Source organism: Pygocentrus nattereri, chromosome 13 (assembly GCF_015220715.1).
Source record: "Pygocentrus nattereri isolate fPygNat1 chromosome 13, fPygNat1.pri, whole genome shotgun sequence".
Classification (NCBI taxonomy): domain Eukaryota; kingdom Metazoa; phylum Chordata; class Actinopteri; order Characiformes; family Serrasalmidae; genus Pygocentrus; species Pygocentrus nattereri.
Window position 1 is genome coordinate 619,634 of NC_051223.1, and position 72,089 is coordinate 691,722.

General features: G+C 41.1%; 3 protein-coding genes across 4 annotated transcripts in view; 1 reads left to right on the forward strand and 2 right to left on the reverse strand.

Annotated features, from left to right (window-relative positions):
* Positions 1-772, reverse strand: part of nrbf2b (nuclear receptor binding factor 2b) — a 7,753-nt gene extending 6,981 nt beyond the window's left edge. The window contains exon 1 of the mRNA XM_017714510.2: positions 175-772. Within this exon, the coding sequence (XP_017569999.1) occupies positions 175-204 (30 nt within the window). The 5' untranslated portion in view covers positions 205-772. The remainder of the gene's footprint in view (positions 1-174) is intronic.
* A 40,461-nt stretch (positions 773-41,233) lies between these two features.
* On the forward strand, positions 41,234-60,188 carry egr2b (early growth response 2b). 2 transcript variants are annotated; one of them, XM_037543984.1, is made up of 2 exons: positions 41,234-41,324; positions 58,216-60,188. In XM_037543984.1, the coding sequence occupies exon 2, from the start codon at positions 58,233-58,235 to the stop codon at positions 59,295-59,297; it is 1,065 nt and encodes a 354-aa protein (XP_037399881.1). In that variant the 5' UTR covers positions 41,234-41,324; positions 58,216-58,232; the 3' UTR covers positions 59,298-60,188. The 2 variants fall into 2 exon arrangements, with proteins under 2 accessions (XP_037399881.1, XP_017569997.1); XM_017714508.2 differs by lacking the exon at positions 41,234-41,324 and adding an exon at positions 56,904-57,390.
* A 2,190-nt stretch (positions 60,189-62,378) lies between these two features.
* adoa (2-aminoethanethiol (cysteamine) dioxygenase a) lies at positions 62,379-63,807 on the reverse strand. Its single transcript, XM_017714509.2, has one exon. The coding sequence runs from the start codon at positions 63,555-63,557 to the stop codon at positions 62,781-62,783; it is 777 nt and encodes a 258-aa protein (XP_017569998.1). The 5' UTR covers positions 63,558-63,807; the 3' UTR covers positions 62,379-62,780.
* Positions 63,808-72,089: the final 8,282 nt, after the last annotated feature.

The following is a 72,089-nucleotide window of genomic DNA, read 5'->3' on the forward strand; positions in this document are numbered from 1 at the left end:
AAAACGGACACGTCGCCCTACACGGCAACGACAAGGACGCGATAAAAACCCCAGCCGGCTTTAATCTGCTGGCGACAGCCAGCCAGCCAGCTAACTAGCAAGCCCAGGCAAGTCAAGGGTGGTTAGCTTGCTAGATAGCAGGCGTGCTAACCTGAGCCATAAACACAAACTTACGAGGTTGAGAGGGCTGTCCACCACCTCCATTCCTTATTAAACACGGCTGTTAACTACATGAGAACGTGTAGTGGTGGTCAGAGACGGTCATTGGCACATTTCACTCCGGGACCAGGTGCTGTGGCTACACCGGGCTGCCCACAGCAAAGACGGAGAGAACCGACAGCCTCCCGTCGTCACATCCTGCGCGCTCCCGGGTCTCATTTCATTTGATTTGTGTATTTTTATGGCAGAGTGGCGCTAGTCGCCTCGAACACAAGCAGAGACCTTTATTATTATATAAAAAACGGCAAACGAAATATCTATTATAAATAACAGCCAACGCGCTGAGAATTTCAGCGGTACTGTGTAGTTTCTTCGTTCACTATGCAGTGCTGTCTGTTAACCACGTGAGGGCGCCACATCACCGTTTACCACACGGTACTGGGCTTCGGTGAGGACGCTGATGCGCCGATGCGCGGACCTTAGGCTGAATGATGTGGACCGTACGGACAAAGGAGGGAGGGTAACTTTAATGTTTAGGTACTACGTCTAATTCTTACTAAAAAAAGAAGCCTACCCTATATGTCAGTGTATGGATTTCAAATATATGTCGTATAGAAGCTTATATATCTAACATGTTCAAACATACATTTGTAACACATACTTAATGATGGAAAATATTATTCATATATTCATAGCATATATTACTCATAAATGCCATTTTCATGTTATGAAACACAAGGCCTTTATACATCTTCTTTGTTTCTTACTAAAACAATGAACATTTGTGTAATAGCTACATCACTTGAACGCTAAACGCGTACATATTGTAAACAATAATGCAATAAAAGAATTAAATGTGAGATTAATGAGTTTTGTTCCTTGACACATTTAAAAATAATAATATTTTAAAGCAAACAGTTAACATAGTAACTAAGTGTAAATAAATCTCTCTCTCTCTGTCTCTCTGTCTCTCTCTCTCTCTCTCACTCTCTCTCTCTCTCTCACTCTCTCTCTGTCTCTCTCTCTCTCTCTCTGTCTCTCTCTGTCTCTCTCTCTCTCTCTCTCTCTCTCTCTCTCTGTCTCTCTGTCTCTCTCTCTCTCTCTCTCTCTCTCTCTCTCTCTCTCTCTCTGTCTCTCTCTCTCTCTCTCTCTCTCTCTCTCTCTCTGTCTCTCTCTCTCTCTGTCTCTCTCTCTCTCTCTCTCTGTCTCTCTCTCTCTCTCTCTCTCTGTCTCTCTCTCTCTCTCTCTCTCTCTCTCTCTCTCTCTCTCTCTCTGTCTCTCTCTCTCTCTCTCTCTCTCTGTCTCTCTCTCTCTCTGTCTCTCTCTCTCTCTCTCTCTCTCTCTCTCTCTCTCTGTCTCTCTCTCTCTCTCTCTCTCTCTCTGTCTCTCTCTCTCTCTGTCTCTCTCTCTCTCTCTCTCGGTCTCTCTCTCTCTCTCTCTCTCTCTGTCTCTCTCTCTCTCTCTCTCTCTCTCTCTCTCTCTGTCTCTCTCTCTCTCTCTCTGTCTCTCTCTCTCTCTCTCTCTCTCTCTCTCTCTGTCTCTCTCTCTCTCTCTCTCTCTCTGTCTCTCTCTCTCTCTGTCTCTCTCTCTCTCTCTCTCGGTCTCTCTCTCTCTCTCTCTCTCTCTGTCTCTCTCTCTCTCTCTCTCTCTCTCTCTCTGTCTCTCTCTCTCTCTCTCTCTGTCTCTCTCTCTCTCTCTCTGTCTCTGTCTCTCTCTGTCTCTCTCTCTCTCTCTGTCTCTCTCTCTCTCTCTCTCTCTCTCTGTCTCTCTCTCTCTCTGTCTCTCTCTCTCTCTCTCTCGGTCTCTCTCTCTCTCTCTCTCTCTGTCTCTCTCTCTCTCTGTCTCTCTCTCTCTCTCTCTCTCTCTCTCTGTCTCTCTCTCTCTCTCTCTGTCTCTCTCTCTCTCTCTCTCTGTCTCTGTCTCTCTCTGTCTCTCTCTCTCTCTCTCTCTCTCTCTCTCTCTCTCTCTCTCTCTCTCTCTCTCTGTCTCTCTCTCTCTCTCTCTCTCATATGAATGTGATTTAAAAGAGATGAGTTTTCATCTGCACTTTATATATATATATATATATATACCCCCTTTTACCCTGTTCCTCAGCGGTCAGGACCCCCATGGACCCCCACATAGCAGGTACTATTTGAGTGGTGGATCATTCTCAGCACTGCAGTAACACTAATGTGGTAGCGGTGTATTAGTGTGTGTTGTGCTGGTCTGAGTGGATCAACAAGTTGATTCAACATGATGCAATGACACGCTAAAAACAAAAAGACTCAGCAAGCTGGAAATTCCTTACAGAGCACCATCACCTCATTCATACAGCGCTGTGGTATGACATCACCCGCTCAAGTACTTTGTTTGCGTTGGTCAGTGCTGCTGGCTTTAGCCAAGTGTTCTATAATTACTGCTAATAGAGAGTGGAGTAATCTCAGGTACAGCCTGATGACTCATAGCGTAAAGCTCTTCAGCCTTGTATTTGCATACAGGCCCATAAATGGACAACAAAGGCTGGAAAACAAGGGAGAAAGCTTTAATACACAGATGCTGTTGGCCTGTCTAACATGAATAACTTTTATAAAACTATTCTCAGCACATTTACCTATTTACACTTGTGTGTTTTCTTATTTTATTTCTATTACTGATCTGTAAGTGTGGGCAATATGGTTAAAATATAATGTACTTTATAATATATATATGTGTGTGTGTGTGTGTGTGTGTGGGTGTGTGTGTGTCCCAAACTGGGGTTTTGCTCAGCGTTTCTGGTTGGCCCACTGGTGAGCAAGCAGAGTCTTAGACACTACAGTCTAGTTTACTTTTTCCCCCCATCATTTCATTCTTTTATTATCTTTTGTACATTAGTTGAGGAAATAATTTTAACAGCAGTATCATAAATACAGCGAGTCAGAGGCTGGACCAGCGGTGACATACGGTAACTGGATAGATTTTCCTTTAAATTTCCATTTAAAATGTTGTGTAGTCTTGGACTAGGCTTAATCCCTTTCTGAGACAAGACACTGAAACCAAAACAAACTAAATCAAACAGTAAAACCAAAGTAATAAAATAAGATGATGCCATAATGGGCTGACAATCCACTCAGCTACTAATGTGACGGTTCTACAGCTACTAATTACCAGAGATGGGGACTCTTGTCACATGTCAGCTCTCAGTTTGACAAAGAGTCGCCCTTGCCTGACGCTCACCTCAGATCCAAGATCTAAACTTCGTGAAACTTCAGCCTGAGACAAAAAAGCCCACAGATAAAATCAGAACTGCCAACCTGAGTCAAACACTATTTTTCCCAGTGTCTCTGTGACGTGTGACAGTCTTGCTGCGATCATGCATAGTCATCATGCAGTGCAGCTCGCAGTGACCATGGCTTCAAATAAGGAGCCTTTCATTATAGAAAAATGCGTTAGTGTGCTGCACAGAACGCAGCACTATGTGCAGGAAACGTGGGTTTAAGCGTTGGGTGTGCTGACAGGCCAAGTTTATTACATGTGTCTATAATCTAAGCTCAGAAGTCCTTGTAGTTGCTGAATAATAAGCCTTTGTATATAATAATAAGAAAAAAAGGTGAAACAACATGAAGCAGTTGGCCAGGTTAGATAGATAGTATGATACTTAGCACAAACAGCAACAGCTCACATTCCTCCAGAACCTACATAAACCTCAGCTGGATTAGATATTGTGCTAGTTAGAGTTGTTTTGCCTGACTGGGATAAATTGTTTTGCCTGACTGGGATGAGCGTGAATATCTTGATTTAATGAGTGATGTGCAAAGCTGGTTCTGTTCTCTCAGCACAATGTGCTCAAATAGATGCAGCTCAGTGGAACTCTGTGGGTGTCCAGCAAGAAAGAACAGACAAATGTGAATCGAGTCATAACTCATTGAAAAAAAGAAGAGTGGAATAGAAGTGGGCTTGTTCTCTCCCTCGACCTGCAGAACTGGCCTGCTTTACTGCTCTGCTACTGTGAAATGGTCATCTTAGCTTTCTTCAACTCCTTTAACCTTAAGAGTTGGTTTTCTGGACTAAATTTTCCTTTCAACTAAAAATTCCCCTTCCAAATCCCTGCCCAGGAAAATTACCCTAAGGGTCTGTGTGCAATATTACAGAGCTTACATTACATTACATCGTACAGTTATTCCACTGTATATACCAAAAAATCATAATAACTAGTATTTAAGATTAATAGCTACATGTCTACTGCATGTTTACTGTGCATACTCTTCTTCTTCTTCTTCTTCTTCTTCTTCTTCTTCTTTCGGCTGCTCCCTTTAGGGGTCGCCACAGCGGATCGTCTGCCTCCGTCTCGCCCTATCCACTGCCTCCTCTACTTTCACACCAACCATCTCCATGTCCACCTTCACTACATCCATAAACCTTCTCTGAGGTCTCCCATGTGAAGATGAACAGCACTGACATATTACAGTCTTTCTATGTGCTTGTCTGCAAACATATTGGTTTTGTATTGAAAAAACTGGTTCTAACTTTTTGGGTGGTAAATATCTCACAGTAGTTACTGAATAATCAGTCCTGAGATTAATATCTCAATAATAAGGCTGCAGTATACGAGACTAATGTGTGATCTTCACAGGCAGTCTGCTATTCTTAAAAAAAACCCACAGGATTTATCAATAATGGAAATCTATTGAATAATTTTTTCCTTTTTCTTTTAAAAACACCAGTTGTCCTGAAACATTAACGACTGAATGGACCTGGGACTGAATGAGGTCTTGCGACTATAATGTGCATTACTGCTAAGAAACTTGTCTCCTGATGATAAATGTATTATTATGGAGATATGAGGATTATTATTCCAAACACACTTTCAACTAACAGCAAATTTATTGATTTGGTTTTTATCAACCTGTGTTGCAATGTTATGATAAGCTGAGGTGGGTAAGTGTGAATGTTGCTGCTGCACTAATGCCAAAATGACCCATTGTGCCTGTAAGTCCACTGTAGCGCTTCACTTGATTTGTGTCATTTTAATGGGAAACTGCTTTTTCATTCATACATTTAAAAAGCCAATTTGTCCCGGTAAAGTTGTTACTGCAACTTTGTAAAGTTTACAGTTACTGGAAAGAGCTTGAATAGTGCTAGCATGTTTCTTGTGTCCATTCAGCCCACACAACCTGAGCTTCAGGCTTTAAAAAGTAAATAAAACAGCCAAAAATCAAAGCCAGGATTGTCCGTACACATTCGGTTCTTCCATTAAAAACTAGTGTCTTATACTGGAAGATTTCTGCTTTACGTGATTGAATTCTTTCCTCAATTTCCAAGAGAAAAAAAACGTTTACTTTTTATATTTTCCTTTATAAACCTTTATAAACCTTTAAAGCACTCGTTATGAACCTCAAAGACAAATCTCGTTCACAAATCATATCAATTTTTTTTTCTTAGAGCACATTTATCCCAAAGAATATTCTCAGATCTCAAAGTCCAGTAAAGATTTTTAATTTGCTCTTGCCATGTAGTTTTAATTTATCTTTCAGTTTTTTGTTAAATATTATATGATATAAAATGATATTTTAGCAGGTGAAAGCATCTTAAACGAAGTCAATATCTAATTGTTTTCTGAACTTATTTCTAGACATGTTCAGCGGTTTTATCTAATTAAAGTGTCTTATTCCACTGGCAGATCATTTTACATGTTTAAAGTATTTTAATTTTTGAAACAAGTAAAATAATAATGATGCAAATCGATGCTTTCACTGGACAACATGACTTCAGATAAGCACAGTGACACAGTGTGATACACAGACACCATTACAGGCTGTAATTACAGTGACACTAAATTGTGTTGAAGCTCCACAAAAACAACTTTTTTCCATCTCACTTCTCAGTTACTGAGTCTCATCAGGTGAAAACATCAGTTCTTGCTCTGTTACCATTGTTACATCTAACCAACCTACAGAAAAGTGTACTGAGATTAAGATTCCCTTATTAGTCCCACAAACTGGGAAATTTCACCTCCTCATTTAACCCATCCATGAAGTGAAACACCACATACACACTAGTGAGCACACAAACACACTCGGGGGCAGTGAGCACACTTGCCCGGAGCGGTGGGCAGCCCTATCCACAGTGCCCGGGGAGCAGTTGGGGGTTAGGTGTCTTGCTCAAGGGCACCTCAGTCATGTGCTGTTGGCTCTGAGGATCGAACCGGCGACCTTCCGGTCACAAGGCTGGTTCCCTGACCTCCAGCCCACGACTGCCCCACAGTCTCAGGGCTGAAAAACACATGGTGTTCTTGTATTGTGACAAAATACTGTTACTCTATTATGAATCTGACCAGAAGCTCAGAAATGAATTCAGTGTTGGAAAAAACTCAAACTGCGCCACATGTATCTTTACATATTTCACTTTCTTTACTTGAACTTATTAATTAACCAAATTCATTATTAATAACTAGAATATTAGCATGCAATTTTTCAGCCAGTACTTCTTGCTACTGCTATTTTGTAATTTTATCACTGACCTATTACTGCTACAATTATTCATTTGTCATGTAGAAATATCTATAAAATTAGCAAATTCCTGTATTCAGCTCAAAGATTGAGTTACACAGAAATATAGAAAAATCAGTGAAATTCCTCTTCAAATTACTTCCAATGTAATGGAGGCTACTGATTTGCACAGCTTCACACCTGGGTTGGGAAATGGAAAGTAGTGTGATGACCCCAGAGAACTAGTTCCATTTATTTGCCTCCACATACCTTTGCACATTTTTTGTATACATATGTGTAATATTTTGTTTTTATATTTTATCTCTGACCTGTTTACAAGTACTAATTCATAATCTAGTCATAACTATAAAACTAGCATGTTGTTTTCAGGTAAATACAAGTTGTTACCTATTTATTACCATGTCATTATCCACTTATTACCACTCTGTAAAGTGCTGCCCAAATTCCTGTACCTGACACATGGTGTGAATTCAGATGAACTGGAACATTTGTGGGTAGACATAAGAATAGCCCATGAAACCCAGTCACCCACAACTAGATATTAATCTCACTTATTAAACTAACTTGTGGGTGGCTTTCTGCTGAAGTGGCACAGCTGCAGAGGTAAAGTGAAGCCCTGCTTCAACATTAGAAATACACATGTTGATAAAGCTTCAAATCACTGGCAGTACGTCGCTCGTTTTCAAAGCAAAAGCACTTTTTAGGCATCCGCTTGCTCAACGGCCTCAACAGTTTAGCCTTTAACACTGAGAACATTTTACTTACCGTGAACCTTTTTGGAATCACATCGATCAAAACATGCTCACATATAGAGCACACAAAGCAGCAACTGACTGACAGTTATTCGTAGCACAAAAGGGTTCTATATAGTACCAGGAGAGGTTAAATGGTTCTCTATAGTACCAAAAAGGTTCTATATCTTTAGAACCAACTAATCAAGCCCTTCCTGAGTTGGAGTTTACGTGTTAAAGCAGAGACTTTTATTGAACTTTTATTATTGAAATGACATGGACCCCCCCCAATTCCAATGTTGTTTGTCTTAAGGGGGCCCCTTTGCTCTTAGACCCCTTTCAATTCAAAATGTGCTGAACAAACCGTTTTTCTGTTGTGGAGATTAAAATATTAATAGGTCTAGCAACACTGCTATGACTACTACTACTACCATTATTATTATTATTATTATTATTATTATACAACAGCAACACTACTACTGCTACTGCTACTACTACTACTACTACTACTACTACTACCATTATTATTATTATTATTATTATTATTATTATTATTATTATTATTATTATACAACAGCAACACTACTACTGCTACTGCTACTACTACTACTACTACTACTACTACTACCATTATTATTATTATTATTATTATTATTATTATTATACAACAGCAACACTACTACTGCTACTGCTACTACTACTACTACTACTACCATTATTATTATTATTATTATTATTATTATACAACAGCAACACTACTACTGCTACTGCTACTACTACTACTACTACTACCATTATTATTATTATTATTATTATTATTATTATTATTATACAACAGCAACACTACTACTGCTACTGCTACTACTACCATTGTTATTATTATTATTATTATTATTATTATACAACAGCAACACTACTACTACTACTACTTCTACCATTATTATTATTATTATTATTGTTATTATTATTATTATTATTATCATTATCATTATTATACAACAGCAACACTACTACTACTACTATCATTATTATTATTATTATTATTGTTGTTGTTATTGTTATAATTATTATCCATCCATCCATTTTCTAAGCCACTTCTCCCTCAGGGTCCTTCGGGGGGGGGGGGGGGGGGGGGGTTTGCTGAAGCCTATCCCAGCGGTCATTATTATTATTAATCCAGCAGATTATTATTATTATTATTATTATTATTATTATTATTATTATTACTGTGGCTTTAAGAATGTTATGTGTAAATGACCTCTGTTTGGATTGGCTGCACAGTATTTTCATTCTAAATGTAGCCTGGGCTGAAACACTGTGACACCATGACATCACAGAAACAGGTTTCAATGCAGCTTATTGCCATATTTGGACTTTGTATGGATTTCGTAAGGTGTGAATGCTATATATGAAACAATGTTACAAAGCATATGAAGCTCATTTATTTGAAAAAAGCCACACCTGTTGTAATTGGCTGCCAACAGTGATAAAGAATGTTGTCCCACTTTACTCGTTCACAGCTTACCTTGACAAAGTGATTCCCATTCATGATCCACAGTGTGCGAATGGGGTGGGTATATAATAAACATAATCTTTTGGCTAATAGCCCCCATTTGAGCTTACCCCAACTCTGGGCCTGTGAGCAGTCTGTCCATGCGTTCTGCAAACTCCTTGTCCACCCTCAGCCGTCAGGGCTGTCTCTTGCAGGGATGTGGCCGACAGCTGGACGCCCGAGTCCTCCCGATTGCACCGGAATCTGGCCGTAGGAGGATGGACTGTGGGGCTCTTTCACCTGGCTGAAAAGTAAGTGATGAGCCAGCTTGGCTCCTCAGGAGGCAGGACGCCCCAGCCCACACTGCAGCCGTGCTCTCCTCTTTGTCCTCCTTTCTCCACTGTCCTGAAGGCCGTGGATTCTGCTTAGGCTGGCTGTTTTTTGGGGGCTGAAGAGTAACAGCAAGTTCCTGTGTGCTTTTACAGCCGCTGTATGGGGAAGCCCACGCAGCCTCCCACACAGACAGGCCCAAAAGACAGAAAGGGAAAGGCAAGGGGCTTTTGAAGGCAGTCCCCGTGCCCACAATGGGAACCCCTCGGTGAGCTAATGTGCTCCACAAATATTCCTTTCTTTACACTACACATGTTGAAGCTAGCGGACTGCTCTCATCTCCTGAAACGGTGTCAGGTGTTCCGCCTACTCACTAGAGTATGCACTGGATACTGAAAGACCGCCGCAACCTGTAATCCACTGAAAAGAAAAAGCTTTGAAATGACTTGATTCAGATGTTTACGGTTTTACATGAATAACATGCATCACATCAGTACAAGAATTGCCAAAAGTAAGTAAAATGAAATTTGCCATATGTTTAATTCGCATGGAACTGATGTAAACACTTGAACAGTACTCTTTAAACTCTGTGTGTGGGCCCAATTACATAACATATTACTGTCATAGTATTTATTGAGTCATAGTAATTTCTGTGTAATAAAGTCTTATGATTACACTTTGAGAGGTTAAACTTAAAGGATATTCAATAACCTTTCCACATAATTAAGCCTGTGAATGGCCAGCAGGCCCAAACCTTTCTTACACACTTCTACAACCTGGCTCAGCCAGTTTGCACTGACGTCCCTGTAGTAATTGAATAATATGCCTTAAACCTGTGATTTTTAGGGGCAAAATGATGAAGATGTCATTCAGAGTGTTTTGGAAATGCTTAGTTCTAAAAGCATTTAGCATCCCTGTAAGTTACAACATGAAATGTTTACCAATCGGCTGCCCGATGGCTGAGAATACACTTTTAGACAAAGTTTTGGCCTTAAACTTTTTTTGATCTATCCATGGTGGAGGGGGACATGTAGGATGTTCTAAGGCAAAATAGTCCCTTGTTTTTTCAGGTTCGCCACTATTTTACCATTATAAATCTTACATATAAAGTCTCAGAAGACATGTTTAGGTTCACTGGTGGTTTTAGTGAATACGCTTGCTACTTTTGTGCTGTATACATTGCAGCCCCTGCATCTTGTTAGTTCTGAGCATTTGATTGCAGACTAAAAAGCAGAATAGCAAACCGGTTTCTGTGCTTATTCCAGACACGCTAAGATGTTCCACTGCAGTTTTTTAGAGAACGCAGCACATCAGGAGTTTTTGTACATATTAAATATTTAAGTTATTTTTGGTAATTCACTTTTGCTTCTACTTCTGTCAGACAAGGAACACTTTTACTTCAGCATAGCTGGAGCTACTCTGGCTGTCAGAAATAGAGAACAAGAAGACAGACAGACAGACAGTTATTTGTAACCACACTGAACTCTGTTTGACCACAGAGTCAGACTAACATTTGGAAAAGACCAGTCAAACCACCTCCAGTCCAATTTCAATTGATCTCATAGTATGAAACTCGCTTGACAGTACAGTTTATATTCTGCTCTCTTTGAAGCAATACACAAGCCATCTTTGGTTGAAGGGCCTTTCAATGCATGGATCTCTTGAGAGATGAGCATGAGGAACACTTTTAAAGCGCAGAGAACCTCCACATATGGAACCAATTCTCACTGTTGAGGTATTTTCTATAGCCTTAGCAACTCTTAAGGAACTTTGACTTTTAAGACTATTTTGATCAAAAATAGCATGAGTGCACCCTAAAATCTGTACTTTGACTTTTTTATAATATAAACTTTGTATAAAAAGGCTTAACTGTATTTCATATGACAGCTACACTGTGCTGTATTGCACACTTGACCTCAAGTAACTGTTGAGTTATTTGTGACGATAAGCAAAGATGAATCACACTCTCTCTTCCCTGTTACTGAATATGAAATATGAGAGACAGAATCCCCTCCAGAGACTGACAGATATCCTAAACTCTTAACTAGGCCCATTTGCAAATTCACAATATTCTAAAGGCTGCCACGTTGAGAGTTTCTTTGCCATTTTGTCAAGGGAATAAAACCTCTACATTGAACATAACTCATAATGCTAATGGTTCCATAAATGGCTTTTCTATATTGCACTTGAGAAAGATACATTTACAGTGCTGTAGGCATTATTACAGTCATAACTCTACTGACTGAAGCAATGGTAATGAAATATTAGAAATATGAATATGAAAACACTTCTTAGGATCCAGGATAAATCTCATTCTGTAAGCAGATTGATGTGTTTGGGTTCCATCGAAAGTAAATCTGGTCTGGATTCGCTCTCAGAGAAAGGAGGGCCTTTCGCCGAGCATCTTTTCTACAGTATCTTGTGAACGGTGTTTTTTCAATTCAACAGCTTTTCAGATTTACCACTATTTTATCATTGTCAACATTACAAATAAACACCCAGAAGACACATGCAGGTTCACTGGTTGTTTGAGACTCTCGGTAAAATGGCTATACCTGTTGTAAACATCAGGACCCCTGGATTACCACTAATGTAAAGAAATCTGAGACCACTTTATTGTACCAAATTTAATCACTCAATGATTTACGTTACATCTCGTCGATTCAGTTATGCAGAATGTTTGAGGGACTTTGAGGGAATTCTCCTTTAACCCCTTAAAATCCCAAACTTATTATGTATTAAGGCTTATCATTCAGTAACTACGGGGATATTCTTAGATCATAGAAGTGTGTAATCTAACGTTGAGCCCTGCCAATTTCAACTAATTAACTCCAGTGTTCGTTTCCTGAGACATGTTCCAAAAAGCTGGAACAGGGTCATGTTTACCACTGTGTTAACTTTCATGTTAACAACTTTCAGTAATGATTTGGGTAACTGAGGGCACCAATTGCTGTAGATGTGAAAGTGAAAATGTTTCCCTATTTTTGCTTGATATAACACTTCAGCAGTTCTCCATATATATACATATATATATATATATATATATATATATATATATATATATATATATATATATAAAATGTGGCTTGGCATTGTCTTACGTCTTGTACACAGCAGGGTATGTTGCTCCAAAATGTGTGTGTACCGCTCAGCATTTACACTTGTGCACATTACCCATGCCACTGGCACTAACACACATCCATACCACGACAAAATTTCCATTATTTACAAAAACAATTTAAAAGGTTGACTCATCAGAGGACAGTACATGTGCATCAGTCCATCTCAGATAAGCAGTACTGGCAGTGTTTCTGAATGTTTTATGGCTTATATTCATATGGCTTTGATTCTCTGAATCTGCAATTTCCCCCTGGGATCAATAAAGGAATCTGAATCTGAATCTGAATGTTTCAATAATGTAGAAGCATTGAGAAATGTTCTTAAACTGTCGGGCTATTCACTCACAGAATATTTTTATATCCCATCATGATAAAATCACCTGTTACCTACATACCTGCAAAAAGTTCCAAACCTGGTGTTGCTCACACCACAGACTTCCCAGTCTTACATTGCCCCATGCCAACTCTTTGGAATGCACTGCAAGCATCAAATTTGGATTTAGCATACTTTGTCAAAAATCAATCAAGTTGATAAGGTGAAATATCCTTTCTGCATTTTACCTATTGTCCCAAATGCAGGTAGGTCAAATTACATTTGTAAAGGCAGGGTGCCCTTGTGTAAAAAATTAGAGAAACAAAACATGGCATTTTTTTATAAATGCAACATTATAGTAGTTATATGGTAATATTGCTGTAATTCGTAATAATCTAAACCAGTACAAATTCTTTCTGCTTTGAGGCTTTTGAGACAAAGGAGCAAAGTCATTTGGAGCGACTGACTTATGCGCTGTGGTTGCTTTCAGTTTAAAATAACTCTCAACTGGGTCTAATACTGGCCTTGTTAGCCTGACCTGAAGGTGTAGGCACCTATAAAATACACTGTCCATTTCATGAACCACTAACACCCACTTCAGTCTGGCAAATCTCTAATACACAGATAAATTGATAAGCTTGTGGTTGAGGATGGGTGCAGCAATGACTGGTTCACAGGTACTGCAGTACATTTTTACTGTAGGTGGACCCAATTAAGTGGCCTCTGACTGTAAACAGACATTTGAGGTTATTATAATTGTTGTTATGTGTTGTCTGAGTGATATTAAAATGAGCGAGAGCTGTTGAAGTGTTGAGGAAATCCCCACTCCACTAGCCTCCCACTGCTGCTGCTCAGAAGTCTGGCAGGGCCCCATCGCTATCTGCACGCCTGGGATTTTCCTAATGCTCAAATAAGATTACTGATCAGAAACGGTCCACCAACTCTTTGATCTGCCGCCGAGCTGTAACACTCCTGAACGGACTGCAGCCTCTGCTTTATTGTAACACGAATCAGAGATGTAATTTTTGTCGCAAAACAATGACATTTGAAAACAAATGATGCCGTTGGAAGACAGTGGAGGCTTACTGAAGGCCAATTTGCATTTTAAAACAGCATCTTGCTCTCTTCTCTGAAAGAATTGCCATCATTTTTTAAATTATTATGTGTTACATATTGATAAAAGGAAAAAGGCAAGCTTTGATGTGACTACACTGGGATGTATATTGTTGTTGAATAAAACATTAAGCAGAGAAGATCTCCACAGACCCCTCTCACCCTGGACACTACCTGTTCCAGCTCCTTCCCTCAGGTGCTTCAGCCAGATGAGGACATCCAGGCTACGGAGGAGATACTTCCCACAAGCCACCAGTCTCTGAACAGTTAACATATCACACAAAACCATTCCAGCTTCAAACCGCACTTCTACATATACTGGTATATAATATCAAGTTCAACTCCATCCTCTGGACCTGCCGTCTCAAACCAGCGTTTGTTCTAGCATCTTACTCACCTGCCTTATTACCCCACTTCCCTGACTGTTATCTGACTGTTAGCCCACTTACCTGCCATACTACCCCACCTGTCTGACTGTGACCTCACTGATGTCTTTCTCTGCCACTATACACCCTTTAACTGCTGCTGCACTCAGCACTTTAACTTTAGACTCATACATTGCACAATGTAAGGTTTACAGATATGACTGTGTGTGTGTGGGTGTGTGTGTGTGTGTGTGTGTCTGTGAGTGATGGTAGGAATGCAGGTTTTATTTTATTTCATTTTGTTATATTTTGTATTTATTTTATTTATTATTATTCCCTGCATGTGAGTGTCTGTCTGATTCTGCGCTCTGTGAGCTCCTGTAACCAAAATCAAATTCCTCGTATGTGCAGCAGACCTGGCCAATAAAGCTCGATTCTGATTCTGATTCTGATTAAAACAAGAAAAAGAACATATACAATAATGTAAAGTCAGACTTCATGCACTGCTTATTTAACTTATAGTCAAAATGGCTGTATTCATTTCTCAGTATCAGGAAAAAAGGATGAAACGTTTTGTTTAGAGATAATTATACAGAAGCCTCAACAACAAATATGACATCAAATACTTTCAGCATTTAGTGGGTCTTTATTACAGCTTCAATTCCTTTCATTCTTCCAAAGAAATCTGCAGCAAAATTTTTCCACACTTCCAAAGTTCCGTCTTGGAAGTTGGTTGCACTTTTTGTTTCTCAAGCAATCCCTGATGAATTCAGTGACGTTGAGGTCTGGACTCTGGGGTGGCTAATCCACTGTTCTGAGAACACGGCTTTTTGTTTGATTTGTTTCCTTTCTTCTTTTTGGTCTGTTTCCTTTTCTCTGTAACAGCTTCTTGACAGCTACACCTCCTTTCAGACCCTGTTTTCTAACAGTGGAAGATTTTTTCACATCTGCAGCAGGAGTGAAGCTTGATTTTCTCCTTTAGTTTTCAGCTTTGGGTACTGCTTGTCTCATAGTGAGAGTTTGGTGCTCTACCAGGTCCTGCACAGTTGTTAGGAATCCAGTTTTTTATATCTTTCAATCCTTGTTTGAACTCCTGTTTACTGTGCATTTTCCCTTGACTTCCTCTTTCCTGTGGACTATCTTACATCAAATTTCTCTGAAATATATCCTGAAATATGAACATTTCCTAATGGCCATGTTGACTGGAAATTAATCCTCCTTACGCTGTGGCTCAATTTGACTCATTTCAAAGAATACAGGAAATATATTTACAGTAAATTTTGTAGCATGAAGCATTTTCTGCTGTGATTAGTGTAATGAACATGAAATTACAAATATAAGGTTTTTGCAGCCTCCCCTACATGTTTATATTACACACACAATGTCCTGTATAGTCCTTTATTTAACATTATGCGTCTGCACTCTCTCCAAGATGATCAATATGAGCAGAGGAGCAGCCCAGGAGGAACACATGCTTGATCAGGATAGTGAAGTAGGTGAGGAAGAGCAGATATCTAGAAATCAGTTCTGATGATGATAATAAATTGTGATGAGGGTTTCGTCAGCAACTTTTACTTCATGACATGTTCAGGTAATTCTATGTTTACCCAAATTCTATAATATAAATTCTGCTATCATAAAATGTAGCTATGATAAACATATTAAATATTCTAACTGTAATTAAGTGATTATGCTTATAAAACGCAGACCCCATCATTTTTTTAAATGGACCACTTGTAACATTGCTAGCTTGCTAAATTAGCGTGCCTTAGTCTAGAGACGTATTAAACAAACATTTAACGTATGCTTTTTTATGAATCTGTGAGACCTGAGATAGAAAGAAAATTAAATTAACAAAGGAGAGAGAGAGAAATAGAGAGAGAGAGAGAGAGAGAGAGGGAGGAAGGAGGAGAGAGAGAGAGAGAGAGAGAAATAGAGAGAGAGAGAGAAAGAGAGAGAGAGATATATAGAGAGAGAGAGAGAGAGAGAAAGAGGGAGAGAGAGAAATAGAGAGAGAGAAAGAGGGAGAGAGAAATAGAGATAGAGAAAGAGAGAAAGAGAGAGAGAGGGAGGAAGGAGGAGAGAGAGGGAGAGAGGGAGAGAGAGAAATAGAGAGAGAGAGAGAAATAGAGAGAGAGAAAAAGGGAGAGAGAGAGAAATAGAGAGAGAGAGATTGAGAGAGAGAGAGAGAGAGAAATAGACAGAGAGAGAGAGAGAGAGAGAAATAGAGAGAGAGAGAGAGAAAGAGGGAGAGAGAGAAATAGAGAGAGAGAAAGAGGGAGAGAGAGAGAAATAGAGATAGAGAGATTGAGAGAGAGAGAGAGAGAGAGAGAGAGAGAGATTGAGAGAGAGAGAGAGAGAGAGAGAAATAGACAGAGAGAGAGAGAGAGAAATAGAGAGAGAGAGAGAGAGAGAAAGAGGGAAAGAGAGAGAAATAGAGATAGAGAGATTGAGAGAGAGAGAGAGAGAGAGAGAGAGAGAGAGAGAGAGAGAGAGAGAGAGAGTTTCAGTAACCTTTTCAGCTGAAAATAAACACATAAATAAAGAATTAAATCATTTTATGGAATCATAATAGCAGTTAAGGGAAGAATGGAAAGGTGGGAAAGGAACAAATGGAAGGAAAAGGAGCATCACAGGAGCAATGATTTGGTTAAAAAAACTGAAAAACTGACAGTTGGTGCCATACCACAGTTAATTTATTCACAATGAGATGTGGGTAATAATAAGATTTTAATCCGAGTTACGGTCCTGTTTAATACTGTAAACTGCACAGATTCATGTGTTCTGTTTTCATGTTTTTTCAAATCTCTGTAAAGCACTATGGCTGAATTGTCCTTGGTGTGTGTGTGTGTGTGTGTGTGTGTGTGTGTGTGTGTGCGCGTGTGCGTGTGTGTGTTACATGCTGAAGGACAAAGCTCTAATTCAGGATGGAACTAATTCAGTGATAAACAATCCTCTTGAACTGAGAGGCCAAGAGACATGGATACAAAGAGACATTCACTACATCTAAACATGTTGTAATGTTTTCTGTTAGAACAACTATTTACAAGTTTTATTGGAGTCATGTAGGCCACAGTCACACCATACAACGAGCCAGGCTTCAGGCTTACAGCTAGCTTCAGCATAGCCTTGGCCAAGGCCTTCCTCCAGAGGCAGGGAAGAGGCCACAGCACATCTGGACCACTCTGCTCCTAGTTCTCCACTCCCCTGCATCCTGGTGCCATCGCTACCATAGGTAAAAACTGTATTCATGTGATGTAAAAGAAAATGACACTCATCGGACCAGGCGACGTTCCTTCATTGCCCCAAGGTCTGGTTCTGATGCTTGCATGCCCGTTAAAGGTGCTTCAACAGTGGACAGGGTTTAGAATGGGCTCTGCTCAGCTAATCAGCCCAGTAAACAGCAGAGTGCAAAGGAATGTGTGACACATTTCTCCCACCACTATCACTATCACAAATAGTGGTTTGTGGTTTGCTCTTCCTCGGACCACTGTCAGTAGGTCCTTGCCACTGCTGACCAGGAGCACCAGGGGCCACCAGAATATCCTATTTAGTTCCCCCTAAGAGGTAAGAGTTGGCTCTGATTGATGTAGTCATTTGTGAGTGGTTGTTCTTTTTCTATGTGCAGTACTGGTTCCTGTACCTGTGGGTGGATTTACTGAGAGGCCTCAGAGTTTAGGGTGCAGTGTTTGAGCTGAGGCGTCTGGGACTAACAGCTTTTAATGACAGGAGTTGAATCAATTCATAATAAACCTAAATCTTTCAACTGCACTTTAAAAGAAATCAAAACGCTTACACTTAACATTTCAGTGCCTTATTTTGATTAATACCACCTTTATTGGACAAATAATTATTCCTGTTATTTGTCAGCTATTAATCAATATCAAAGTATTTTTAATATTGTTATATCCAGAATTGTTACTAATGGTGTACAGCATTTTTTATGCAACTCTTCAAATATTAAGTTATAAAGAGTTTTCATGGCTGTCTAAGACTTGCACGGTCAATAACCTCCAACGGCACATTGCCAAAACTGTCCTTAGCATTGTGTAAACATTTCATGACAAAAGGAATAGAAATAGCTTATTATAAAATGACTTAAAATTTTACAACAGAGTGTACATTAAATCCTTAAAATCCCAGGCTTATTACATAAGCTTTAGTACTTAAGGCTTATTAATCAGCAACTACAGGGACTTCAAAGCAAACTGGCTGAGTTGTTCTTAGGTTATAAACATGTGAATGACCACTTTGGGCCTGTCGGTGGGCCTGGCCATTTAAGGGGTTAAACTTAACAATGTCTTTTTCCTTCTCCTTTAAAATGACCGTTTTTTTCTCATGACTTTCTGCCACACTATGGTGGTTTTGCAAAGGAAGATGAGAATCCATCCATCCTCCACCGCTTATCCGGGTCTGGGTCGCAGGGGCAGCAGCTTAAGCAAAGAGGCCCAGGCCTCCCTCTCCCCCGCCACCTCCTCCAGCTCTTCCGGAGGGATACTGAAGCGTTCCCAAGACAGTCGAGAGATATAATCCCTCCAATGTGTACTGGGTCTTCCCCGGGGTTTCCTCCCCGTCGGACATGTCTGGAACACCTCCCTAGGGAGGCGTCCAGAGGCCGTCCTTACCAGATGCCCGAACCACCTCAGCTGGCTTCTCTCAACGTGGAGGAGCAGCAGCTCTACTCTGAGCCTCTCCCGAATCGCCGAGCTTCTCACCCTATCTCTAAGGGAGAGTCCGGCGACCCTGCGGAGAAAGCTCATTTCGGCTGCTTGTGTCCACGATCTCCGCGAGAAACTAAAATCAGTTATAGAATTAAATCTGTATTTGACTCACAAATATAGACAAAAGTGACAGGGTATATAGACATATAGACAAGAGAGAAGGTACAACAGTCTATGAAAGTTGGTCCTTTAAAGCAAAGCCCTGTCCTGTGGTTTCTCGTCATTAATATCTCAGATGAAGGTGTGGGTGTCTTTGCTGGAAAACAATAGTTCACCCACTCACCACTACTGTCCTTGCTATATTACCAAATTTCATTACCATACGTCTGTGTTTCGGGTGTGCAGCCTCTACCCCTGAGACACGGGCACCTGCTTATGCATGTATTAGCCCGGCAATTAAGCTGACACATGACTGGTAATCAAATAGTGACCTTTGACCCCAACCCTACCTTACTGTCATTTGATTCGCCAGGCAGACGGAACTAATCAGCCCTCAACAGAAAAGACTGGAGGTAAGTTCACTTTTAATAAGCAGCGAGATTACGCTACCCCGAGACGAGGCATGCATAAACACCTTGTATGATTTCATTAAGCGCCTCGTAATGACGCTCACGAGCTCGTATTTCTCCTGAATAGAATTGATAGGAAACAATATCGGCCCTAAAGTATGGCTAATGCTGTTAGGGAAGAGTGGGAGGAACTGGGGGGAAATATAGCCACCAAAGTCTTTCATTTAGCCGCAACCGAGTGGGCGGCAGAGGCATTACTAGGGCCAACCTAAAAAAAGAGAGAAAGAGAGGGAGAAAAAAAGATGCTAATGTTTGTACATCAGAGTAGGAGTAAATTAGTCAATGCGAGTCCCAGACTGCTAATACAAGTTAAACTGAATGCTGATCAGTTCCTCTGAATAACAAGAACCGAATAAGAACCGTGAAACTGCATGCAGGAGTGACGGAAAAGAGGAACATCAAAGGCCACATGACCCCGGGACACCTCTGCAGCTGACTTAAGAGCAGGTGATAGTGGTCGCTTCATACGGTATATCTTGGTTCTTGGCTTTTACATACAATTCTAAGAAGAACCTTCGTTTTGTATACAGCCTCTATATTCTGTGGTGCTTTGACTCTTCACACTCATTTAGAAAAGGCACCCTTTAACCTCCTAAAAGGCCCAGTTAATTGTGAAAGTGATTTTTTCCCAATTTTTAATAGAGTATAATGTGGTATGTCAACATAGTTACAGTTTCACAACTTACCGTTCACTCAGTCCATACGGTCGATATATGGAAATTATGCTGCACAGAGAGCATGTTTTGAATTTCTTGGCTCTGTGATGTCACAAAATTCAACACATTTACATGCAGTCACCTATTCAGCCTATAGCGGTTTATCCCTGCCCATTCATTTTAAATCAGTTTAGCACTGCCCATTCATGCCAAAGTCAGAAAGAGGGTTTCAGCAAGGACTGCGTTTTAAAATGAGTAAAAACAGTGTTTTTGAACATAAAATGTAGGATACAGGCTGTTTAAAATGACAGAAGTTCATCCTAAGGCTCTTAGAACTCGAGTTGGTGCCAGAGTGGGATATTTTTTTCAGACTGAGGGTTATATGATGCAGACCAGGTCACACCAGCCTGTAACTATCTCCTGTCTTTTAGCACAGTCTGGTCAGGGTCATCTGCTAAATGACTGCAGTAGCATTAAAGGAAAACATAAAAGCATTTTACAATAAACAGCTATTGTGTCCACAACGTATGTCACAAGCTTGTTAAGGGGAACAATATGTCACATACAGGTAGATATCCAGCTGGTAATCTAGGCACTCTATCGACATGTTCTGCTGTCCAGCTGCTTTGTCTGTCTGTCTAACTGCTATTAACTAAACTAATAAACTAGTATAGCTGTTATTTTGTAAATTAATTAATTATTTTTTACCTACTTCTTTACTTAATTAATTACATATGTAGTTATCTGAACGAATGGTTTATGTATGTTTACTTAATACTTAGAGCTCTTCAGGGATTTATTGGTCATAATTGTAATTGGCTAATTGCAAACATTGTAAAACTCTATAAATGTAATGTTAAAAAAAAGATATCCACATAGTGATAAGATGAAAACTGCAGAAATCTTTCATGTGAAATGTGGCATATTAAATGTGACGATTAAAATTTGATAAGCTAATTTCTACTAGACTCATTATGTGACATTAAATGTGTATTTGGTTGTATGAGGCTGAAATTGGTTTCTAGCTCAATTTTTTTTGTTTCACCTTCTACAGTGCAGTGGTTACATTCAGGGTCCTACGAGGCACCAGAACGTAACTGCTGCCCCATTTAAGGCGAAATAGAAAAATTTGAGATAGAAATCACAAAGTAGCCAAGTTCAGCTTCATCAGAGCTGGGCACTGTTACTACTACAATCCCTTGAGCAGGACACCAGTCTCAATTTGGTAACACTGAGATACGCTATATGGCCAAAAGTATGTTCAGATCTGCCCCAGTCAACATTAAGTAACTAGAAGCATCTAGAAGCAGCAACAGCTCAGCCTCAAAGCAGTAGACCACATAAACTCACAGGGCAGGGTTGCTGAGTGCTGAAAGGTGTAGCGTGTAAAAATTGCTTATCCTCTGCAGCATCACTCACTACCAAACTGCCCCTGAAAGCAACATCAGAACAAGAAGTGTGCATCAAGAGCTTATGATACAGTTTTCCATGGCTAAGCAGATGCACACAAGCATCTGATGCACACAAGATCATTACGCACAATGCCAAGCTAGAGTTCTGCTCAGGTTTGATCATTAATGCCACCTGCCCACTTCAACCACCAGTCACGTCTCCCTGCAAAATTTAATGTCATCCCTGCCCACACACACACACACACACACACAGACACACACACACACACACACACACACACACACACACACACACAGACACACACACACACAGACACACACACACACACACACACACACACACACACACACACACACACACACACACACACACAGACACACACACACACACACACACACACACACAGACACACACACACACAGACACACACACACACACACACACAGACACACACACACACACACACAGACACACACACACACACACACACAGACACACACACACACACACACACACACAAACATCATCATCATCATATAAACTGTTTATCCTTCTGGGTCAAGGTGGGGTCGCCAGTCCATCGCAGGGTTCCCTGCCCACACCTGCCCCAAAAACCTAGTGCCATTTTTGGCCACACCTGCCCACTTAAGCCACATGCCATGCACGCCTAAAACTTGCCTACTTCGAGCTATGCCCATGGTGCTTTTCCACCCCCACCTGCGTTTGCAGATGTAGGACATGTCTGTGCAACACAGTGGATCAGCCTCTAGGCCCAGTGGACCTCCGCACACCCAGCTGCAAAAATAAATGCTTCAAAGTTGCAAAATAGAAGTCAGTATTTTGTGCTTTTTTAGGTTAAAAACAATTATGTGAACTTGTGTGCACATGGCCCCACACCTTGAGCATCGGCGGTAGGCGACATCACTGCCAACAGACATGCACACAGAACTACAGCAAAGCAAAAAAATAAAATAAAATATGAAGCAGCTTGGCTTCACTAATAATTAATCTACAAGACATCTAAAGCCAGCCAAAACAGACGTGCCTTTACGAAATATAACCTAGACTGATTACAGATAGGAGGGCAGCACAGGGGCGAAGAGGACAGTGCTGTCTCCTCACAGCAAGAAGAGCCTGGATTTGATTTCCAGGCTGGTCAACCAGGGTCCTCTCTGTGTGGAGTTTGAATGTCCTTCCTCATGTCTGTGTGGGTTTTCTCTGGGTGTTCTGGTTTCCTCCCACAGTCAGGCCAACTGGATGCGCTAAATTGCCCCTCGGTGTGTGTCTGTATGAATGTGCTTGTCTGTGTGTCTTCCCTGTGTTAGACCGGTGACCTGTCCAGAATATTTCTCCTGCCCAACGAGTGCTCTCATAGTCTCCAGCAGCGGCCGCGACCCAGAATGATATATGGCTTAGATAATGTGTGTGTGATTACAGATACTTCGTTTCTGTGAATACTTTCTATTTCATCATCATCATTTTATCAACCCTGTTCAGAATAATAGCATATTAAGCAATGCTAAGCAATGTTAAGTCATTTATAAATACCTCACCTTTCCTCCACAAGCACGTCCTCTCAAACTACCCTGATATCTACTACGCTTTGCTTGGGTTTTGATTTTACAATTTCTTCTTTTCTTACTGGAGATCACATCATAAAAGACAAATAGGCCAGTTATGTAGCACCTGCATCCTATGATTTGGAAAAAAAGAGCATTATAGTATTTATTAGATTTGCTGTCACAAGAGAATGGAGCAAATTCCCATCATTGGCATTGAGAAATATGATGCAGCTGCCTGAGCTTTTTCTAACTGGTTTTAATTGGTGAGAAATCGAAGTCTGAGGCAAAAACATCATTACAGGATAAACTTCCACATTGGGGTATTACTGATTATATTACACGCTTTATTGCCTCATTTTGCTCGAGAGGACAAGAACGTTGAAGAGTTTCACTGTGCTTCTTATTCAGCCATGCGTGGCATTGATCCAAATGGTATCTATCACAGAAAATTATGCCTTTTTGCGCAAATGACTGTTTGACAGAAACGTTTTTTTTTTAGCAGAATTATTCTGGAGACATATTCTAATCTCCAAAAACAGCTCAACTCTGCAACAAATGAGGAGTGTGAAATGTGCTGTTTCAAACGGATCCCACTTCCGACGTTGGACTTATTGATACACTTTTGAGCTTTAGTTTTTCATTACAGACGGCAGAGGATATTAACTGTCCTATCCAGTTAGCAGACACACTGAATTTTGTCTTGTCTGTAACAGCAGAGTACTAATGCTTTTCTCAAGCAAAGTAGGCACAGCTCAATCACTCCACAGCAGGACTGAAGGGTGGGGGTTTGGGGGTTGGGGGGGATTGGAGGGGGGTAGAGGGTGTGGGGGGGTAATAAATGGCCCAGTGCCTATCCTCATATCCCTGGCAGGCAATTTACGCTTGTAACGATCCTCCCAATCACTGACATCTTTATAGATGTTGCAATACTGGCAATTGTAGTAATTGTATTTCAGCTCAATCCAATGCTAACTTTTGCACATTAATCTATCCTGGCAATATTTTCTCCTCGACTGGTTCAGCTGTCCTAAATGTATTTGATTTCTCCTCTGCTACTGTCAGAATCGGTCTCTTGTTTAGTCTGATTTACGTATGAGGTGGACGAGGACACGTAGGGCCTTTGGTAAAACAAATTGAGAAAAAACTTCTTCACAGGCGCTAACTACCTTAGCTGGGACCCAACAGCATAACACCCACTGGACAAATTTATACACCTACACTTATACACCTCCAACGTTCAGTCTTAAAAGTTGGCTGCATTTTCTCCAAAAATCTGCAGAAAGAATGCAAACTTGTCTTGTGTAATTCTAGACATGTTTGCAGCCTCGGTTTGATTTTTTTAAATGAACCACAAAGAGGAAAAGGTTTTAATGAATTCACTTCACTTTGGGTCTGGAGATAAAAACGATTCCTGGCCCTCAAGTCAAACCAACTCTGTAGCAATAAAGACTCAATGATTACCTTAAAGGTGCAAAGGTGTAAGATTTAAAATATTCCAAAATTAACTAAAATTATCAGCAGAGCGCAAAGAAATAACAGTTTTAACATCATATCAAATGCATTTGTGTGTCATGTTGCAGAAATATCTACTGACTCTTAATACCACTCTGTACCTCAAAGGGTGATCAAAGGGGAAATCACTGTAGTGTCGAGTCTGCCATGAGTCCAACATGGGAGGATGTAGCACTGCCCTAGGAGTATTCTAACCTCTTGTCAATCATAACTTACTACGGACTCATCATAGACCATTTAAGGACAGGTAGCCAACGACAGGAGCAGTAATGCAGTGATAGCTGAAGCTCTATCACCACTGTCAACTCAAGAATTAACACTGGGGCAGGCTCCACTGCTGTAGACAGCTTTTGGTGAGTAAAGGGATGAAGTTTGCTGCTGAACTGGTGATGTTTCTTCTGGATTGACAAGTAAACAGTTGTTAATCCCGATGCTGAATTTCAGCAATAGCTTAGAAAAGTTACTGAAAGTGTAGGAAGGAAATAAGTTAGCTAAGTTAGAGGAGGCACTGTGCATTTCCTTGTTTCTTACAATAGAGGTGGGCACTACAACTTCTGGTGATATGTTGCCCCATGTTTGTTTGGAGTGTGGAGTATGAATTGGACACGCTGTCATATACATATTTATTGAAGAGCTGTTCCTTTTGGCCCACTACAAGCACTGGACTTTGGCCTCTCAATTAAGTTTGGGCACCCCTCCAGTGGACATAATGTGCTTCAACCTTATTCCATTGCAGCCTTGGGCAAACCTCAGCCCTCGTCAAATGACCGTTTTGTTGGCTTTCAAAGTAACAACAACAGGGAACTAACAAAAAATGAGGCATTTTTGTGCTAATTTTAAAAGAACAATTTTTGTTTATGTACTCTGTATTGTTTAAGAATTAGGATATTAGGACATATTTAATAGGCAACTTACAGTATATGTGTACATCTGGTCTTTTCATATGAAAACTTTATTGTTGTCTTTCTTTCAATATGTTAAATTCAGCTAATGATCAGTTAATAAAATATATATCCTTTGTAGAGTATGTCGTGTGTGTTTTCACTTAAAAAATCAACAAAACATGTCATTTGACCAGGGGCGCCCAGGCTTTTGCTATTCGGTAACCAGTATGTAAGTTATGTAGTTATAAGAGTGAGAAATTCTGGACCATAGAAGCGTGGGCTAGATCCTTTGGATTTAAGGGGTTAAGAGGGCGTTCTCCAGTCTGAAAAGGCCAGTGCAAATTGTGTATATTTTCCTTTATGGACTGTTATAGCTGTGCTTAAAGGAGATTTGTGATGAACAAGCCCTGCTCAGCTGCTCTTTCTCTGAAAGCATACGGTGCTTCTCACTGTTCTGGGTTATGCATGAACGGGAAACAAGTACTGAACAAGACAAGAACCGGGCCACTTGGTGAAGCACAAACGCATGCATGAGAGTGCCATTTTGCTCTTTGCATATGGCAGTACCAATTTTATGGCTGAGGCTGCAGGGGGGTGAAGAGACTCTAGAGAAAATGGCCAAACCGAACATCTAGCTGTAATCTTCACAATTTGCACCATGTCTAATTCACTGCAGGTAGGCTTAAACAATGTCATTATGCCTTAAAGGGGAATTCCACTGATTTTTCAAAAATGTTTCTGCATATTTAATTGCTGAAAAATAAGCAAAGTCATATGGAGTGCAGTGATGTTAAATAACTAATTGTAGAGAAACTTACTGGCTCAGTCGTGATGATAGGAACCAGGCATTGTGAAGCCTTTGAATCAGTCTGACTTCTACTAATCCTCAGAGCCACAATCACATCACACTTTAGACTCTTTATCCATATATATAGTGGCTAATGCTCCCAGTGGTGACAACCCGCAAAAAATGAAGGGCTGTTTCCTGTGTCATGCACAATTATTTTACTCTGTATCTTATCCTACCTCTAATTAATGTGCAGTATCTGCTGCTGATAGATGGTACAAGTGCAATACAGATGCAAGTTCTGTGCAATATTTGATTTATTACTGTGTGATATCTACAGTTTCTGTGCGATATTCAGTCTTTACCTGCTCAGAAATGTGATATCCACACAGCTGCGTGTGTAAACTGTAAATTTGTAGTTTCTTAATTCTATTTTTATTTTTTTATATTTTTCTGCTAACAGATGCCTTGTTTATTGATTTATTTCTATAGTATATCTTATAGTATTTTGTATGATGCACATCTACTTACTGCTCTTTATCTGCTTGCTGTGTTTTCAGCTGTAACAATGCAAATTTGCCCCTGTGGGACAATAAAAGTCTGTCTTATTTTATCTTTACAACATATTAAATACACATTCAATCTATCTATTTTATTTTGTAGAATTCCCAAAAACGGCACATTATCCCGCTGCATAAAGGAGGAGAGGCGGCAGCTCTGAATAACTATAGACCAGTCTCAGCTAAAATTATATAATCATTAGTGAGACACAACACCATCTCTGCAACTACACTATTTTTCAATGATCTATACATGGCCTTAGACAGGGAGAAGCACTGTACTGCCATTTTACTTGACTTATTAAAAGCTTTCAACACTGTCAACCACATTCTTCTTTTGGGATACTTATAAATGATATTAAAAACAATGCAATGGGCCCAAAATGACTTCTCAGACAGAAAAACAGGACATGGCACTGGGTAACCATAAGACTAGTTTAAGTCCCACAGGGCTCAATCCTGGGTCCAGTTTGGTTTAATATATATCAATGATCTTGCTGCCTCTGTTCTGCTGAATCTTCTCAGCAATAGAAAAGCTCCAGTGCTGATCTAGCACCTTACAGACTGATCTGTACAAGCACAAGTTTACGCTGTTCTCCAGATCGTCAAATGCTGCGAATATTACTACCTTAACAGGATCCACCACATTTAAGATTAAGTGACCCTTATTAGTCCCACTACGGGGGAAATTTCACCTCCGCCTGGTTGCTATCACCACCACTGTGAACAATTGTGACTCTTTTTGGGTTCACATCTCTTATTTACCCTTTAATCCAAATCCATACCATTTTATCCAACTTTTTCATCATATTAACTCAGGCAGACTCAAAGAGATGCCTTTATTCAGTTGGTAATTTCTTCATTTGTCAGCAGGGCTGTGCGTTTTCTGTGAATTTTTCTTTCTTCATGCAGCTTCCTGCCACTTCTAGTGCCTTCCCATTCTCCTCCCAGTGCATGAATGTCCCTCATACAGTAAAGAGAAAGTACAGACAGGGCAATTTTCGCTGACATTCACTGGCAATCTTGTTGTGCTCACACTGAAACAAAAAGTGTCTGATTGATTGCCACACAGGCCCCCCTGACAGACGCCTCTATATTCAAAGCACCCACTTCCTCTGGCAGGCTGGAACTCCACATGGAACGACATCTACCAGAGGAGCTCTGCTTTTAGCCAGCAAGTTAATGTTCAACCAGTAGCAGGAACTGACGTTGTGCTTCTAGCAGAAGAACCCCACCCCAAAAGGCCCAGGCTGATCAGTCTCTCCTGACAGCTAGCTCCACTTAGCTTGTTCTCAGCTTGTAACGTGCCATGTCCAATTAGCTTACGGGGTGTTCCATCTTCATCCCAACAGACTGGGGAAGGCAGAGAGCCGCTCACGGTGACCATGACGGAGGAGGCCTTGATTGGACAACAAGGCGTCCTGTGGCCCGGGACCAGACTGAGTCGGCTAATCATCAAACCATTCGTCCTCGCACCACAGTGAAAGCTTCTCAGCCATGCAGGAAGTGGGAAGTGTCAAACTGGGCCCTCAGCGCCAGGCCAGGAGACATTTCTGCTGATGGAGACGTCTGTGCACTGTGTCGGTGGTTCCTGAAGGAAATTGAGATGACAGTGTGACTGGAGGGTCCTCACTCTGTCCTTCTGCTGCCTTCTTCTCCCATATGCAAAGCTAGTGTATTTTTAATGAAGATGCAAGAATTTTATGACAGTATCTGTACCAAATTGGTGTTTAAATCAGGTGAAAGTTATTTATTCCCTTTCTTAACGAATGTTATCAGTATTAAAGATTCCAGTCATTTTTATAACAGTCCTGCATAACTCAGTGACTGAGATGTAAACAGAGTCATTCAGCATGTTTCATTGTAAATTGTTAATTGTAGAGAAACTGACTGATTTTCTGGTCAGAAGATCCAGGGGTCAAACAAATTTATGCATTTTATTTACTAACCACTAAACCACTGGACCTAGGTGTCTGTAAATGTAATCCATGGTAAAAAAAATGTAAAGCTGTACACTTTCTTTGGGAACTGTTTTATCATGTCTCAAAATGATTAAAACACATTTTAGCATTTTAGCCCAACTCTTTATCTTGACAGTACTGTAAACAATGTTTCAGGCATCAGACACCATTTTCCCAGCCAACTGTCTGTGAAGGAGCTTTTAACCCTTCAGACATCTGGTTCCTTTCACCACCACTGTGAACAATTCTGACTCAATAAGCTTCTTATTCTTCATTTCACACCAAACCACTTGAATGACTTGTTTAGATGTTAATGATTTAACTATGCAGAATGGAATTCTCCTTTTTTTTAGAAAAGGTACTTTTTTGGTAATTTTAGTTCCACATTAGTTTAAAAATTTGTACCATGATTACTGTCATTCTTGAAAACAATGAATGATATACATTTATTTATACATAAATAAACCTATATAGAAACACTTCATGCTTAATGGCTCTTTGCATGATGTATATATATATATATGTGTGCACTGTGTGCACAATTATTAGGCAAGTCTTATTTTTGAGGATTATTTTTTTTAATGACCAGCTACAGCGCTCTCGGTCCAAAATGTTAAACCTTAAACATGAATGTTTAAGAAAAATAAAGTGAGGTTTTGGCTTTCTTAGGAGAATTTCTATATGTGCACATTTATTGGGCAACTATAATGGTGCAGAATTATTACGCAGCTAAATGAAAAACACACATTTTCCCATCTCACTTTATTTTCATCTGTTCAAGTGAGGAATGAGAAAATAAATGAGAAATAAAAAAAAATTAGTGACCAATACAGCCGCCCTTCTTTTCAATAACAGTGATGAGCCGTCCATTCATGTAGTCGGTCAGTTTCTTGATCTGTTGACGATCAACTTTTTGTGCAGCAGCGGCCGCAGCCTCCCAGACCCTGTTCAGAGAGGTGTCCTGTTTCCTTCACTGTAAATCTCCTGTTTATGAACTGCCCACAGGTTCTCAGCTGGGTTCAGGTCAGGTGAGGAAGGGGGCCACGTCATAAGCTTTTCATCTTTAACACCTTTACTGGCGAGCCATGCAGAGGAGTACCTGGATGCATGTGATGGAGCATCGTCCTGCATAAAAATCATCGTCTTTTTGAAAGATGCAGATGGACCTGGACCACTGCTTAAAGAAAGTGTCTTCTAAAAACTGGCAGTCGGCTTGGGAGTTGATTTTGAGCCCATCTTCAACCCGAAAAGGTCCAACCAGCTCATCTTTAATAATACCAGCCCATACCAGTACCCCACCTCCACCTTGCTGGCATCTGACTCGAAGTGGAGCTCTGTGCCCGTTACTGATCCAGCCACGGGCCCGTCCATCTGGTCTGTCTCATTTAATCAGTCCATAAAACCTCTGAAAAATCTGTCTTCAGATTCTTCTTGGACCAGTCTAGACGCTTCAGCTTGTGTCTGGTTCAGTGGTGGTCGGGTTTCAGCCTCCTTACCTCGGCCACGCCTCTGAGCGCTGAACATCTCGTACTTCTCGATACTTCAGCTGGGCTGCAGTTCTGGTATATGACAGAACTGGAAGATAATGGGTTCCTGGTAGCTTCACGCTTGATTCTTCTCAAATCCTTGGCAGTTAATTTGCGTCTTTTTTTCTCAGCACGTTTCTTGCGACCCTGTTGACTATTTGCAACAAAATGTTTGATGGTTCTGTGATCACGCATCAATATCTTAGCAATTTCAAGAGTTCCGCATCCCTCTGAGAGACATTTGGTCATTTTTGACTTTTCAGAGTCAGTACAATCTCTTTTTTGGCCCATTTTGCCTAAAAAAGCTGCTTAGTAATTATAAACACACCTTGATACAGGGTGTTGACCTCCTTAGGCCACACCCTCCCTCATTACACAGATACACATCACCTGCTATGCCTAAATCCATTAAGCATTCAAGTTTATCCAGCTTGGAGTTAAAAAATATGCCTAAAAATGATAATATGGTCAAAATACTCACTTGCCTAATAATTGTGCACACAGTGTATATATATATATATATATATATATATATATATATATACACATAACTGTGCTTACCCACCATGCTTTTTCACATGAGCTAATTTGCATACAGAGTAAGTGTTTCTTTGTCATAAGCTTCTCCCAGCATTTTCCACTTTAAGAGGGAAACTCCTATAAATGTATATGCAAAGAGGCAAAAGAGCAGAAGAGCAGGGACCGCCCCTTTTATGGGTGCTTAAGAGCTCTCTGCCCCTTCACCAGTAAATCACCATAGTCACTTTTTATTAGTAAACATTGGTAATAATTTATTATTATTAAAATGTATTCAAATTAATTTTTATTCTGACCCCTTTTCAAACTGTTTTTATCTTAGAATTAAGCAAACTGTTTTTGTAACTGTGCCTTTAAGACTGATTTATGTTAATAAGCTGTGTTCTGATTGGCTGACCTATACTGTGCCTCATTCAAAGAGCAGTTATGGATGAAATACTCCTTTAGTCTGAATGGGTGGAGCTAATCTTCTGAAGGCTGAATAGGCGGGTATATGTAAATGTCCAGGTGTGTGTGATGTCACAGGGCAAGGAATGTAAAAGGCTGTTTTTGTAGCCTGGTTTCTATGTATGGAATGAAAAAAGGTATGTTTCAAAACTTGCCAACGTTTACATACTCTTATTTCAGTTTTTCATGATATGGATCCTTTAGTGTTTAATTGTAACGTATTCATATCATAAATACAAAGCTGTGTCACCTGTGCAGTTTTGCAGGTATAGCAGTTCATCGCCTGTTATAAGAGTAAAGCCTTTGTAGGTCATTAGCGAATACTTTCTTTGTTTTTGATCTGAAACCAGCAGTAGGAATGAAATCTGGGTGTGAGAAAACAAAGGAAAACGCTACACCGTGCATCTTCTCCTCTTCTGTTTAATTAACGCAGATGGGTCATTAGGGGGATGGAGAGGGAGGTAACTGAACCCCAGATTAAAACAGACGCAAGGCCGGCGAGGCCAAAAACACACTCATTTACTGATAAACTTTCTGCATTAATAGTGTCATTAAAGAATAGGATTGTGGAAAGCAATAACATCTTATAGAATTACACAAATGGGGGGGAATATTCCGACGTGCTAATGAGCTTCTCTGCTGAGGCCGCTCTTAATGGGCTTCTGCAAGAGTGTTATTACCCACACTGCTCCACACCGGATCCCTCCATGAGGAGAAGAGGAGAGTCCGATAGCCGCACTGATATAATTGTCAGCCCGGAGTCTCTGGGTTTAGGCTTTGTGATTCATCTCCATTCAAATGGGCAGAGACGGCAGCTCAGACTGCACCTCCATCATCATCCACAGCGCTACCAATTCCCTGGAAAATAATGAATCGCACCTTCATTTGTAACTGTCAGAAAGACTCCTCGCTCCCTGCTGCACTTCCTGAGCTGATGCGTACGACTGGTGACCAAGTTAGTGAGGTTGTAATGTGAGTAGAATCCTGGGAATTGGTTGTTTTGTCATCTTTGTTGAAATGTTTAATAACATCCAAAAATGTAGTTTAGTCCACTTATTGAACATTTGCTGGATCTCTCTCTCACATTCCACTAACGAAGGCCAGCAGAGCAGAAGAATAGATATTTACTAGACATAATTTTAGGTTTAAATGAAAACCTAAATTTAAATTAAATGATAAAATATACAAAAAAGAATGTATATATATATATATATCGATGCTGTCAGACCAAATGTCATATCTCTGGTTTTCTATTTCTAGCATTGTTCACAAATACCTGCTGTATATATTGTATACTGTATGTATGCCTTTATATTGTATGTAAATTTCAACATGAATGGACCAGGAGAAATGAAATGAAATTGCTTGTAAAAATGTCCGGTTCTATTGACTTATATTAAAAGTATTTTTTTTCTTCTCCTCTAAAGTTACCATTTTGTAGACACAAGGTTTTGTTCCTACAGCAGTGATATGTATGTAAGTACCTATATGTACTAATAGGTATCATGCATATCTTATATACAGTATATACAGTATCTCACAAAAGTGAGTACACCTCTCACATTTCTGCAATATTTTATTACCTTTTCATGGGACAACACTACAGAAATCAAACCTGGATATAACAAAGTAGTCAGTGTACAACACACAGCCATTAATGTCTAAATAGCTGGCAACACAAGTGAGTCCACCTCACAGTGAACGTGTCCAAATTGTGCCCAATTTTGTCGTCGTCCCTCCCGTTAGAGTTACAAGGTTCCAGGTGTGAATGGAGAGCAGGGCTGTTAAATTTGCTCTCTACAAAGACGGCCTAGGCTATAAGAAGATTGCTAACACACTGAAACTGAGCTATAGTGGTGCCCAAGGTCATACAGCAGTTTTCCAGGACAGGTTCCAATCCAAAAAGGCCTCGCCAGGGTTGACCAAAAAAGTTGAGACCATGTGTTCAGTGTCATATCCAGAAGCTGGCTTCAAAATAGAGTTCTGCCAGCATTGCTGCAGAGGTTGAAGAAGTGGGACGTTAGCCTGTCAGTTCTCAGACCATACGCTGCACAATGCACCAACTCAGTCTGCAGTCTGCGTCCCAGAAGGAAGCCTCTTCTGAAGCTGACACACAAGAAAGCCCAGAAACAGTTCGCTGAAGACAAGCAGTTAAAGAACATGGATTACTGGAACCATGTCCTGTGTTCTGACGAGACCAAGATAAACTAAAGACAACTGTCTCTTGCCTACAGTCAAGCATGGTGGTGGTAGCATCATGGTCTGGAGCTGCATGAGTGCTGCCGGCACTGGGGAGCTGCAGTTCATTGAGGGAAACATGAATTCCACCCTGTACTGTGACCTTCTGAAGCAGAGCCCGATCCCCTCCCTTCAGAAAATGCACCGCATGGCAGTTTTACAACTTGATAACGACCCCTAAACACACCTCCAAGATGACAACTGCCCTGTTGAAGGTAAAGGTGATGGACTGGCCAAATACGTATCCGGGCCTAAATCCAACAGAGCACCTGTGGGGCATCCTCAAGCGGAGGGAGGAGAAGCGCAAGGTGTCTAACATCCACCAACTCCATCATGTCATCATGGAGGGATGGAAGAGGATTCGAGTAGCAGCCTGTGCAGCTCTGGTGAATTCCATGTCCAAGAGGGTTCCGACAGTGCTAGATAATAATGGTGGTCACACAAAATATTGACACTTTGAGCACAATCTGGACACGTTCACTGTGAGGTGGACTCACCTGTGTTGCCAGCTATTTAGACATTAATGGCTGGGCCATAATAGGCTCCAGCAACTCCTGCAACCCAGGAGAATAAGTGGCTTAGATAATCTGTGTGTGTATATCTAACCCTAAAGTGAACCCTTTAAAGTAAAAAAGTGATGTCTTACATTATCTGCATAGCCCCTATAGATCATATATACATTTTCAAATTAGTAACTCACTGCTGAGTGTGTCGATTCTCTACAGTGTTAAGATTAGTACTAGGGTTAGGTTTAGAACCAGGGTGAGGCTTGTGTTTAGGTCATGAGATAAGGTTGAGGTTAGGGCCAGGCTTAGGTTTAAAGAAAATAAGGTCAACTTAACACATTTTTAGTTGATTATAAGTTAAATGCACAGTAGGTTTCTACAAAGCAGCCATAGTGGGCTATAAAAATAAAAGGGTACCATATGACATAAAGTATGTTACCCTGTCAGGTTATCCTTGTGTTCCTGTTATCCCTGTCGAGGTATTATTATCCTCAAAATATGCAAAAACAAGCACACACCAGAAAAATGAAGACAGAGAGGGAAAGAGAGAGAGAGAGGGAGAGGGAGAGAAGGAGGTAAAATGTGTTGGAGAAAGGGGGGAGAGTGAGAGAGTGGGAAAGAAAGGTAGAGAGAGTTAGAGAGAGTTGCACGGCTTTTTGTTGTCTGTTTTTCTCTTGTTAATGACAGGACTCTGAGCCGTCAGCCACTCTCAGAGGTCGTCCATCTTCCTTGCTCATCCGCCCACTCTCGCAGCAGCGCTGCACACACTGCTCAGGCCTGGCCTATCCCGGCCCTGCTGACTGCCTTTATGGCCATGTCAGGGTGCACTCCCCCCAGCCCCCCAGTGATTAATCATCATTTGGAGAGTGCCGGCGGGCCGTTCAGGAGAGACCCCCCCCCAGGTGGTACACAGAGTCCAGAGGAGAAAAAGGCCTGCTGCTGGGCCTTTATACTCTCACCCCTAGAACACTACAGAGAGAGAGAGAGAGAGAGAGAGAGAGAGAGAGAGAAAGTGAGAGAGAAAGAGAGAGAGAGAGAGAGAGAGTGTGTGTGTGTGTGTGTGTGTGTGAGAGAGAGAGAGAGAGAGAGAGAGAGAGAGTGAGGGAGAGAGAGAGAGAAAGTGAGAGAGAGAGAGAGAGAGAGAGAGAGAGAGAGAGAGAGAGAGAGAGAGAGAGAGAGAGAGAGAAAGAGAGAGAGAGAGAGAGACAGAGAGAGAGAGAAAAAGAGCTGTAACATTTAGTTATTGTAACACAACACACCACCTGAGGGGCAGTGGATTATAAGCTCCTGGCTCCCACCTTCCTGTGATCTACCACATGTTAACATATAAAATTCAATAAATAGTTATTATAGTAAAGACAAAGAGAACAATTTCTGTAAAACTACAACAAAGAATACATGTCAGTAATATATTCATTTTATTTAATATAATCAACATATTCATTGTTTTAAACCATGCAATTAATTAAATAAGTCATTCATTCATTCAGTCAGTCATTCATTCATTCATCTCCAGTGCCATTTCAGGAACACTAGACTCGCTTTTATGGCTCCAATTTTAAACTATTATTAGCATTCATTTATTCACTGATTCATTCCTTCATATTTAGCACTGTTTTAATGATGTTAATTTCATGATTTTTGTGACATTTTCAATTATTTTGTAAAAGACATTTGTTCATTTTTCTCTGCTGCTGTTTTAGGAATGCCCTGCTTTATTCTTTAAACTATATTTTCAACTGTTTAACTCATTCCTTCATACTGTCATGAACTTTAGGATTAATTAATTGGGTTATAGCTCCATTTTAGCCGCTGGTCTCGTCTTCAGCTTGCACAAAAAGAGAAAGATTAAAAAACGGCGCTGTTTTCTCTTACCTGGTTTTGTTATTACATTACTGTGATGTCAGTTTAAACAGGGCTTCTATTGCTGAGGGAGCTCTAAGTTCGGCGAGTTAAAGAAGATATTTCACTCTGGATTTATGGCTTATCAGACTTGTAGAAACTACAGACTTGCAGATTCATTCTGGACTAAAATCACGAATCTCCTCATATTCACTCAAATTACAGCACCTCTACACATCAAACTAATCCAGCTCCAACAGGGCTTTAACACTCGAATGACTAAAGCTACGAAAATTGAAAAGAACTGTGAGGGAGAAACACCAGAGGAGGCTTTTACAGACTGTGAAGTCTTGATTACCTCAGTAAAACAGTCCAGTCTTTCATTTTTATAAGCAGCTCAGTAAGAAGCACATTTTGTTGGATAAACACAACTCTGTTCATTTACGTAATGAATCAAAATCAACACACTCTTCCGTCTAACCACTTGAGTCTATTTCCCCCATTAACCTGAACAGAACATTAAGAGGCTTTTTAATGACAGCGTTTAATATTCGTAAGCCTTCGGTTCATAAAGACCTAATGACACTGATGCACACAATTCATTACCGGCCACATCAAGAAATGATGGATCTGCTGCTTAATGGCTAAACTTTGACTGGGTCTGCGTGAGGCTACGACTTTAACAAGACTCCGCCTTTCTGAGGCAGTGGCACCAAATTAAAGAACCATTTAGCCCAGCCATTTATTAGTGCAGCCTGACACGCGGCCCTTTCCTCTGAGGCCTCCGCACGCACACACACACACATACACACAGACCCCATCATTCCTGCACCCTCACAGGTAAAGATTAACGCCTTTAATGGCACCATTTGCTTAATGTTCTGCCGGCAATATTTCCCTCATAAAGAGCCGCGTTGGCCTGCATTGTTTCTGTGTACACAGTCAGTCCAGAGCCCCCATTTTCAGGAATGCTCTTCCCTTGGCTATCAATAATTACTTTTTAACGTTCATTCATTCATTTGTTCATCCGTCCGTCCATCTGTGGTGCTGATTCAGTAACAAGAGAGTTACAATGCTGTTTCAGTCACACCAGACTCGCTCTTATGGCTCTGCATTCAAACTGTTTTTAACTTTCATTCATTCATTCATTGATTCATTCATTCTTTCATTCAGACCGAATGATAACCAATTTAATAACATTATTGTCCCTTTAATTCATTCATTCATTCACCTCCGGTTCTGTTTCAGTAACACCAGGCTCACTCATTTGGCCCCTCTTTCCAACTAGTAGAGATATTCATTCATTCATTCATTCATTCAATTATTCTTTGATATCTAATACTATTTCAATAGTGTGAGAATCACTCTCATGACATCACTACCCCATTCATTTATTCATTGTTTTATCTCTGGTGCTGTTTGAGTAACACCCGTCTCAGTCCTATGGCTACGGCTTTAATCTATTGTTTAACATTCATTCATTTATTTGTTAATTCGTTCATTCATTAATTAATTTGTTCATTCATTTGTTCATCCATTCTGTTATTGATATCTGGAGCTACTTTAGTGAAGCACTCGTTTTTCTGTACTCATTTATTCCTTTATTACTGTGGTGCAAAATGAATTCATACACAATTCAACCATCTTATATTTTATTAGATATATTGACATCATGACGATTTCACGTGCCACAATATAATTATTTGCACCTTTCTTTCTTTTGTTCTTTAGCTCATTTATTGATGTCCCTCCTGTGACATGGCTGCTCAGAGATCTGTGAAATTTGTCAAGTGTGTCAAGTGAGTTTTAACCCTTAAAATCCTGGGCTTAATACATACCCAGGCCTATTATTCAGTAACTATGGACTAAGGACTTCAGTGTAAGCTGGTTGAGCTATTCTTAGGTTGTAACAGTGTGTAATAAAACTTTGGGCCTGCCAGCGGGCCCTGACCATGTAAGGGGTTAATGCAAATGAACTGTACCTGAGTGTCTCAGTGGATCCCACCCTGCCACAGCGATTAGGACACTCCTGCGTCCAGCATTCAGACTCTACGCTGCTCAACAGAACATTAGTGTTAATGGCTGCTGGAGCTGATTGAGAAGCCAGAAGTCAATGATGGAGAGGATGTTGGGTAATGAGGGAGATGGAGCTGGGGTGTGACCCGGAGCCCCCCGGTCACATGCCTCCACTCAGAGAAAGGGAGGGAGAGAGTGGACCAGTGTGGTGTAGTGTGGGTACCAAACACGAGCCACATTGACACAAACACAACAGAGGCAAAGGTATTAGTGTGTTTAGTGTCTTTATTCTTCCTAGACTAATATGGATGTTTAAAACTAACTGGATTCTAATCACTACTACTCTGAACTACTGCTCCTAGTGCTCCTAGTGACAACTATGAACCGACGCTGCGTAACTATGATCCATACTCTGCCCACAAAGGCATCATAGTGAAGCTGGAGGCCAGTTTCTCTTCAGTTAGTAATCTTAAGGCTTTTTATTCAGCGAATAATATAAAATATTCTGTACCTACTATGAAGCTAATAGGTAAATTACTGTTATACACAAAAAAAATTCTGTTAAATTAGTTTCTCCTTATTTGCTGTGTTTGACATACGGGGAAAAAAAACAGACATTTTGGACTTTACACCTGACCTGCGTGACCTTATACCTTATTTATGTTTATTTTACTAAAATAACAATAATCATACTACTGAAACTTTACCAAATGTTTCTTTAGTGACTGTTTTGTAGTGACATATTTAGCTAATTTGTAGCACAACTCATACAGGCTGGGCAGTACATGACTATCAGAACAGCTTTAAACAGTTGTACATGCACAATATCACAATATCTTTCTTTAAAACACAAAGTTGTTTACTTAACTGCAGAAAATACACGTTTTGGTAGTGACAATTCTTAATATCATTGATTTTCAGACTCTGGGACACATTTGGCTCAAAACAATGGGATCTAACTGCTCACCTTGTGGCCATGAGGGACAGGGATGCTCTAAAATGCAGGGGTGGCTAAAATAAAACTAAAGCTCTTTGTGTCTCAGTAGTGACATAAAAACATAAAACAACATTTCCTCAGTAAATGAATCTCATCTAAATCTTTCAACTTCACTTTAAAATTCATAAAAAAGATTAAAACAAACAAATGAACAGACAAAAAAGTAAGTTATTTATTTTTATTATATTATTTTCCAAAATTGAAATATAGCAGTTTGGGTTTGGGATAGCCGCCTGTCAATAGAAAGTACCCTATAAATGATGATTTAGTGTAGATTTAGTTTATTCTCTTAATTAATCAATTGGGTTTAAATAGACATTTTCTAATATTATCCTTATCCCTATAAATATCTAAAGTCAGAATATTTAATAGTTTTAGGTTTTCTTTTTTTTATATATAAAATGTGCCATATTTAATAATCTTTCCCTCCATTATGTTAAATTCAGGAAATCAACAGCAATTGTTCATTACCATATTCTGAAGGATGTTCTCTGTTGATGATGCGTTAAATGCTTTGCACTTAGAATGTCAACAAGACGTCGTTTCACTGAGGCGCCCGAACTGGTGTATTTAACTGTATATAGTTCTGAGAGCGAGGAACTGGAATGTGAGCTCACATGCAAACCCTACAGTGCAAGAACCGATACTGATGCCATAATAACACTAGAAATGACGTTTCGTTAATTAAACATATTCATGCTACAACTATTGGTGAGAACCTCATCTCTGATATCTCTGACATGTCTTATTAGTCTTGAGCCACATTCAAAGCCTTTAGAAATGTCTGATATACACACATATGATTGATTGACTAAATGCTTTGTTAAAGCTCAAGGTATTATAAATAACAGGGGCATTACGTAGACTTACCGATGGGTTTGGTCAGGCCAGAGTCCAGATTTAAACCCTATAGAGAATATTTGGACTCCCATTAAACACAAAGTATCCTGGCCAGAGGTTTTAACTGCTTGAAGTCTTCAGTACTGAGAACGTTCTTTCTTTCTTTCTTTCTTTCTTTCTTTCTTTCTTTCTTTCTTTCTTTCTTTCTTTCTTTCTTTCTTTCTTTCTTTCTCTGGTCTCTCCTATGACATGGCTAGTCCTTTAAACGATTTAAAAACATAATTCATTCATTTATATATTTATTCATTCATTCACTATTTAATTCATTTCTTCAATCAACAACACCCCTGATCCATTGTAAAAAGGTCAGTTTTATGACATTGCTAAACCTTGAATGTGTTCTTTAAAAGGAATCAATTCATTCGTTCGTTCGTTCATTCGTTCATTCATTCATTCGTTCATTCGTTCATTTCTTTCTTTCTTTCTTTCTTTCATTCATTCATTAATTCTTTCTTTCTTTCTTTCTTTCTTTCTTTCTTTCTTTCTTTCTTTCTTTCTTTCTTTCTTTCATTCATTCATTCTTTAATATACTCATTCTTTAGTTTCTCCAGTTTATGTTATATTGTTTTTAGAGTGAGGACCTTAAGTGTAACCTATAAAAACCAACAATTATAAAAAGTAAATATGTCTAGAAACAGGCTGAATATTATGTGTATATATACACTTCATCTAAAAAGACTTCACTTGTCACAGTATCAGTTCTTTCTGTCTATCCTGTTTTTGCCTTTAGTTCAGTTTCAGTAAGTATCACTCCGGCCTCACGGCTACTACTTTAAACCATCCTTTGAAAGACATCAATGTATTAATCAATTCATTTGTTTGTTTGTTCACTAATTAATTATTTCATTCAACCAGTGGTAAAACCTCTTAACCATTGCGAAGTCACTGTAATACTGCGTGCGCTGCTATGAAAGCGAGTGTGAGTGATTGTGTGAGCCACATGTCAGTGTTTAGGTGTTTCAAACAAAAAACACAAAAAAAAAACAAAAACAGAAAGTCTTTTTTTTTCTTTACAACAAAATACATCCATACTTCAAATATCAGTGAGAACAGCTAACTTTTTAAGCATAAAACCAAGCTGCTCTGCCGGGCCCATATGGGCCAACACTGCTATTATATGTCAGAATGAGGAGGTGCACGAGACACATGAGTGACACCAACACCTACAGGTCCTTCCATCACAACTCTACAACTCTCCCAGCTCCCACACCTCGCACGCTCCATTACCATGACAATTTCAATGTCAAAGATGTGGCGTGCATAAGGAGTGGCACTATTGTCTTGAGTTTCCTTGATTTTTTTTTTTGTTACACCCCCTTATAGAGAGAGAGAGAGAGAGAGAGAGAGAGAGAGAGAAAGAGAGAAAGAGAGAGAGCGAGAACTCCTCATATAGCCCCTTGGTAGAATATAGATAATCAGTTTGGAGAGCGATCAGATCGGATGAGGAGCACACAAGCCATCCCAAGAGTGCGTGTGTGCGTGTGTGTATGTGAAAAAGTGTGTGTGAGTGTGTTGTTATTGGAGCAATGTAATGCTCTTGGAGGAGCCCACTCATGTGATGGGGATTCACAAAGAGCCACTTCTCTCCAAGCCCTCATAATGTGAGTATAGCGCCGTAACACTTTTTCCTGTGTGTGTGTGTGTGTGTGTGTGTGTGTGTGTGTGTGTTTAAGTGAGAGCTTTCGCATGATGTGGTGTGTGTGTGTGTGTGTGTGTGTGTGTGTGTGTGTGTGTGTGTGTGTGTGTGGACGTGCTGCACTTTGCACTGAGAGCACAGCCCCTCTTCATTTAGATAATGCAGGTAAGTGTGCAGACTGAATGAATACATTACAACAGCACAGAAAGAGGAAGAGAGCAGCTCTCTTTCTCCAGCAGCGCTGCACCGTGCTGCCGCATCTCTTTATAGCCAGGGGCTGTTTTGCATGCAATTATTTTCTACCTGCGCACTTCATGTGATCTTAATGGTAGCCTGTGATTTATTGCAATTTGGGAGGGAAATTAATAGGACCACCTAAAGTGGCAAAATATGATGATGAAATTAATACTTACCGCCAAGTGTAAACTTCATTAGTTTCTGATATGCAATAAAAAGTAATATGTTGAAACGGTGAAACGGTGAAACAGCAGTGGTTAACCAGTAGAAAAGCAATGATTAAGCATTTGAAGAAGCCTTCTCATTTCAGACAGAGGAGAAAAAATGAGCAGTGTTCTTTTCTCCTTGCCTGTTTCTGGCAGCAGTATGTCGAAATGTTTACTTACATTTTCAAAATATTAAATACTATGTCGGGATTATTACTTATTTGACTTATTAATGCCTTATTTTCTCAAATTGATTACTTCGTATGTTGAAATAGTGACTTAGTATCTTATAATAATGACCTAATATGTCACAAAAGTTATTAGTTTTCTAAAAATATTGCTATGTCAAAATAATTACTTATCATCTTACAAAAATGATTTATTATCCCATAAAGGTACTTTTTTTTCCAATGAAATAACATTAGTTTTACATAGTTTCTCAAAATCATAAGAAATGAATTCATTATTCTAAGATATTGAGCCAATATTTTAGAAAATAAGCATTTGTTTTGAAATATTAAGTCAATATACAGAGAAAAAAAAAATTTATTTTGTGAAAATAAGCTTTTTTCAAATTTATTTCAATTTATTTCAAAATGCTAATTCAATATTTCAAGAACATAAGTCATTATTTCCAGATATTAAGTCAGTATTTAAAGACAATACGTATTTCAAGTTCCTAAATCAATATTTTGGACATTCTACTGTCATTTTTTCTTCATCGAGTGGGAATAAAAAGCTGAGAAGCGATAGTTAAAGAGTTGAAAATTAGCCAAGCTGGCTAAAATGACACATTTCCAGGAGTAGGACTGTGCATGGACCCTGTAAATCTAAGCGGAAGTAAATGCCGTGCGCATGTGACAGCAGGTTAATGTAACATCTGCGACAATAAATCTCAAAGATCTGGTGTCATTTTTTGTTAATTACACACTATTGTTATCACAAATAAATAAATAAATAAAAGGATGGAAAAAACCTCTTAAAAATGTCAAACTAGGCTGCAGCTTCCCCCCAACTAAGTAAAGATTATTATACAGCCTATAAATAGGGCCTGTTTTTCAAAACCAACACAGCAAAACAATCAAACCTCACATTTTAAAGAGGGAATTTCTCACTGTTTGTTAGCTCACCCCACATGCCACTAAGCACAAACTGTTGAGTCCTTTGATGGCGAAGCGTCTATAGAAAAGTAACACCTACGCAGATTCACCAAGAAAAACAGCCTCCCACTCGATAAAGAGAGAACAATTCGTGTCGTTGCGGCCTCTCCCACGGCTTGTCTTTAGATCCTAGCCGCCGCTGAAGCAGGTTGGTGTCCATTCACTCGTCTTCGACAGGGCCTCATCTGAATTTTGTGGGCGGAACTTGACAGGTTGCTTTATGCTGCCTTGTCATATGCCTGACCAGTGTTTCAGTGAAGGAGCTACATGGAGCATTCCGTTCCCATTGCGGTTTTCTCTCGCTCTGCGCTCTTGGCCTGCTCTTCTTTCTCGTGCTGAAATAAATGCTAGCAACCTCCTTTGTGTTTCAGCAGAGAGGTTTTGTTGACTCAGTGTGGTGATTCACCACACAACATAGTGAATTCTTCACTTTCCTGAACTGCTAGTAGAAAAGACCAAGATTTTTTTTGTTAACTGCTTGAACTGTAGTGAATTTATCAAATGGCTAATTATTCAGTAACTACTCTTAATTACTAAGTTAATACTATGAAATTAATATGTGGTTTATGTAGTAATAAGAGTGAGGTCTTTAGAGTTATTTTACTGTAAGCTATGCTGTTTAAACATAATTATGTAATTACATAGTAGATTTTTTTTCTTTTTTCAAAGCAGGACATTTTTTATTAAATTCAAATAATAATAAAATATTTCTTCTTCAGTGTAAAAGCACAACTCTGCACTTTTTTCAATGAGTTATGTATATAATTTTAAAAATAACGTCACGCTTTTGTTATTGTCAGTGACAACAGCAGCCTCTACGGCAGGCAAGTGCACGACTCCGGTGCTGGAGGGCCAGTGTCCAGCACAGTTTAGTGATATACCTGCTCAATCACACCTGATTACACTCACCTGTTAATTGCCAGGTTTACTGGATGCGCTTGAGTGTGGAAACTGTGTTGCACACCGGCCCTCCAGGACCGGAGTTGTGCTCCCCCGTTCTAAGGGTTTAAGGGAAATTCCACTATTTTTTTATTTATTTCTGCATAATTCAGTGGTTGAGATGTCAAAAAGTCGTTCAGAGTGGTTTGATGTGAAATCCTCCATTAAAGAGAAACACAGATTCAGACTACAGTGGTGCTGATAGGAACCAGGGTTCACCATATACAGGCATTTTGTTTACTATTCAAAACCATCAGTGAACCTGCAGTTTTTAAATATAATGTTGTTGATGGTAAAATAGTGACAAATCTGGAAAAACACGTTTTCTTGGGGGGGACGGTTTTGCTTCAATGCACTCTGAATTCCGCAATGAATGGATTTTAAAAACACATTTTAGGCCAAAAGCTACTTAAAACTATCATAAACTAACGCCCCAAACATCAAGCAACATGTTCATAACAAATTTCATGAGAACTTTCTCTGGGGCAGTTTTAGTGGTGGATCCCCACCACTGTGAACAACTCTGATTGTAAGTTTCACTAAACCAGACTTTTCCACATCAGACCACGCTGAATGACTCATGCTTTACCCCGTGACCCAGAAGGAGAAGCGGCTTAGAAGATGTGTGTATGTGTTAATTACGCTTTAATGTTTCAAACATACTGAAAGTTCATAATATTAGGTGACTGATATTGTCAGACATGTGAGGAGCTCAATTAATAGGGGGACATGAGCTGTCAGAGCTAACTGTGAGTAGTATCTTATGGCCTTCTATGCAACCGTAGTCTCGGGTACATTTAAAAAATGTGAGAAAGGGTAGACAAAGAAAGAACGACAGAGCAAAAGAGAAGGTCAGGAGTGAGCGAGAGAAGGTCACTTGATATGTCCTCGCATGCAGTGGTTGTTTGACCCCCAGTGACCCCAAGCATATGCAAGAGAGAAAGCTCTTGAATTCAGCGGCTGTTGGCTGTGGGCGTCCAGCACGCCGAGTCCCATCATTCCCTAAAGGGCCTGCCAGAGTCTGCCAGCCAATAGGCAAGCGACTGGCCTGCACCGCTTCTGCACAGTGTGCAAACATTTTTGCATCCGTGGGTGAGCAACAAAGGACAAGAGCATCTCAAGAAGTTTCCTTCTTTCGTTGGTGGGGGAGGACACAAGAATCCCTGCAAATGCGAGGCATTCCGCTGCGGCGCTGTGCAGCAAAAGATCGTCACTGTTCTGGGCAGAATTGGGCGCTTTTATGTATTTGTCATACAGTCACAATCATCCATTGAGAACAAACGGCGCTGTGGGTCTCACAATGGAGTTTGTAATTATAGCAGCTGTAAAATGTGAAGGGGTCGGTTCATGCCCCGTGTCGATGACTGATAACGTCCAGCTTAATCTTTCCTCCTTTCACGCTAACTGAAAGCCAATAGGGTGGATTTATTCAGCATTCATTATGCACCTGCATAACCCACTGCTGATTCTTGCCGTAGATCATAAAGCAAGAACCATTTACATGTAAAAAAAGCCTCAAAGTCTCGCTCGACCCTGCACTGTTCCCGAGCGCTTGAGGGTTATCTACGGCCTGTGCCCCCTTGCGATTGCCCTGCAATTAATACAGGCTTTAAAAACGGGCCTGGATTCATTAGCACCTTCTCATTATGGAGGTTCAGGTACAGAGACGACGTTTAGAGGACTTCCCCCATTAACAACGGCTGACATGTCGCCCTAATCGGCCTGGCCAGGGCCGCTCCGTCACCCACCTGTCACATTATCGCTCTGCCAGGGCTGAAAAAGAAAACACCACTCCAGCCCCTAAACGTCTGCGGGACAGAATGTAAATGCGACGTGTCACCGGCCCAGGCCCACTATCGAGCGGCCAGGGTGATTTGCGGAGCCGCTCTCCAGTCGATATCCACCAAGGTGTCGTTATGACGACGCACCGAACACGACCTCTAAACTAATCGCGCCAGGCCGAGTGACAAAGGCCATAAATGAATGCAGCTCAGGGCAGTGTGGGCTGGAGGAGACCCCAGAGGGAGAATGGATGAAGATGCTGCTAAATCACTCTCCACAAAGCCGAAATACACCATTTGATAACGATAGGAGGCTGCAGCTTACATTTACTGTAGAATTTAAAGGGGGAATTCAGCAACTCAGCGTGGTTCATGTGAAATGTTTCATTGTGGAGAAACTTATTAGCACAGATTTCTTCACAGTGGAGATGACAATAGTGATACAGGGGTCACAATGCTGACAAGGCCTGGGAAAATCTAAATGTACACGTAGCTTGTGAGTATTTGTGGGATCTTGGTAATGATAAAGTAGTGGTAAACCTTTAAAAGTGGTTTTCTTTGGGAGCTATTTCCTAACTCCACCAAGAATGGACTTAAAAAAACTTGCTTCATCTCAAACATCTCAGACATCAGGCAGCATATTCGTAAACACTGCATAACAAACCTAGCTATGTAATAAGCCTGAGATTTTAACAGGTAAAAAGAATGGTCAGAGAATTCAAAGTCAAACAGCCAAGACCTGACTGGTGTTCAAAACAAGCACCAGAAGCCAATATACTGTAAACTTGAATTAATTGTCTTATTTTAAAACATGTAAACTTCTTGGCTCCAAAAAATTGACTTACTTTAAATAATTTACACAAGTTTCAATAAATTTCTGTTTGAGAATAGATTCTTAGGTTTTATATATATATATATATATATATATATATATATATATATATATATATATATATATATATAAATAAAACCCCAATTCCAATAAAGTTTTGAAGCTGAATAAATGTAAATAAAACCAGAATGCAATGATTTGCAAATCTCATTGACTGGGAAGTGAGGAGACCAATTGCTGGAGTTTTGGGAGAGGAATGTTGTCCCATTCTGATGTAGGACTCTAGCTGCTCAACACTCCTGGGTCTTCTTTGCTGGATTTTTCACTTCATGATGCGTCAAATGTTTTCTATTGGTGAAAGATCTGGACTGCAGGTAGGCCAGTTCAGCACCTGGACTCTTCTTCTGCAAAGCCATGCTGCAATATGTGACTTATGCTGAAATATGCAAGGCCTTCCCTGAAAGAGACGTTGCGTGGATGGGAGCATTATTTGTTCTAAAATCTCTATATACTGTTGTGTAAAGATGTGTAAGTTGCCCACATCATAGGCACTAATGCAACCACATACTATCAGAGATGGAGGCTTTTGAACTGTGTGCTGGTAACAAGCTGGACTGCCCCTTTCCTCTTGACTCCGTCGGTTCCAAAAATAATTTTAAATTTGATTCATCTGACCAGTTTTCCATTGTCCATTTTAAATGGAGCTTTGGTCCAGAGAAGACAGAGGTGTTTCTGGATCATGTTGGCATATGGCTTTGTCTTTGCATGATCTAGCTTTAACTTGTGTTTGTGTTTACCTTTGTCCTGTCCGTGTGCTCGTGTTTACTTCCTGGTCTTCCATGTGCGTTTGTTTTTGTTTTTCTGTCCTGCCCCCTTGTTTCGCCCCTGATTGTTCCCACCTGTGTTTCCACCTGTGTCTTGTGACCCCTTGTGAGCCCTGGTGTATATAAGCCCTGTGTTTGCCTTGGTCTGTGTTGGTCTTTGTTGTTTCTTGTACTGTTTGAAGTGTTTGATGTCGTTTGGTGTTTGTTTCTTCCGGCCTCCGTTGTTTGTTGATCCTGTTTTCATTTTGTCATGTCTGTCCCTCCTTCTCTCCGTGTTGGCTGTTTGACCCTGGACCGTTGTGACTATGACCCTGGATTTGCCCCTAATAATAGTCGCTTATCTCAGCGTATGTGTCCACCTCCTCGCTCCACGCCACAGTTGCACATTGCTGCTTCAGCTGTTATTATTAGTACAACTTACTTTTCCAGCCTTTTGTTGCCCCGTCCCAACTTTTTTGAGATGCGTTGCTGCCATCAGGTTCTAAATGTTTTTCATTAAATGGTAAAACGTCTCACTTTCAACATCTGATATGTGTTCTAAGTTATATTGTTTAAAAATGGTTCAGGAGATTTGCAAATCATTGCATTCTGTTTTTATTTACATTTATTTACATTTTACACAGCATCACAATTTTTTTGGAATCAGTGTTATATATCATACATAGTTTTCAGCTAGTACTTCGTAATGCTCTTCTTTTTCTAGTTTTGCTTACTCTCTATGTAGTTAGGCCAATTTCAATCAGCCTAGTTGGGTTAATCTATCATTTAATTAATAAAATAATTTGCTGCAATTATTCATCTGGGTACAATGCATTGGTATCAACTGTGAAACTACTGCATTATATTAAATGAACTGTTTCATACAGTAACTAGATTTAGCTAAGCAACTAAAGCAAATAATATGTGTTACTACACTTGCATTCGTAATATTACATAATTATGCAATTATGCTGATAGTGAACCAAACCTCTTCTGTAAATAAACTCCCAAAATTTCTCTCAACCTCCTCAAGCTGCTCAAGATTCTCATTAAAGTCACGCAGACTCTAATGGCATTTAGCTGAGTTGGGAAGTTTTGTTCATTTTGATATTTCATAGTAAGTCATATTATGTCCTAAACCATTTCAACAAGTCTTTGCAGCTGTAGTGAAGACCTGAAGACGGTTTGAGTGGACTGAGATTGAAATGTGTGTGACTTATGAAAGTGAACTGAATTTTCACCTGTATACGTGAACGTTTTTATTGTGTTTCAGTGCTTTGTTGTTACACACAAAATTGGTATCAAAAAAGCTGCAGTTGTGCATGTTATCTCAGGACAGCTATCTTTCTAGAAAGGTGTGGACTGTTTTACAGCAGGAGGTTTTCACCCCTCCCCTTTCAGCCCCTCATTGCTCACTAGCAGCCCGACGTTGAGTAACAACATTTCACCCAGTGTCATAGGTAATCAGGGCCTTTTGGGGGCCCTAGACAGGATTGTTTTGGGGGCTCTCCATCTTCCTAGCTAATGTACTATAAAATTAGAGTAATTCATCTAAATTATAACAATGGCTACCATGCGCTGTCTAAATAATGTCCATTTAGAACTGGCTAATGATTGGATACCTGGATGCTCATTTGGGAGTCTAATAATAGAAGCAGGATCCAGAGGTCAGTCACACAATGTAGTATTTCTTACTTACCCAGCTAAGTTTAAGCTTAGTGTGATCTAACCCTGTTTACCACCTTTCTTCATTACTTTTGTAAATGTTTTAAATGATGTTAATGTATGTATGTTTGTTAGGTTTCTAGAACTTAGTCAGAAAGCCTAAGTTGAACCTGCTTCATAGACCTCAAATCAACTATTACTTGTTGTCCAACTACAAGCCGAAACAAATAGGATAAAGTTAACACAACAAAAAACACAATACATTACTCACTTTCTCTTTTTTGTCCCTCTTTTCTGCTCCAGATACACTTTTTTTAAAAACATAATTAATCAGTCGCTTTTCTTCCCTCGCTCAAGTATCATAGACAACAGTAAGACACAGATACAGTAAGAGCGCAGAAGATAATAGAGGGTTCCTGGTGGTTGTGGAGCACTAAGCAGCTGCTTATGTCACTGATTATGTAGAACCCGCACTGCACGTAATCTGAGAAAAGAGTTCTGGGAAAATGTTTTTATTTCATTACACTAATTTAAAAATGGCTTAATGACCACTAGGTGGGGGGGGGGGGGGCAGAAAACACAGGTTGCTAATAGAGACTAACTTTTCAGAATATTCATATTCAAGAGAGCCAACAAAACCCTTTATCTCCAAAATCTTAGCAAGAAAAGGAAAGAACTTTTAATGTAACTTAATGTAACACCATTTTATTCCAAGTCATTTCAGACCAGATTCAAAGTCAGCACATCAAGCAAGACTTCACACAGAGACCGTTGTTGGCTCTGCTTGTTTCTTGCAACCATCTGAACAACACCAACCCACGAACGCAGAGCCAGTGTGGTGACAACAGATGGCTCCGTTCATAACAAGGATAAAAATCGTTCTGACGCCATGGCATCCTGAGTCGTATTAGGAATCATGAACTGATCACCAGCCATGGCTGTTGATGATGATGACAGCAACACCCCTGCAAAAAATAACTAGAGCTTTGCATGGGTGGAGACAAAAATACATTGATTGAATGGCAACAGGATGCTCTGTGATATTTGGGGGTTTTAGTGGCTGAAATAAAACCATGAGGTTTCCTGTGTTGTAGACTTGTTTAGGTTGCCATCGACAGGCGAGATAACAGCACACTCAAAGTAGGGGAAAACTATGCTACTGGAACTCATGTCTGAAAAGCTAACTGTAAAATTTCCCTTTGAAGGAAGGAGGGGCCTGCTTAGACGATATCCACTGAATACTTCAAAGACACACTCTGATCTCAGTGCAGCTTGCTCTTCAATGATATCATAAATCTGGAGCTTTTTTTCCAGACAAAGTCGGTCAGATGCTAGCCACACAACTAGGCCCACAATTCTTACTTTATTTCCTTTACGTTTACGGTTGTGAAGTGTAGGACGTAATTTGTGTTGTGCCTTTAATGTCGCTTAAAAGTGAGCATGAAAGTGAAGCGGCCTGTTGAATGAACAGAAGTGGCATTCATGCCGGTAGACCTGGGGTCATACACATCAGACTTCTCAAAACGTGGCTGATTTTGGGCCTTTCATATCTTAAAGAACAGGGTTGTGTGTGCAGTGGAGAGGAGCTGACCCCGGATCAGAGTGAGGAATGAATGAGAAAACTGAAAAATGTGTAACAATAGCGTTGAGGTTGAAAAAGGAACTTCCCAGCATAAAAGGCATAAAGTGCATGTATGAAAAATACTTGGGTGGAACTAGACAGATGGACAGAATAGAAAACCAGCTGAACTGCTATTTTTTCTCATTTCTATTTATAATATATAATCTATTTCTATATATTATGTATATATATATATATATATATATATATATATATAAAATCTATTTCTAATGTAGGTCGTAAAGGAATGATTGGGTGAAAAATAAAATGTACACAATTTTCCACTATATCCCAAAAGTAGGTGATGAGCCAAGATAAGTTTCATGTCCAAATGTTGCTTCTTTAGTTCAATACTGAAGCTATGCGGTTATACTTTTTTTTAATCCCACAAACCGGGAAATTCCACCTCTGCGTTTAACCCATCTGTGAAGTGAAACACCACATACACACTAGTGAATACACACACTAGGGGGCAGTGAGCACACTTGCCCGGAGCGGTGGGCAGCCCAATCCGCAGCGCCCAGGGAGCAATTGAGGGTTAGGTGTCTTGCTCAAGGACACCTCAATCATGGACTGTTGGTGCTGGGTATCGAACCGGCAACCTTCTGGTCACAGGGCCAGTTCCCTGACCTCCAGCCCACGACTGCCAAAAAAAAAACATTAGAAGTCAATAATATCCCCAAATCTTCTCTGACCCTGATAGAACCAGCGATAGGGCTTCATTAAGACTGTGCAGACTTGTTGATGTGGAGGATTTTTTTGGAATTTGCCACAAATATGGCCCCTTGAAAGATTCAGCGCCACAGTGATGGTTTGTTCATTTTTATAGTTCACAGTAAATCTTATTGCGTCCTAAACCAAACTGACCAACCTGAGTGGACTTAATAAGAGCGGGACCCTGTTGAGAGAAGTTCTGAGGATGTATTCACAGAAAAGGTTTAGTTGACCATCGGCTTCTAGTGTTTGTTAGCAACACTAGCCTTCGATTGTGTTCCGACAGCGATGGTGTTCTACCAGAAACTCCACTGTTAGAAATAAAGGGACCATGCAGGTACGTGATTCGTTCATCAAGGTGCAAACAGTGTAAATGTTCCCTCAGAGGCACAACAGCGGTTTTAAGGTCCAATCGTGTACCTTAAACAAGTTTTCCCCAGTGGAAAAGTAGATATTTGTATCTTTTTATAAACGAATGTTTTAAAACAGAACCATTTAGTAAAAAAGCCTGGGCACGAGGCGAGGCGGGGAGTGTGGAGCCAGTACAACTTAGAAAACAGAATTTCAGTGGATTATGGTTCAGTTACGTTCCCTGACTAAAGGTACCACCCCAGTGACAAGAAGGGTACCCAGTGACTGAGAGTGCAGCTAGATTCATCACGTCTGCTTATATAATTCAGCAAAAGCTTTGGACAGACGTTGGTGCGCATCAGAGCACGTATGAGTTGTAATATAGTTGTAATCAACTTGACGTGTAAATGCAGTACTGTTAATTACAATACAGTACAAGTATAAAGAGCTGCTGGTATTTTTCTCTCAAACTTTCTGCAGGCTGCAATGTTAGTATTGTTTAATTTAAAATTCAGCTGGATCATTTTCCTGCGCCTGAAAAAATAAGAGGACTTCTGGTCTTAAGCTGGGCTAATACTGCCATTGTTCCTCTACATTTGAGCCACTGCTGCATGTACAGAAATACGTGTTTGGGATTAATAAGGGCATTGTGATGTGAATCATGCAGGCCTAGCTGTTCAGAGGATTACAATGACTTCATAACAAATGCAAATGCACAATGAGTACAACCCTTAGAATAAAGATGAAAGGCCTAGAATTACAGGACAATCAAAGCTACGCTTTAAATCTCAGCGCTTGTTGCCCCAACTTATTGTTGATAACACTGTGGTTATCTGCCCCACATTCTGTGTCGCCCACACCCTGACACACAGTGCAGCTCAGAGAGCAGGTTAACATCTCTCACTGTATCCAAACCCTAAACTACCGTCAGAGAAACCACAAAGCTCCTGGCAGCTGAATATAAAAGGGCAGCTTCAACCACCAGCTCCTACAAGGCTTCCCTCTCCTGAGAGTGTAAACAGCAGGGCAGCGTGTGTGTGTTCAGGGTGCACACCACTGCCCTCTAGCCAGAGGATCTCAAAGCTCGGGGACCTGAGATACATATATATATATATATATATATCACTTGCCATAAAGCAGGAAAGAGCACATGTAAAACTAAATAAGATCAAATAAAATAAGCAAGTGGCATGAATGAACTGTGTAGGTGCAGAAATAAAATAAGGAAGCAACATGAAGGAAGGAAAACAAACAAACAAACAAATAAACTGTGTAGGTACATAAATAAAATAAAACAGCCAATGTAAAATAAACTAAAATAGACATAGATACATTAACAAGTAGCATAGATGAGAAAATAAACAAACAAACAAACATGCACATAAATAAATAAATCTGGCAGACAGTAAAGGTGTCAGTAGGTAAATGAACAAAACAAAAATAGCATAATAAAAGGCAATAATGCCGTTTAACAGGAATTATCAGTGTTTGTTGGTGCATCCTCGTTCATTGTTTTGTTCAGCGCAGTGGTGGACAGTAACTGAGTATCTGAGTAAATGTAATTAGTTTCTGTACTTTAGTATTTTTGGTGTATCTGTACTGAAGTTTCTCCGTTCTGGGCGACTTTTTCCTTTCACTCCACTACATTTCAGAGTCTAATATCCGACTTTTTCCTCCTACATTTTGAGAAATCTGTCGTTCCTTTTGGTTTCTGTGTGTATAAAAACGTAACATGTCAAAACGAAAGAAGCGCAAAGCCAGAGCACCAATCAGGGCCCAGCGGTCACTTTGTTTAGAGCTGGTTTTGACCTGTTGGTCATACCGACCCAGTGCAGCACGCGGTTCAACGTCAGCGCGGCAGCGTAAAACTTTGGGAGAGTCTGTTCAACATAAATGATGAACTAACCTAACTTTGTGTAAATAGAGCTCAATATAGAAATATGTCCACATATGCAGTCGAGACTGACGCGGCTTTTTTCTGAATTTCTACAAACACCATTTCATTTTATAGTAAATGAGTTTGGGCTGGTTTATGTTTATGAACAGACGCCTACAGATCAACATAGTAAAGGAGCTCATCTGTGATCCTGAGTTTAAAGCCAGTTTTTATTCAACTTAAACTTGGAACTAAGTTGTAAATAAATCTGAAACTGAAACTGTGCTTGTGTGTAAAAAGTGATTTCAGAGCCACTCGGTTCTCCCTGATGGAAACTGTTTACCTTCAGTGTTTTGTGCTTCTGATCATTTTAATAGACGTCAGCGTCACTAATTAATGACGTTCTATTAAAAGACTGGTTTACCAAGAGAGACGCTGGAGGACTTTCACCTGAAATGAGTTCATGAAGCCAGTCTGGTTATAAAAATGATAACAGGACATCAGAGCCAGAATTACTCTTTTAGTACTTTTACTTTATACTTAAGTACATTTGAAGGGAAATACTTTAGTACTTTTACTCCAGTGGAGGTCTAAAGGAGGAACTTCTACTTTTACTGGAGGAATATTTTACCTTGGGGGTCTCTACTTTAACTCAGGTACAGGGTTTGTGTACTTCGTCCAGCTCTGGTTCACCGTGGTTGCTCCCTTTTGTCCATTTGATCTATTTTAAACGATGAACGTGGCTTTGATTGACTTGAGATGTGCGGATGTGCACAAGTGCACACGTAGCTTGTATGCGCAATTAGCAGACGTCGCTGATCTGGAGGCCCATTTCTGCACCTATTTTGCGCGTGAAACAACGAACATCAGAAGCCGATCTGGCTCACCTGGGCGCTCAGGTGGGGCTCCTGGAAACCTGATAACGCCAGAGTGCGACTGGCGCTCAAACCGCGGCGTGGACGAGAACTCAGCTCACTTGGAGCTCCTCACGCTTCTCAGCTGTGAACTTTAATATCGCTGATTTTCCCTTCTCGTCACTTTTCCTCGCTCCTCGAGTCAGTAAGCGCTCCAGTCTCCCTCCTAGCTCCCTACAAGGTGCACTGCAGACATTCTCAGACATTCAAGGCTGATTCCAGACCACAGAGAGTGACAGAGGTCCGTTAGAGGGGAATTTCTAACAGCAGTGAACAACACGGTGAGGCTGCTGGACGCTGCGAGGGACGGAATCAGCTGCAGCTCCCTTAAACGACGCCCAGCGCTCGAGCGTGTAGGGAACCTACGGTGCTGCTTAGGGGCCCCTGGGGACTAGCACGCACTCGTGGCCTTGCTCTGGGATGGATTTCAGTGATGACTGATAATTAACGGGCGTTTAAATGAGCTCAGACGGGTAGGGCTGACTTTTGAGAGTGAAAAGAATCGCGTACGTCTATGAACGTTTTCTTTGGGGACTGCTTTGCTTCACAACGCCCTGCACATATCCCTCCGCTATTGGTGCTCCTTAACGGATGTTTTAGCCTAAGTCCGTCCTTTAAAACCTTCAGAACGTGCACCGTCTTTCTAATCTTTCTGATGTATTACCTTTCTGTGAACTCTGGATCCCATAACCGCCCAGTGTGTTCCTCTAGAATGGAGAGAATAGAACTCACACCAAATCACTCCGAGTGACTTTGTTTACACCTTAACCACTTCATTACGCGCAAATGTTGAAAAATCGGTGGGAGTCCCCTTTAACTCGTGGGGGACGCTTACAGAGCCCGTCCAAACATGCTTATATCATTCCTGCAGCCTGTCAGCTCGCGCTCCTCTCTTTTTCTTTTTCGCCGTGTTTTTATTTTCCCATAGCCACGCTGTCTGAGTAAAGGAGTGGGATTGGTGTGTGTGTGTGTGTGTGTGTGTGTGTGTGTACAGTGCGCTGTGTGGCTTGTATCATGCTGTACGTGTGAATATAAGGAGCAGAGCTGCTTCATTTATATGTGTGTCATGTTTTCTGTGCCCTCCTCCCCCACAACCTACCTCTAAGAGGAGTTTCTAAACCCACGGGGGGATTTCAGGCCTGAGGCAGCGGCAGCCTGGAACACTTTTACTCTATATTTAGAGGAGCGCGAGCTCACGTTGGGCCACTTTAGGAAACTTTTAGTCTGCGCTTAGTTTTGGAACGAGTCAAAGAGATGCAATCAAAGCAAAGAAAAGGCAAAAAAGTGTTGATCTTTGGCCTGCAGGAACATTTAGATCTGCTGCCACGGTCACTACAGCTGACCACGACCCTCGTCAGGCTCGCCGGGACTCTGTAAAACAGATGTCGTCATTTATTACTTGTTATTATTTTCCTGCTCAATGGAATGGAATTGACCAAAACAAGCCTGTAGAGGGCCATCAGGGAAATAAATAAATAAATAAATAAATAAACATTAACAACAACAACAACAATAATAATAATAATTATAACAATTATATGATATTATATTATATTATATTATGACTTGTAGTAGTAGGCCCAACAATATCTTGCATTCTATTGCAATAACATTACTGTTATTATTATTATTATTATTATTATTATTATTATTATTGTTGTTGTTGTTGTTGTTGTTGTTATTATTGTTGATAATAAAGAATAAGTACAATTATTTTCCAGCTGCACCCTAAATATAGACTGTAGTTTCTAAAATTGTTTCCCTCTTTCCAAAACCATGAGCTATTCAAATATACCAAACTCTCTCTCTCTCTCTCTCTCTCTCTCTCTCTCTCTCACACACACTGTGTTTCCGACAGAGAGGCAGCAGAAGTAGAAATTCCGTGATTGTGTGGCTCATTTGTTTGTGGTTTAGAGCTGCGCTGCTCGGCAGGACCCGCCAGTTTCCGCCGCAGCTCCGGAATGAAGCTCCATATGCGCGAGGAGGGGCGGAGCTGGATGGGCCGGATGACCATGTATGGAGAACACACACCGGAATACACTCTCTCTCTCTCACACACACACACACACACACACACAAACACACACACACAAACACACACTTTTCTCTCTTTCTCCTTCAGCCCGAGCGGTGTGCTCCTTATTCCCTCTGTCCTGCCTTTAACCCTCCAGTCGCTTTAGCTTCACTGATTCGCGCTGTGTTTCCCTCCGCCCGCTCTCCACCCGTTCTCCGCCCGCTCTCCACCCGTTTTCCGCCCGTTCTCCGCCCGCTCGCCACTCGGGCTTCTCCATTCACAAAAAAAGTGCGGCTCTGTGACGCCACGCGGCCCAGCTGGCCAATCGGCGTTCGCTGCGCTCCGCTCGCTCTCCTTCTATGGTCAGTGACGTCACGGGCGTCGGAAAGCGCCCATAAATACAAAGTGCGAGAGAAGCCAGCGCAATCACACGCTCACGTACGCGCGCGCTCGGTGTCAGTCAAGCCTGTCTGTCAGTCAGTCAGTCAGTCCGCTGAGTTAGTTGAGTGAACTAAACGCCAAGGAGAAACATCAGCGGAGCAAAAAGAAGGAGAATAAAGAAGCCCTGCGCGAGGGGCGGGAGGTGGGGGGAGAAGAGCGGACCCACACTTACACTCGCAGAGAGAGAGAGAGAGAGAGAGAGAGAGAGAGGGAGAGAGAGAGGGACGACGCGCATCCAAACACAACAAAACTCTCCACGTGCTTTGTTTTTTCCGTTTTTATTATTTAAAAAAAAGCCAAAAAACAACAAAACACACGGTCTGTGCGCGTGAACCATGACGGCGAAGACTTTGGAGAAAAGCCCCGTGTTCGTGCACCCGCTGTCCGAGGGCATTTACTCTGTGGACGAGCTCAGCACCTCCCTCACCGTCTACCCGAGCGGAGACGCGCCGGCCCACTACGAGCACATGACCGCAGGTAAGAGGGGCAGTTAGACTGGCTGCAGGGGCAGCGCGCCTCTGACCTGCTCCACGCACTCTGTGCTGCAGGTGCCTGGTGATGCTTTGTTGTTCTGGCTTTGGCCGTGTTGATTTGAGCAGCAGGTGAAGTTTGTGTTTGGTGGGACCAGCAGCTTCTCTCTGGGATTAGGACCCCCTGTCTAGCACCTGTATTTTCCCTGCTCAGTCACACCACTTTAACTCAAGGGCTCGTTCATGAGCTGATAGGTTGGATCTGGTGTGGAGCAGGAAAAGTGCAGGAAAGAGGTCCTCCAGGAACAGGGCTGGGAACCACTGGAGTAGATAAATAGGCAGACAGATGCAGTTTTGTGAGTGGAGTTTTGGATTGTTTACATTGGAAAAAGAAACAAGCCCACACATTTAATTTACTTTAAGAAATACTTTTTATGCTTTCAGCGTTCAGCGAACAGCGTTGAGCGCTATATTCTGAGAGCACTGCGATGGAGATACTTGTCTCAAATGTTCAGTTTCACATGAATGGACAATTATTGCCAAAAGCAAGTAAATTTAAAGAAAAACGTGTCAGTTTTACACGATCCATGTGGATATGATGTATCCTGTAGTCAATTCAACAGTGTTTATTCATTATTTTTTTATTGTTACTAAATTTTTTATTTAAATCTGAAACTTTTGCTATGCCAGACTGTGTTAAGCAGCGAGTGCTGCTTGCATTACACCCAAACTCATCACTGGGGATTCTGCAACGGGGCGTGTATAAATTCCCTATGTATACATGAGACATTCTCTTCTAAACTAAATGTTTTCTTGTACTCTTCTCTTGCAGATGGCTTGATTAATGATATGAGTGTGGAGAAGCGGTCACTAGACTTGTCCTACGCCAGCAGCTTCGCTCAGCCGGCAGCTCCCCGAAACCAGACCCTTACCTACATGGGCAAGTTCTCCATCGACTCGCAGTATCCGGCCAACTGGAACCCGGAGGGCGTGATCAACATTGTCAGCGCGGGTTTCCTGGGCATGGCCCAACCTTCCTCAGCCTCCTCCTCTCCATCCTCCTCCGTCTCTCCGGGCCACTTTTCCAGCACCCTCAGCTGCACAGCACCACAGACTCAGGCTGACATGGACCACATCTATTCCCCTCCGCCTCCTTATTCGGGGTGCGGAGAGGTGTACCAGGATCCTTCGGCATTTCTCTCAACTTCAGCTTGCCCCATCTCCTCGTATCCTCCTCCATCCTACTCCTCGCCCAAGGCCACAGCAGATGCCAGCGTCTTCCCCATCATTCCAGACTACGCAAGCTTCTTCCAGCCACCATGCCAGAGGGACATACCAACTATTCCAGAGCGGAAACCCTTCTCCTGCCCACTGGACTCCTTCCGGGTGGCTCCTCCCCTCACCCCACTCAATACCATCCGGAACTTTACCTTGGGTGCCCCGCCTGTGTCCGAGGGTTCCCGGCTTCCAGCGGCAGCCTACGGTCCCCAGAACCTTCCTTTGAGGCCGATTCTGCGGCCCAGGAAGTACCCGAACCGTCCCAGCAAGACTCCAGTGCATGAGCGGCCATATCCTTGTCCGGCAGAGGGCTGCGACAGGCGCTTCTCCCGCTCCGATGAACTCACACGCCACATCCGCATCCACACGGGTCACAAGCCCTTCCAATGCCGGATATGCATGCGCAACTTCAGCCGCAGTGACCACCTGACCACGCACATTCGCACGCACACGGGAGAGAAGCCTTTCGCCTGTGACTTCTGTGGACGGAAGTTCGCCCGCAGTGATGAGCGCAAGAGGCACACCAAGATTCATCTGAGGCAAAAGGAAAGGAAGTCATCTACAGCCCCCTCAAACTCAGAGCGCTCCATCAGCATCGGATCCTCAGCCGTCTGCTCATCCAGCTCGGGCCAGTAAGCCCACCCCTTCCCCCCCCAAGACCAGCAGTTCCTTACCCCTGCTCAGTTTTCTTGCTCACATAAACTTGATCCAACTAATCAGCAATTTAACAAGCCCTTCCTGAATTGAAAAGCAGGATGTGCAGAACAGCATTCCAGGACAAGGTTTGGGAACAAGTGCCCAATATGACTAGCAGGGCAGCACGCAACACTAGGCAATATCCACAGTCTCCTGCAAAGCTGGGGAGGGGAACAAAACTGGAAAGCCAAAGGACATGAATGAAGGACGGGGAAGATGCACGATTCCTCAGTTTCTTTTACTGCTTTTTCTTTTGGCCCCTAGTCTTGGTCGCATGTTGACTGATCAAAACGCACTTTGTTTATCATATTTAGGTCAAATAATTTAATGAAATAACAGCAGCATGTGGGACTACATGTTCTAATTACAAAGTGCAATGCACGTTTGGTTGAGACAGGACTCGTGACCTGGTCTGTGGGTCATTGTGAAAGCTCACTGCTACAGCCTCATTTTTGCAATAACGCAGAAGCGATTCAAACGATTCTCGGCAAGCTGAACCTAATATAGATTTATTGTGCCTTTGTATCGTGTCTTTTTGTACATAGCCGCATACGCGAAGAGGCTTTGAAATAAAATTGTACAGTGGTCCTTTAATAAGAAAGTTTTTGAGAAAAAAATATATATTTTTGTATAAACTGTTTCGTGTCGCAAGTGTTCCAACTGTGGTAAAAAGAAATGTAAATAATTGGAGTCATACATGTGGCGCTTGTTTTGTGGATGTTCTCACTGATATGTTGTGTTTGGAATGAGATAACTAACGCAGGTCAGTGGCTTGCTGGCTTAACTTTCTCTGTCATCGTGATGAAATAATAAATAAAACTTGAATTGAGATGTTTGTTGTAAGCCTACCATTGCTGTGCATTAGTATTAGAGTAGGAAAATGTGAAGTGGACCTGAAGGGGGATTCCCGCTTTCGCATCCGTCACTTCTGACTCATCATCTCACAAGGGCGAGCACCCACACACACTATTGGGTTTACAGTACAATGCAGCAGTTCTTGTGCGTGTGTTAACATCTGTCGATATTTCTGTGCAAGTTTAAAGCTGAGTTAGGGAAAAACAATGGCGACACGTCAGGCTAGAAAAGAGGTCAATCGCCTCGGCTTTCAGCCTCTTTCACAGCTTTTTCACAAGGTTCGAGTAAAGCACCCTTGAGGCGCCGTCTTCCAAACATTCATTCGGGTCTACATCCACCAGCAAAGATCTCAGAACAACAGAGCAGCAGCGGCCCCACCAAAGAGCACTGAAGGGCACGTCCCCCAGGAAATGCATTAAGAAAATAAAAATAAAATTCCCCCGAAGAGTATTTAAGGCTTCAAATACTCACAATGGGACTGTTTACAGTGTCATTGTTTTTGTAAACAGCCCAGTCCAAACCCTTTCGATCCCTTCTCTTTTGACCTTTCTATGGAGCGCCGTAGCTCCCCTTGCTCAGCAACATCTAAAAAGAGCTTCATCTTAAATAAGCTATAATCTCCATGTAAATAAATATGGCTTCACAGACTGGATTTCATATGAAACTAAAATGGAAAACGTTTGTGTTCTTGTTGTGACCTGAATGCGGTTGACAGAAGAACACTAACTCACACCTGCAGAGGCGGGGACAATCCCTGCGTTAGAACAGGAAACTGTATTGTTTATGGCATCCACATATATAAGGATGGTGATGAGCCACAGAATAGAAAGACGTGGACAGAATGTAGATCTTTGAATGAAATATAAGCACAACGCTGAAAAGTTAAAGCAAGGTAATAGAACGTGTTCTAAATGAGCTTGAGAGAATATATAAAATCACGCAGTAGGACGTAGTATTTTGTTATCCGAGACCAATGATAAACAGTTAAATAAACAGATGCTTGGTTTGTATAAATTGAAAGGACGACGCAAACCATATATCGCTGCTGTCGGGAGAAAACCTCGAATCTCCATTTTTGACATTTTTCAGTTTTTGACGTAGTTTGAAAAGACATGCTCCCCTTTACATTGCATGTAAATTCCATGATGAATGGGCTAAAGGAAATGACCTAAAATGGCTTGGAAAAAATTCTGGTTCCATTGACTTCCATTAAAAGTGAAGTAGGTTTTTTCCTTCTCCTGTAAAGTCGCCATTTCGGAGATACGAGGTTTTCTTCCGACACCAGCGATGAAGCACATTTGCTGAGAGTTGGACTGAGGCAAGGCAGTCATAGAATAAGCGTAAATTGTCCGTTTCACTAATAAAAACTGTCTTGTTTTGTGTGAGCTATGCACTGGCACTGGAGCCGACTCGCCACAATTTTCAGGCTGACAATTACAAGCAATTATCATCCAAAGACTCCAAAATCAGATTACTGCACATCAACAGTGGAACAGTTAATCTGAGCATGAAGACGTCTAGAAGATACAATGTTCCATTTTATTCAGCTCAAAGAACTGAAAGTTTTAGACATAACGGTACAGAGGCAAGGATATCTGAAGCTATCTATAATTAAAATCTATTAAGGAAATTAAACTGAATCACTCGCTTTCATTTCACCACATGTGAAAACCATTGCGGAAATGCCTGCAAGGTTCCATAGATATTAAAACTACCGTTTTATATCTCCTGTTTACAGCGGAGTTAAAATGAACATAATCCAAGAATCTGCATGTCCAGATTAACACAAATGTGCTGCTCAGCGCAGATATACTAACAATAAATTAGTTCAAGGCTCACTAATAGCCATAACTGAAGAGTCTGCTATAAAGTTTAGTTGCTCCACAAGACAAGGTTTGATATCCATGACCACCTCCTCAATGTCTAATGCATGATTAACTTTTCTCTGTCTCGTGCATGCAGTCACCAGTGACACCACACCACCCATGACGGCGCTCGAGCAATTCACAGTGACGAGTCTGTGAACACTGGTTCACAGGGAAAGATGCAGTCACACAGTGAACAATGTAAATCAGGCTGTCGGACAAACGCCACAGCAAAACAAAACAAATGGAACGTTTTAATGTCAGTATATGAACCTCCAGCAAGAACACGCCTCATAACGGATTTGTACAAACAGGTTTTTTTTAATAAATAATGCACAAGTAAATAATAGAGGCTATGTAGTGTTTACGTGGACAAGAGTATACAGCTTCAAAGCAGGATTACATTCAGTATTCATAAGGCCATTGAGGGTAAAATATCATTTATGAAGGAAACGTTCCCAAAACTGCAGGCGACAATGTGGCCTTGACGGGCTTTCAGCTTTTCCTGAAGAAGGGTAGATGCCGTTCGTGATGTACAGCTGGCCCAAGACCAGTCCTTTTATTTTAAACATGGCTGATGTAGAAAGGCCAGTGCTTAGAAATAAATGCTCAGACTCGAGACAGAGACTAAGCTTAAGCCTAAACTAGAAAGTGCTTCCACTGCCACACCGATTCAGTCGAAAACGAGGCTTCGTTCTGCCCTCTATAGGGCCACCTGAGGCCCCGGATAAGGTTCTCCCCCACACCAGAAGTCGTCTGGCTGGGGGATTTCCAACAGCCAGGTCTCTTCTTTGCTGTTTTGCCCAGCCTCCCCCCCCACAGCGTGTATGACCCTGTAGTAGTGGCAGTCCCTCCCCTCGTCCGGGTCATACGGTGGTGCCAGGATGTCGAGGAAGGCGGCTGGTCCCTCTACAGCCTCGATCTGATGCAGGTTCTCCCTCAGAGGGGTCAGCAAACACGGGCCACTGTGCTCCGTGAACTCGCCGGTGGATCTGAGCACAGAGAGCCATACGGGGGCTTGCTGGGAGGACATCTGGGACTGGGATGGGGACAGGGACTGTGGTGGGGAAGGCCCTCCTCCCCCAGCCTCAGAGGCATTCTGAGGTCTCTCCAGCTTATCGAAGCACCTGATCCGTACCTTTCCATACAGCACCTTCAGCATGCCGTTCATGCCCGGGTGGTCGTGCAGAGGGATGGAGGCGCCCCTCCTCAGAAGGAAAACGCCCATGCTGAAAGCGTCCGTCTCGCAGATGTGCATATAGGTGACCGGCGCGCTGGACCCGGGGCCGGCGCTCGAGCTGGAGCTCCTCTTGGGCGGCGAGATGCTCAGGTCTGCGGCCCTGAGCTCACTGAGCAGCGCGGACAGCTCGGAGCGCTGAGCCGCGAAGGCTTTACTGTCCGCGGGCGCGCAGTTTTTAAAGGTCGCCTTAGCCTTGTTAGCTATCCGCTGGATCAGCGAGGACTTGCCGTCCCGTGGCATCCTGGCTTTCCTCGCTTTATGGAGCAAAAACGCTGCGGCTGGAGGGTTCTTCTCTTTTCCTTCAGCTAAAAACACAGAAAACTAGTCCCGCTGTCTTCCGAGGGACCCCAAAGCCACGCCAGCCACAGAAGACGCTTGTTGAACGGCCTCTAAATCTTAAACTATTCCATATTGCGCATTCTTATCGCGTTTATTTGTGGTGGTAAAGTCCCGCACACTCTCCTCCACCGCCCCATTCATGTCTATCTGATCCACACGTCCGCAGCTACGGCGCCTGCGTAAATAAAGCGAGGCACCATGGGAGTTGTAGTTTATTTACAGTTCAACGCAGCAGTTGAAAACGTACCCAGCCCCTCACAACAACTTATTTATAAGAATATACTTGGTCGCGTACATAATTGACTTCACACAAAGTGAAAGGATCGCGAAATGTGTCTCTGAATTGAGTGTACTTATAAACGCACGCCCTGGGCGTACTACATTACCCACAAACCCCACTAGCATCCCCAATCTGTGTTGAGTAGGGGGGCCCGTCGGGCCATTCAACCCTGTCCCTTCCCCCCACAGCCTCTTTGGACTTCAACATCATGTTCTCTCTCTCTCTCTCTCTCTCTCTCTCTCTCTCTCTCTCTCTCTCTCTCTCTCTCTCTCTCTCTCTCTCTCTCTCTCTCTCTCTCTCTCTCTCTCTCTTCCCCAGCCTCGCATGAATTATAAGAAAGAGGGATGTAGCTGAAATCCTAAGACTGACAAACACTTTTGGACACCTTGTGCAATAATTATGATCAAAGTAATGAAATGGATTAGGTCCAAATGCAAAACTGTATATGATAAAGCTATTTGCCTTGAGAAAATGCTATACGTTCATTTATTACATGCCTTATGGATTATGTCCATGCTGTACAGCAGAATTGATTTTCTATACAGCTACACATTTAAAAAAGATCTCTCTTCAAAGGGGCTTTAATAAAGGTAATGGTTTTATTTAGAGCCACGAGCTCAATATGGACGGATTTCATCCTTAAATGGTTCTTTGTTGGAGAAATGGTTGGTGAAGAATGTGTTGTATAAGGTTCTATATAGAACCCTTATTGAAAATGGTACTATATAGAACAAAACATATTTTTACAAGCTTGAGGCTGCAGCAGTAGCAGAGTCCATTTTTTTTCTGTAGAGAGACGTTTTCAAAAAGGTTCTATGTGGAACACGTTCTCCATCAATCTGAAGAACCTTTTCACCGTGCAAAATGAAAAAAGGGATGGCTCTATTTAGAACTCAAATCGAGCCATTCCCTTTGCGGAGGAACCCTTCAAGAACCATTTTTTACTCATGTAGGTTTCGATCTAAGTACAAACAATATATAAACCTCAGCAGTGCCTTTATCCCCGTAAAGTGCTGTCTGCACATCTGTGCTGCTGTTTGTTTATTGAGCACTGAAGAACACAGCCATGTGTTTAAGATGCATGAAGCCCAGGTCACTTTTGATCTCATTAAGCAAAGCCGGTGGTGAACAGCCGTTTTTTTTGGGGGGGGGGTGCGGAAGTGTGGCTGGGCAGAGCCTGGCTCTTGGACTCAGTGAAGTGTACCTTCGCATGGCACCACAAAAGACCATCCCCTTGAGAAATAATGAGGCCGGCTCATTTACTCTGAATACAGGCACTTCCAAATACCACTTCCGGCAGTGGTAATTCAATTAGAGCCCCACTCTCAGCAGCCGGGATATGGAAATCAGCTATGATGACACATGTAAGACATCTTTTCACCGCTGCTGTCTTAAAAGCAGACTTTTGGTCTGAGGTGAAAGACATTGAATAGTCTGCGATGTCTTCGTTTTCTCAGACAGAGAAGTGGAACATCGCACACATAAACTTCTCCAGGTCCAAATCAAATCTTGTACCCTTGAGTTAAAATGAAATCCCTGTCATTTATTTTTATTCCAGTCGAAACAGCGATTGCATGTATGCTTTTTTTATTTTTCAGAATCAGAAAAAGAGCTGAAAATGTTTTGTGGCTGTTAAGAAAAAAAACTTTCATGATGAACGGACCCGAAGAAGTGGTCCAAAATAACCTAAAAACCTTGTAACATTAACTTTCATCACATCATGAATGGTTTTTCCATCTCTGATCAACCTCCTATTTTTGAGATACTTTGCAATGACAGCGACAATATATTTTACAAAAAGATAAACAGAAGTGATCTATAAAATATCTGTTTCCAGCACTTAGTGCGCCCGGCTTTTGCCTTTATTACTAATCTTTATTACTATTCCGCCACTTTTGTTAGACTTTTTTTTCGCGCTTTTTACTTTTCTCATTAAGAGCTTCTTGACAGCAACACGTCATTCCAGTTCCATAGCATTGTGTTATCTTCTCACAGTGTAAAGATGGTCAGAAACACCTGTTTTTTAATCTGAAGCAAGAGTGGAGCTGGATTTTCCCTTGAATGTGTAAGCTTTAAGTGCTGTGTGTATGAAGGTGACATTTGTGGTGGTGTACTAAGTCTTGCACTGTCTCGTTTTCTTCTTTTAATAACTTTTTGAACTTGTTTTTTCCTTCGACTGTCCCCTTCATTATATATAATTCATCCAAGCTCCTTATAGCTACACCCATTGTCCATTTTATCAGCTCCACTTACAATACAGTAGCACCTTGTAGTGTTACAATTACAGACTTTATTCCATTCTCTGAATATTTTTAGCCCCCTTACCTGTTCTTCAATGATCGGGACCCCCTCAGGACGGCAGGTATTAGTCAGGTGGTGAATCATTCTCTCATTCTCATGATCCACACATACCAGTGCAACACACACTAACACACACTATCAGAGTCACTGCAGTGCTGAGAATGATCCATGACCCGAGTACCTGCTCTGTGGGTCTCCTGATCATTGAAGAACAGGTGGACTACAGTCTGTGACTGTAGAACTACAACATGCACCTGACAATGAGTCTAGAAACAAGCAGGTGGGTTTAATGTTATGGCTGATCAGAGTGTATATAGACATAGTATTGCAATATTTTCATTTTCATAGGGCCTCATAGCTAAGTAGCATATCATATGACTATGTCGACAGAAAGCATGTAGATGTAGGCTATGTACACTGCGTTTCTCCTACAGATCCCCCATTGTTATCCGAGACACATCTGAGACCAGTGTGTGTCCATTAGTTGACAATAAGCAAATTTTCCAAGCCAGATGCAATCACTCACAGTGGCTAAAGTCCAGGGCAGATAAAGGCAACATTATTCTCCGATGTTTAAAATGTGCATGACTTACATAGCACAGGAGTCAGATAGACTGGAGTTCATACTTCTCTGAGAATTCCAGCCAAGAGCTCTGAATGAGCGAAGTGATTCTTTGCCTCAAAGCCATCTCCATAGAGGACAAAAAAGCGGAGTGCTCACACGTCCTGTAAAGAACGTTCTCATTGTTTAGCTCAATCTGGTGTCTGTTCTGTTATGATTGTTAGTTTATGCATACTTCTTTCCATACCATCTTTTTTCCCCCCTTCTAAACAAATGACTCCAGCACTGAATCTTTCAGGACGCTAAAAGAAAACGCCTCCATGTCTATGGATTATGAAAATTCATGAGCTGGAGTAAATGTCTGCATTACTGAAAGGAAAAAGCCAATGAAAATATTTGTTCTTTACAGAGTGGGCGCTGTCTGATTTCTATACGTCGTGAATAAGTGCTTATTCTGAATGCGCTGCATACGTATATTTTTCGTCATCGGTTTAGCTTCTGAAATTCGAGCCCCACGACGGACAGGCCCCATTAATGCCACAAATGCAAGGTCACATAAAGAGGCCACAGCAAGTCACGTGACACCTTGTGAAAGCATTTCAATGCTTGAAAGGTGCTCCAGGCGGATCTCACAGGTTGGATATTGCAAAATGATGCTTGATGCTTTATATCTACATTTCAAGCTAATAATGATTTCCTTGTAATGCAGTAAAAAAAAGCAACTGCACTGTTTGTCTTGGCTCCCTAAAATTCATATCACAGTACCAAAGAATTCTAGGTCACTAACTGCTCACTGCTGTCTGTGGGTCAAAGGCCAATAGCAGATAATGCCGAAAACAGACACTGTGCTGACCCCTGAACATAAAACCGCATCCCCAGCGGATGTAATGCCAGATGATGTTTCTGCTAAATTTAAGAGCCATTAAAAAGAGCTATTAAACAGCTCACTGCTATTCTATCTGTCCTGTATGTTACAGTCTAAACCGAGTAGTCTGCCCATTTGTCATTGAATACTTAAGCTGATCATTGAAACTTTCATTCATATTTCACGTTGCTTTATTCATCTCCCCCGTCATTAAATACACGCTTCAATGACTTGGACAGTTAAACCCATGACGAGAAATGTATGTAGTGCATTCAGAAAAAGCACTTATTCACAATGTATAGTAATCAGACAGCGCCCACTCTGTAAAGAACAATTATTATTGATTGGCTTTTTTTTAGCAATGCAGACATTTACTCCAGCTCAGGAATTTCAGATTATAAGCAAGAAAAAGGCCTTGAGATTTCATAAAGTAGCCTTAACCTATTGATAAGTACTTTGCAGATTTCTTATAGCCTAGGGAGTTAACCAGCTGAGTATTAGTAACTCATGCAAGTTTCATAACTTTAAACACTTCTTTGCCTTTGAGGAAATAAAGTAGGTCTTTATGTTAGGAGTAACCAGCCTGCTTTTTAGTGAGCTAATCCTAGATATGTTGTTATTAGGTTGCTAGTTATCTATATTCTGTATATTTTAGCTGGTACAGCTATTGTTTCATAACATTAAACACCTTTTTAGCCTGTGAAGCATTTGAAATACAGTAAATTGTGTGCATTAACCAGCTAACTAAATAGCCAGCAGATGCTAGAAATTTACGTAATATGTGAAGTTAGTTATGTTTTGCAAAGCTTCTGTTTCAAAGTCTTAAATGTTTATTTTATCATTATCTGGTTACCTCTGTATATCATTTACATTTAGGCTTTAAGTTTGTCTTCATAACGGAGCTATTTTATGATTAATCTGTCTAACTTGCTGAACCAGCGAGAGATATTTCTTTCAAAGGTGCTATAGACCCATAAGACGGAATTTAAGGATCTTTTGGCGAGCCCTTGTCGAGGCAAACGTGGCTCTTTTTGCTGCTAAGTAAGAACAGTTCTTTAAAGAACCCTCCTGTGAAATGTTCTTCAAAGAACCAAAAGATGTGGCATCACAGAAAAACACCCTTTTCTGTAAAACTGTACTGGACAGCCGTCATCTTGGGCTTAAGGTGTCTGTCTAACTTTAAAATCCTGATTTATGAAATACGCCCACTGGTACAAACAAAATAAATTCACTAAATGTTCCTTACAGTAACATTTCACGTGTGTCGGGCTTCAAGCACACATCCAGGATGGATGATCAGACGCCTTTAGGAATCAGCCTGGGCTTTAATCGCCCAGCGTTACACATAAAAAGGCCACAGAATATCGTGGCCTTGTTCAAGCTGCTGCCTGTGTTTCAGAGCAGACTGAAAAAAGCTCTGGCGATCAGGTGGGAGAAACAGCTGCTTGCTGCGGCTGCTGACGTGTACACCCGGGATGAAGTTGTTGAAGGAGGCTGTGGGCTTTGAGCAACAGGTCCTGACAAGAGCAGTAAGATCCTATCTATCACAGAGAGAGGGTCTCACCGTCTTTCATGCTTGGCCTCTGAACCGGAACAGGCTTTACACGCACTTCTGAATTAGAAAAGATGAAGGCTGATGTTCTGCCACCCAAGGAAGGTGTAATAGCTGTTTTTCTTATCACTTTGTAGATAACAGGTCTGACAGGCGCACCGTGAGAGGGATGAGTCTTGGTCAAAGCCTTGCCCCCGGAGTCAATAGGGACCATTTATTCTTTGATGAATACAGACACACTATAGAATCAAACCGTAGAGCAGAACAGCAGTCGCAATGCTGTGGGCACAGCTGAGAGAAACAATGATTTGAGGAATGTTTATGGTGTACACTTTAATGATTGAGGATGAACGGACGAATCTGAGGTAAAAGTGGCCTTTATTAAGGATTATTAAGGATATTTTTTGGATGTTTTTTCAGAATATGGCAGTATTGCAGGCCATTCATTTTACATGAGCATAAACATTACGCTCTGAAATACAAAAGGTGCCACGAAGGGTTCTTTGAGGTGAAGTCATAGGAGAAGCATTTTTGGTTCTTTAAAGAACCATGTACCAATTTAAAGGTTCTCTCTAGAACCTTTACATTATGGGGATTCTTTGAACTTCACACTCATTCTCAAAAATGGTTTTCCAAAGAACCACCCATTTAAAGATTTCTTAAGGAACCAAAGGTGGTTTTCCTATTGCATTGCACAAAAGAACCCTTTTGGCACCTTTGTTGTACGAGTGTAGGGTAAAATGGGAGGAGAGAAAATGAAATAACAAGAATAAAGTAACATTAAATCATATCTTTGAAGTTAAACCTAGGTTGTCTTGCTATTGGTGGGTATTTGCATGTCTTTCTCTCACCGTTTCAGGGACAATGAGGACAGCAGACGTGGAGAAGGAGAGCGTGAGTCCTCTCCATGACAGGAAACGGTTCTTCATTTGTGAATGACTGAATGCGTGTACACTACCACTGAAAAGATTGGAATCACTGTTTTCATGAATGTAAAAGCAGTTTGTTGAAAATTTGTGAAGTTGAACCATCATGAAAAGACCATTTAATAGAAGATCCACCAAACTCTTAAATACTTTAGTTGCTCGTGTCCAATACTATAAGCCTTTCACAGCAGTTTCACAGCAGTTGCTGGAATAATTTACTGGATAATTAGCCCTAAGATTAATAGCTGGAAAGTAAATCTAGAGTTTAATTGGCTAAATGTGGCACTCTCTCAGAATTATCTGACGTTTCTTTATTCGAATGCAACTCTAAAACGTGTTTAGTAGATCAGAGTAGAACCGGAAATATTTGTCCAAAGACAACAATTCCCAAAATATCGTATTTGGTTGAGTTCGGACATTGTTTCTCGAATATTTGTTAGCTGGCTGGATTAAAATTTCACAATCAGGTTTCTCACAGCCCATCTTGAGCTTTTAAGTACCCAGTTGCAGTCTTTCGCCATTCTTTCATTCCCTAAAATGTTTAATTTGATGTGCTGGAGTCACTCATGTTGTTGACAGCGAGGCCCATAAAAGTCCACAAGGCCCACACGAGAATAATTATTTGTGGAAAGTTTACCAATGGTAAGTTTTGGGGGTTTTGTCTCAAAACATTTGATGAAAAATTAATTGAAGTATAATTTGAATATAATTGAATGTATTAATGTTATGGGTGATTTCATCAGAACATTAGATGTTGGTTTTGGGACAAACATTTGTTAGTCAAGTTTGAACAGAATTTTTTCAGACTACAGTGAGATTTGACTAGAACTTTGTTGAGCTGCAGTCAGACTTGAATAAATTGTTATTGGGCTGCAGTCAGATTTACACAGAATTTTGGTTGGGTAGGACTTGGGCAGCACATTCTTGAGCTATAACTGGATTCAGATATAACTGGGTTATGTAACTGAGTTCAAAATTAGGTCTGATTAAAGTTGATGTTTGGAGGCTTAACTGGGCCTGAAGACTAGAGTCACTTACAATGTCCATCCCTGTCAGGCCTAAGGGGCTCCCCATTGCTATGCTAATTTCCCCCCTTGTCAGCGGAAGCTGGCCCTGTCAAGGTGGACCGACATGGAGGGAGGTGCCAGTGGGCAGGAAGGAGCCACATCCCCACTACAGGGGGCTTTCAAGCTTTGTGAAGAAAATGATGTATGAGACAGCGTCTCCTTTGGATCCCAAGGAGAACACGACAGAGAGGGCCGATGCGAGAGAAAACACCGTCGGCGTAATGGAGACTGATGGCCTTGTCCTGTCTCCCGGTTATTGTCAGGGATCAAGATTGAAATGGGCCCTTCATACGAGGAACCTCATCCAGCTGGCAGCCGCCGTCTGCCCGGCACGCTGCGCTGTCCACTGTCCATCCACCGCCACTGGAACTGACAGCTCAGAGGTCTCTTGATTCTTCCATGGCACTCAGAGGCATTCCTGGCATTTTCCCACATTACTTTCCCAGGTGTGGGAGAGTCTTAAGGCAGGATGGTGGCCTGACCAATTTCTTTGATGGGAACTTGCCCACCATTGTATTAAATGCCATTGTGACTTTACTAAGTTTATCAGTGTATAAAATCCAGAAATATTCTTTGCAGGCATGAATTATTCTACCCATTCTGTTGCTTGAAAATAGAGATGTTTAACATAATTGATAGGTCCTATCTATATCACAGTCAGCACAAAAATAACAACAAACTTTCCCCGACTTCTGCTTCTTCAAGATTAACATGCATCATTCTGTGCCAATTTGAGTTTAGACAATCAGGTCACATTCTGCAGCGTTTATAGGATTCAGGGATCAGATTAAGTGCACTGTATTACAGCATCATAAGCAACAGTAACAAAGAATGAAGCATTGAAAAATGAGTTAAAGGGGTGAGTGTATACGTCAGTGAT

Bases quoted from the DNA above. Each gene is read 5' to 3' on its own strand.
- egr2b (XM_017714508.2), top strand. From the start codon at position 57,249: ATGACGGCGAAGACTTTGGAGAAAAGCCCCGTGTTCGTGCACCCGCTG. The intron at 57,391-58,215 runs GTAAGAGGGGCA...CTTCTCTTGCAG, and splicing joins CTACGAGCACATGACCGCAG to ATGGCTTGATTAATGATATG.
- adoa (XM_017714509.2), bottom strand. From the start codon at position 63,557: ATGCCACGGGACGGCAAGTCCTCGCTGATCCAGCGGATAGCTAACAAG.